This window comes from Cervus elaphus, chromosome 9 (genome assembly GCF_910594005.1).
Source record: "Cervus elaphus chromosome 9, mCerEla1.1, whole genome shotgun sequence".
Taxonomy (NCBI): Eukaryota; Metazoa; Chordata; class Mammalia; order Artiodactyla; family Cervidae; genus Cervus; species Cervus elaphus.
In genome coordinates this window covers 47,454,166-47,525,984 of record NC_057823.1, presented here as the reverse complement: position 1 = coordinate 47,525,984, position 71,819 = coordinate 47,454,166, and the positions used below count along the sequence as shown (strand labels likewise).

Below are 71,819 nucleotides of genomic sequence, written 5' to 3'. Positions count from 1 at the left end.
ACTGAAACCTCATCAGAGACCCTGAGCCAGAACCATCCAGTTAAACTATGCCGAAATTCCTAATTCACAGAAACTGTGAGACAATAGACAGTTATTGTTTAAAGTCACTAGGTTTGGGGGTAATTTATATTCAGCCAAACAATGAACATAGAAGGAAAATAAAAATTTTAAATTTGACAAAAAGTGAGCTGCCACTAACAGACTAAAGGAAATGTTAACAAATTTTTCAGGTAAAAGGAAAGTGAAACAAATGGAAAGTAAGAAGTAGAGAATGAATGAAGAATAACAAGTAAAGTGGCAAATAAGTGTTTAAATCTAATGTTTCAACAGATTTTAAAACATACCATAACAATAAGACCTAAATAAATGGAGATATACCATGTTTATGAATTGGAAGACCCGATATTGCTAAGATGTTAATTCTCCCCCATTGATCCATAGATTCAATGCAATCCCAATTAAAATCCTAGCAGCTTTGTTTTTCTAAACATTGAGAAACTGATGCTAAATTTTTTTTTTTTTTTAGTTCTACTACCAACCCATCTCCCTCCACCCTCTTGCACACATGCTCAGTCATGTAACCCCATGGACTGCAGCCCGCCAGGCTCCTCTGTCCATGGACTTTTCCAGGCAAGGATACTGGAGTGGGTTGCCATTTCCTTCTCCATGATGCTAAAATTTGTATTGAAAAGCAATAGACTAAAATAGCCAAAACAATTTTGTGAAAGAACACAGCTGAATAATTCAAATGACATGATCTAAAGACTTACTATAAAGCTACAGCGGGAGTTGCCGAAAAATGATTTTCATGTTTTTAAACAATTGAAAAAAGAAACAAAGGAAAGTATCTAACAGGAATTCTATAATAGCCCACCCTTTACAAAAAAAGCTTGCTCTTTGAGCTACAGTAATCAAGACACTATTGTATTGGTAAAAAGATATACACATAGATCAATGGAGCAGAAGAGACTCCAGAAATAGATTCACACATAGATGGTCAATTAATTCTTGACAAAGATATTAAAGTACAATAATTGAATGGAAAAAAGATAGTCTTTTTCAACAAATTGAACTGGACCAATTAGACGACCACATGCAAAGAAAGAAAAAGAAAAAACAACCTATGCTGGGAAACAATTTTCCATGGGTGTCTTATATATCTGCACATCTTAAGAGTTAAGACACTCAGTTCAGTTCAGTCGCTCAGTCATGTCCGACTCTTTGCGACCCCATGAATTGCAGCATGCCAGGCCTCCCTGTCCATCACCAACTCCCGGAGTCTGCTCAAACTCATGCCCATCGAGTCGGTGATGCCATCTAGTCATCTCATCCTCTGTTGCCCCCTTCTCCTCCTGCCCCCAATCCCTCCCAGCATCAGGGTCTTTTCCAATGAGTCAACTCTTCGCATGAGCTGGCCAAATTATTGGAGTTTCAGCTTCAGCATCAGTCCTTCCAATGAACACCCAGGACTGATCTCCTTTAGGATGGACTAGCTGGATCTCCTTGCAGTCCAAGGTACTCTCAAAGAGTCTTCTCCAACACCATAGTTCAAAAGCATCAATTTTTCAGCGCTCAGCTTTCTTCATAGTCCAACTCTCACATCCATACATGACCACTGGAAAAACCATAGCCTTGACTAGACGGACCTTGGTTGGCAAAGTAATGTCCCTGCTTTTTAATATGCTATCTAGGTTGGTCATAACTTTCCTTCCAAGGAGTAAGCGTCTTTTAATTTCATGGTTGCAATTACCATCTGCAGTGATTTTGGAGCCCAAAAAAATAAAGTCAGCCACTGTTTCCACTGTCTCCCCATCTATTTTCCATGAAATGATGGGATCAGATGCCATGAGCTTAGTTTTCTGAATGTTAAGCTTTAAGTCAACTTTTTCACTCTCCTCTTTCACTTTCATCAAGAGGCTTTTTAGTTCCTCTTCACTTTCTGCCATAAGGGTGGTGTCATCGGCATATCTGAGGTTATTGATATTTCTCCTGGCAATCTTGATTCCAGCTTGTGCTTCATCCAGCCCAGCGTTTCTCATGATGTACTCTGCATATAAGTTAAATAAGCAGGGTGACAATATACAGCCTTGATGTACTCCTTTTCCTATTTGGAACCAGTCTGTTGTTCCATGTCCAGTTCTAACTGTTGCTTCTTGACCTGCATACAGGTTTCTCAAGAGGCAGGTCAGGTGGTCTGGTATGCCCATCTCTTTCAGAATTTTCCACAGTTTATTGTGATCCACACAGTCGAAGGCTTTGGCGTAGTCAATAAAGCAGAAATAGATGTTTTTCTGGAACTCTCTTGCTTTTTCGATGATCCAGCGGATATTGGCAATTTGATCTCTGGTTCCTCTGCCTTTTCTAAAACCAGCTTGAACATCTGGAAGTTCACGGTTCACGTATTGCTGATGCCTGGCTTGGAGAATTTTGAGCATTACTTTACTAGCGTGTGAGATGAGTGCAATTGTGCGGTAGTTTGAGCATTCTTTGGGATTGCCTTTCTTAGGGATTGGAGTGAAAACGGACCTTTTCAAATCCTGTGGCCACTGCTGAGTTTTCCACATTTGTTGACAGATTGAGTGCAGCACTTTCACAGCATCATCTTTCAGGATGTGAAATAGCTCAACTGAAATTCCATCAACTCCACTAGCTTTGTTCATAGTGATGCTTTCTAAGGCCCACCTGACTTCACATTCCAGGATGTGTGGCTCTAGGTGAGCGATCACACCATTGTGATTATCTGGGTCGTGAAGATCTTTTTTGTACAGTTCTTCTGTGTATTCTTGCCACCTCTTCTTAATATCTTCTGCTTCTGTTAGGTCCATACCATTTCTGTCCTTTATTGAACCCATCTTTGCATGAAATGTTTCCTTGGTATCTCTAATTTTCTTGAAGAGATCTCTAGTCTTTCCCATTCTAGTCATTCCCATTAGAGTTAGACACTAATTGCTCTTTAGCTCCAGATTGTCTTTTCAAGGATATTTGTCCATGAAGCAGTCTAGGGATAGTGTCTATCTTCAAAATAAAGGGTCAGTTTGTTTACTGTCCAGATAAAAAAGATAATGTACTTCTCTAGGGCAAATGTTGAGCAGGTTTGCTTGCAGCCTTTTATGAAAGATTGTGTGTGTGCATTCAGTCATGTCTGACTCTTTGCAACCCCACGGACTGTAGCCCACCAGGCTCCTCTATCCATGGGATTCTCCAGGCAAGAATACTCAACAGGTTGCCACGTCTTCCTCCAAGGGATCTTCCCAACCCAGGGATAGAACCTTGGTCTCTTTTATCTCCTGCATGGCTGGCAGATTATTTACCGCTAGCGCCACCTGGGAAGCCCTTACAAAAGATTGATGTTCCCTAAACTTGGGGTTCCTCAGCAGTCATACAAAGTCATTGCCTGTACCTCTTTGTACCTTATCCACTGCTGACCTTTTGTCATAACCCCCGTGGGACTTAAGGGACAAGAGGAGCCAATGCAAACATGAAGCTTATGCTGTTTGCTGTACTGTGATTCACAGAATTCTTTGTCTCTGTCTTAGGGGTCTTAAATATTTTGCCAGCATCCACTGAAACTACGACAAGGGAAACTTTTAGCTTGTAAGTGCGGTACATGAATGTTCACAGTAGCACTATTTATACTAGTCAAGGTGTAGAAACAATCCAAATGTCTAGCAACTGATGAAAGGGTAAACAAAATGAAGTGTATCCATATGATGGAAAGCTACTCAGCCATAAAAATGGAATGAAATACTAACACATGCTACAACATGGATGAATCTTGAAAACATTACATAAGTGAAGAGCTAGTCACAAGAGACCACACATTGTATGATTCCACTAATGTTAAATGCCCAGAATAGGAAACCTATAGAGGTAAAAAGTAGATTAGTTGTTGCCAGGGGCTTGAGGGAGTGCACAGCAATTGCTAATGTGTATGGAGTCTCTTTTAGGGGTGATGAAAATGTTTTATATTTAATTTGTGTTGATGGTTGCACAAATCTGTGAATATATTGAAACCACTAAATTCATCCATTTAAAATACTCAATTGTACCCACTCCAGTATTCTTGCCTGGAGAATTCCATGAACAGAGGAGACTGGCAGGCTATCGTCCATGGAGTCGCAAAGAGTTGGACACAACTGAACAACTTTCACACACACACAATGATGTTTTAAAAAGAAGATAAGGTTGGAAAACTGTACTTGTCTATATAAGTACTTCACTTTAAGAAAATCTGAATCACAGAAATGAGTTAGAAACAATAACCTGGGCAGGGACTGGACTTGCCACAGGGCCCTGAAAATGTTAATATTAACTAACATTTTTAGGCTACTTTACATTTTGAAAGTATAATGTTAACAAGATCATAGTATAAAAAAGAATACCTATTTCTGTACATTTGAGTTCTTACAACCTGCATGCATGTATGAACATGTCTATATGTAGGTACACATATGCATATGTCTCATCATTATTAAAGATGATTCTAAATGAGCTAGTTGCCAGATGACCTCTTAGCCTGTACACGAGTTAGCTATGTAGCTGCAGTTGTTGGTCACAAAGTCCAGGTTCCTATTTCTGGGTCAACCTCTCCATCATACAATCAGGTGACCAAGAATTTGGCCCCAAGAACCCTCATCAATGTTTTTCAAAGTTTGGTCAGCTGCAGATGGAATCAATTTCCTGGAGCCATGACGCAAAATCCAGTTATGGGCCTGGGACTCTGCTATTTTTGGCTACGTCTCACAGCTTTCATAATTTCAGTTTCTTGACCAGGGACTGAACCTGGGCCATGGCAGTGAAAGCACCAAATCCTAACCACTGGACCACCAGGCAACTCTTAAGGAATCTGTTATTTTAACAAGCTCCTCAGCGATGTAATGTACACTTAATTTCGGGAACCCCAGCTCTGGGCACCTATTGCTGACTGATGTGAAGAAGCTGAGTCTGTCTGATTTCACGGGTCTGTTCACATTCTTCCCAATAACCAGGGTAAGAGTAGCATGCCTCCCTACTGTTAACCACAGTGGACATCACTGAGCCTGGTGCTGGTTTTTGCAGGCACAGTCTACTTGTGAGACTGCCTGATATTTCCATTCTATACCTGTTTTCTGCCTGCTAGAGGCCCTGAAGTCTCATCACAAGCTGCAGAAGCAGGAGACAACTCATTGGTTGCTCTGCTCCTAAGCCTCACAATACTGGACCCACACTGAAGCCTTGGATCCTGGATTCTAGTCTCAGTTCTGTACTCTAACCCACATTTGATAGGGGAAGATGGGGAAGCCTATTAGCTCAATAACTTCCCCAGGTTGATGGAAGTGCAAATGGCTTCCCAGTTCCTATACCTGAATGAGATGTGAAATTCAGCATTTATGAGCTCGTTTGTCAGTGGGTCTACCTGACCCTAGAACTGACAGCAGAGTCAGGCTAACTCACCTGCTCATTTCCTCCAGACACATCCATTATGGCTCCTGCCAACATCTTTTGGAGATACCTGGTTAAAATCCTTCAGTGGCTCCCCATTCCTTTTAGGGCCTAGACCACAACTCCTTCCACGATCTACTGTCCTTGGTGATCTTTGTATCCTTATCTCCTCCACTGTTCCCCTACTCTAGGATTTGTCATACAGATCTAGCAGCTCTCTCACCAGTTGAGGGTCTCCTGCGGTGCCCTACTTCTTTGCCGTGTAGTTAACTCCTGTAAATTCCTCAGCTCTCCAGTATCATTTCCCTGACCCCCAAGTCTGCATCAGGTCTCTTGCTTATTCATGCTCCTGGCACTGAGTCTCTCTTTTATTAAACTTTGTCAACGCTGAAAACTTTCCCTTAAGCAATTATTAAGTATTCACTAATAATGTCTATCTCGCCCAGCAGACTAAAGTTCACTAGAGGAGTGCATTCAGTTTGCCCTCATACCATCCCAGCAGCTAGCAAAGGGTCTGGCAAGCACTCAGCTGGATCGCTGGCTGGTTCCAGGAAAGCAGGCCACAAGGTGGGTGGAGTGTCAAGGCCTCTGGGAATGGATAAAAGTAGACCCTGAGCAGCTACACCTGTAAGTCCTCGGAACTGTGGGCAACGGTCCCGCGGGCCAGATGCTCGGGGAATTCCCAGGTCAAGGACGCAGTAAAAGCCCTGACTGACATCCAGCTGCTGAATGGGAGAGGGCCGTCCTTGCTCTGTGTTTGGGAAGGCCTCCGTTTCCCTACTGGTTTCCCACCAGGTCCATTGAGAACTGCCCCTGAGGCCCTGAGGTAGAGCCACTCCAGAGGCGCCGGCTGCAGGTCTGAGGAGCCGGTTCGGGCTGGGTGAGGCCGCCACGCCCGCCGAGGGCGCTCCAGACCAATCCTCCTGCGCAGTCGCGCGCCGCCCGTGCTCCTCTAGCCGCAGAGAGGTGGCGCAGTGCACGTCGGGAAGGCGGTGGGCGGGTCCAGCCCTTAGCGGTGGAGGGCGCCATGGTGGGTGGCGAGGCGGCCGCTGCCGTGGAAGAGCTGATCTCGGGTGTGCGGCGAGCGACTGACTTCGCTGAGCAGTTCCGCTCCTACTCGGAGAGCGAGAAGCAATGGAAGGCCCGCATGGAATTCATCCTGCGCCACCTGCCCGACTATCGCGATCCACCCGACGGCGGCGGCCGCCTGGACCAGCTGCTGTCCCTCTCCATGGTCTGGGCCAACCACCTCTTCCTGGGTTGCAGGTGCGGACCCCTGCCGGCTAACTGACCCTGTCCCAACCCGCAGCCCTAACCCCAGGGCTAACCCCTGCCCAAGGCTGACCCCGTCCCCAGTCTCCAACCGTACTAGCCAGGCCTAAGGCAGAGTCCCACTTTAGCCAGTTCTTGAAAAGATACTTAACCTCTCAGAGCTTCGACTTTCTCATCTGGAAAATGAATTGTGATGACCACAGTATTAAAGGATGAAAAGCACTTAGCACAGGCTGTCATCTAGCAAGAAGAGCCCTATACATGCTAGGCGATCGAGTTTGTATTATTTTGTATTTTGTATTATTACTGTAATTACTTTAAACCATCCTCTTTCTGAGTGCATAATTTTAAGTTCATTAGCTCCTTTCTTCCACGTGGCAAACGTGCAGGGACAGAAACTGAGATCCCCAGTTTACATAAGCAGCTGAAGAGAGGGAAAGAGACTTACCTAGGACCATGCAGCTTCTGGCAAGATTGGTGGATTTTACCATATATGGCAGGATGTAGTTTGTGGCCCTTGGCTTTTTCTCTCACATCCTAGTCTGCTGGACCCAGTAGCAAGGAGCAGTCTTTCCCTCTCTGCCTTTCCTTTTATGAAAATAATAAATGCCTTCAAGGAACTGTGTTTGAAATGCTTGATATGGCACTCTACCACTCCATGAAGCGGGTGGCAAATCTTTAGGCTCCATCCTTTTATTTAGCATTTCCTGAAATTCTGTTAGGATAATGAAATGACTTAGTTGACTTAGTTCTGGTCTCTGTGCTTCTTATGGCTGTTGGTCACATGGCCCTCCAGTCCTAAGCCACTTGGTTTTGCTTTCAGATTTGGGGAGTTACTGGAACAGGATTTGGGGAAGCAGTGCGTGCTGCATCCCTCCCATTTCTCTGACTTCCAGGTGCCCCTAGTACATTTTAGTTAACAAGATGCAAGATCAGGCAAAAGTAAGAATATTGGACAAATGAACAAGTAATGTTATTTTCATTAGATCAGTATTCCACATGTTCCAAAAAAAAAAAATTGGCCCTCATACCACATCCATGAATACGTACTGCCAGATGTACAGTGCCTCTATTTTTGTAAGTCTTGTTTTGTAAATCTTACAGCACCTGCTCTGTTGGCATTCCTAGTGCTGCTTCTGTAGCCATGTGCGGAAGAACTATTTTCTAACTTGATGTTGAACATCTATCAGTTTCCCCAGTGGCATCAAATTGTTCCTCTGAGAGTTGAGTTTATAGTCCAGCTACCTGCAATTTCTTTTTAGCCCACAGTAACAATAATTCTTCCAGGGTTTTTATCTTACTACTTTTTATTGTGCAGTTACAACAAAGACCTTTTAGACAAGGTGATGGAAATGGCTGATGGGATTGAAGTGGAAGACCTGCCGCAGTTTACTACCAGAAGTGAATTAATGAAAAAGGTAAACAGGAGTTCCAAGTGCATTTGAAATGGTATAGAGCTAATGGCCCCTGCCTTTATGGTGATGTATTAGAGTGTATTGTTTTCTGAATGTTCTTGTTTACTACCCCAATCTAAGCCCTTTGATTTTATTCCTCTGTAACTGGTATAAACCTTTTCATAACCAGATAACAACTCAGTAGGTAAATTACACACTGTGGGTGGAGTAACATATAAATTCAACCTCTTTAGTTCCTTTAGGAACATTCTCTTTTGAGCTTTTTGCTTGAATTTTAAGAAAATGTTGGTTAGAGTGTTATAGTTTCCCACTTATTAAAAAATCTTATTGATAACATTACCTTATCCTTACCCCAGTGGTTGAGGACACCACCAGACTTGTTTGGCCTCTGACTTGTTGATGGAAAGTGGATGGTGTGATATCCACACATCGTAACTGTTTCCTATTCTGCCAGGCTTGGTCTGATCTGAGGCTGTGAATTTTTTCCATAGTGAGCTGTTGCCTAACAAGCCTTCTATTTGCCTGTGGGGGCAGGGGCCATAGAGTGTGGCAGAAGAAAGCTCAGAGGATACCAACTGCTTTCTACTGTCTCCCAAGATAGGCTTTTTCTTATTTGCCCTGGTCTCCTTAGGAATTAATTGTTTCCTCATCCCCCATAGCACTTCACCCGGACCTTTTTAAGGGCACCTGGTAAGCTTCTTGAGAGATGAGATGGTGCTTAAGATATTAATCCTTTTAACTCTGAAACCTGATATAGGCATACACTAGAGAGGGTGCTCAGAAAATACTTACAAAGTTGACCAAAAGAGCGAAGACTGCTAGCCTCTTTTAGTTCTCATCTCAGAAACATAGGCAAACGCTTGCTTCACCCCACTTGGGTCTTGTTTTGGGAAGCAGGGCATAGAAAAAGGTTCCCTTCAGTGTGGGTCTCGGGAACTAATCAAATCTTCATCTGCCCCGAAAGTACTTCAGCCCCAAACAGCAAACCCCACTTGATTTCAGATAGTTTCCCTATAAAAGTATTGTTTTTTAACTGAATCTGGAATCAAAAGTTTCAGGTTGAGTTCAAGGGGCTATTTTGTTTTTCATATCAGCTGTTAACAGGGCCACTGTTTGTAGCCAGGGAGCCATTGTGAATTGGGAATTTGTGACTTTTGGAATTCTATAAAATATTAAAAACAAAACAACAAAACCTGGGGTAAGTCCCTTAGTATCCAGGTCGTGAGGTTCCTGGGGCCCAGGCATGGGACAGTTAGATAATTTCTGGCCACCTGATTGCACCCCATGGGTTAGGGCAGGCAGGGAATAGGGTGAGCTTTCATTTCCTGACTGCTCATGGCAATTCTTTCCTTGACTTTTTACTCCTAAGAGGTGGTCTGCCCTCTCCAAGATCTTTTTTTCTCATAAATATTATATTTCTCTCTTTACAGTCATGATGGGATACTGGAGGTCATAACACTTCATGATTTTTGGGTTTCAGACTCCAGATGAGACTAAGGAGTTTTTGTAATTAACAAGCATGTCCCTAACATCCATAGACCAGAGTGAAGAAGTATGTGTGTGTGGTGAAGGGAAGAATTTCTAAACTGTTAAAACATTTTGTAAAGGGGTCTGGAACCTCAAAAATGTAGGGAACCCCTGTCCTGGGTTCATTTTTGACACTTAATGCACAGTATCAACCTCCAGAGTAGAGTCCTCAGAGATGAACTTTGGCATCCCTGAAGCCAGCTCTGCCATCAGACTAATCACTGGCACCTAGTTACCTGGAAGAAGCCTTCAGGGTAGCTGCATTTCTATAGCACTTTTGGATTATGTATGTTTGAACTTCCTTCAAATAAAACCTAGGCTTTTTTAGTAACCGAGTTTAATTTTAGACTGTCGTGTCACTGAAAATGAAGCTAAGTAGATTCTGAAAAGTGAGATACTTGGAGCATGTGTAGTGTTTTGCCAGTTGGTAAAGAGTCTTTTAGATAAGCCTGTCCTGCAAATGAGTCATCTCACCTGTTCCATGACAGAATTGTGGTGTCTTGAAGGCTGTCCCATCTCTTCTGAAAGCCACCCTGCGTGCCCACTGGAAAGAGAGGCCTGGGGGCTTTGCAGCAGTTTGTGTGTCTTGCCTGAGGTTTTTGCATGTAATAGAGGTTGGCAAACATTAAGCACCATTGCCAGCCCAGAGACAAACAAAACGAAGAACCTTGATGTTGAGCCATGCACTTGAAAAGGTCAGTTATGGTTCTGCCCAGACTTGATTCTTAGCTCTAAGAGTTTTAGTTGGGTTTTGAAGCTAGCTACCAAGTGGAAATGAATCGCCTGGCATCATTGGTATCCAGAGACTGGATAGTGAAGATTACTTAGAGATGTTAAGTTCTGTAAAGATTAAAAAAAATACTTTATGGCTATTTGGCACTTTTAAGGCCAGTAAAACTGAGGTCTGTCCAGCTTTTTTTTTTAAGGAGGGGGCAGTGTGGGCAAATCTGATAAAAGAAATGAGCATGGGACTCTGACAGGTGGTATTTGTCAAGACAGTTGCAGTGTATGATTTTTCTTTGGAAAAAAGGGGATTCAAACACAAATATATTGAACAATCTGAATTATCTAATGGCCCTCCCAAGGTACCTACCAGCAGAACTTTGTGATCGACCACTTCACCCATTAATGAGCAATAATTTATCAAGTGCAGCAGCTCACTCAGGAATGGTGTTGTTACTGAGGCTGTTTATATTATTTCCAAGGCATTGTCTTAAGGAGAAAAAGCAGTGATTGACTAGGAAGTTATCCTTATTGGCCAAAGAAGGAATCTGTTCATATAATAACTTCATTTTTCCTGAGAACACTTTTATCCAAGAGGGAAAATAGTGGTATGGAAAGTGACTAAATATGAAATGTGTAAGAGAAGTTAGAAAAGTGTGCTTGCCTTTCTAAGAATTTCTCTTGTACATTATATCCAGTCTTGGCAAGCTCTAAAGTAATGAAGCAGCCACTCCACTGATGGAAGATGTGATTCTAGTAAGATGGGAAGTATTTGTGAGTATTAAAAAAATTTTTTTTCAGCCTGCCAGAGTAGTTAAATCAGGTTTTGTCTTGGATCCTAAGATAAATGCTCTGTGGAGCTACCTTTCTTTTTCCCTTTATCCACAGAAATAGAACCAGCCAGAAGAGCTGTGTCTGACCCTACGGGCCAATCTGTTGCCTGGTGCCCAGCATGAGTGAATCACCTACCAACACTCGTGTCAAAGACCAGATTTGAAACAGCCAAAGCCAGGGCTGCTGCTGCTGTAGTCTTGGTCTGTCCCATTGGAAATTGGAGAGAGGGCTTACGGGATTCTCTTTCCCTTTGGAATAAACATGGTTTCTTTAGGTGATAACTGCATTCTCCTCAAAGGAGAAAGACCTCTTATATTTTGCTCTTGCTGAGGAATTTTGCTTCTTCACTTCTCAAAGACTGATATGACAGGCTTATGCCAGGAAATAGGTCATAACTTGAAAACTGATTGCTAAAAAGACTCTGATTGACTCACTTGCACTGCTAAATGTTAAGGAAATCCATTCAGATAGGTGACAGCCAAAATGATTTCTTTACACCCTACTTAAAAGTTGTCTAAAGCCAAGTTTAAATTTACCAAAGGTGCTAGAAAGTACCCAGAAAGAATGTATCTGCTTCAGTTCACCACTATTTGAAGACATGCATTTACAGTTTCTAATAGTGTGAAATTCAGAAACACATAACCTTTACATCTTCTAAATATCCTGAGTCAATGTGAAATGTTGTGAATTACTACCTGGATTCAACTGATTTTAATTTAGAACAATAAAGGGTTTGTGTGATTCTGTTTTTAAGCCTTCATTGCGGAGCATGCCATGGAAAAAGTTATTTTTTAAGTATTTCTGTTATCACTGTAAATTGTGAACATTAACAGATCACAGGTGACAAAACAAAAAATCTGGCTTCCAAATGGATGGTATGGTCAGTTTTTTGCTCTATCTTCTGTATATAGTAAAATCTTAATAATTTCTGAGTCTACCTACATACCATCTGGGTAGAACATAAAATTTGTATCACTGCTGTATTTTTACTTATGAATTTGATTCATTAGACTACGTGGCTACTAACTTTTTCTTTTTTTCCCTAGCATCAAAGCTAAGGCAGAAGATTCATCACACTTTCATCATTAGTTACAGGCTTGGAAAGGAGGCTGGCATGAATGCAACATTGACCTCAGCGGCCTCTTAAGACTCTTGGTATTAACAACATGTAGGAAAGAGGCAATTGGAATGAAAGGGAATCTTGTCTGGATTGGCATTTTTAAAGTTCTCATTTTTCTAGTAGCTATCATTGTAAAAGTATGCATGGGTATTTATGTATTTATAAATCATGCCCTCTTATTTTTGTTGGTCAAAATGTTTAAAATGCCTATTTTTTTTTATCTTGATGTAATAATGGCAGGTAATGAATTATACACTTTGGATTTTTCAACAATGTACCTTTAAGTGTGATTTTGCTTATAGTCTTTTTTCTCTGCTGACTGAGGCAAATCATATCCCTTATTTCTAGCTGAAGTTTATACCATCCATATACCGTTTCCACACACATTTCACCTTTTTTAGAGATGAGTGAAAATCAAAATCATAGGGCTTCAGGTTATCTACCAGCTCATAGAGGCAGCCTTATTTAAAAAAAAAAAAAAAACCCCTCATTGAAACAAGATTCCACAGCTTGGTCTCTGTAAGGCCTTCCAGGCTGCTGAGTAATAAGCCCATATTCTTTCTTCCTGGAGGGAGCCTGAGGTTCGGTTTTCTAGACTTGAGGAATTGCCTTGTACAGTCCCTCAAGAAATACTTATTTAGTGCAGTGCTGCTTTGCTCTGAAGTTCTCATTAATTTTCCTCTTTCAGTTGATGTATGTTTCTTACCCCCCTCCACCCCCCCCACCCCGTTCCTCTTTCTTATTTAGTACCCACTCTTACATGCTTATCTCTAGGCATAAATACCGAGACTTGACGTAGGGACAGCAGTGTAACAGTCAGTCACGGCAGGATTCCCTTATCACTGTGCTTGGTACTGGGGATAGTGGCAAGATATTATAGGGGCCTGCCCAAGCGTAATCTGCTGGTGAACTCAGGACACTGAAGTGTTAAAGAGGAGAGTGACTGGGAGCCTGGTGCTTGGAAGCAGAGAAGGGGGATGACTCTCACCCATGATTCGAGGCTGAGGCCAAATAGCACACCACATCTCTGTGCAGCTTCCAGCTCTGATCTGTAGTGACCACTAGGGTGGGCCAAGTGAAGACCCTGGGACCTCTGACAAGCCACTTTTCTCCTGTGGCCTTTCCTGGAAAATAATCATCATAGAAATAGCTACCACAAAGAACTGTGACAAGGATTAAGATTAAGAGCCAGTCAGCCCCGGCCTCTACAAGATATAATTCCCCAATAAAATAGTCAATAATAGTATCCTATCAGGAGCACATCCATTGCAAATTCAGCTTATTTTTGGAGACTTTGCCAGTTAATCAAATTTTCTGATGTCATTTTCTAGTGGATTTTCTCTCATTATTTCCTCAGCTTAAACTGCCTTTTAAAAAAAAACTTTATTTTAGAACAATTTACAGGAAGTCTTGTAAAAATAGTTTATAGAGTTCCTGTATGCTCTGCAGTTTCTCCTATTATTAGCATCTTACATTTGTATGGTACATTTGTTATCATTAACAAGCCAATATTGATACACGCTTAACTAATGTCCATGCTTCACTGAGACTTCTTTTTTACTTGATATCCTTTTTCTGTTTCAAGATCCCATTACTCTCCCCAGGATAAGCTGCCTGTTTTTCATCTTACCTTTACCTCTGGCTATATCCCCTATAAAATTAATCAATATTTTAGACTTTTATCCTTTGTTTTACTTGGAATAGAAAGTGGCATAGAAATCTAAAATTCTGCATTGCAGCACTCCTTGTAGCATAAGTAAAATGGCCCACTTTTAGATTTGAAACAGGTGCTCACAGGTAAGATACAAGCTGCAAGCTACTGGTCTCCTCATATAGTCTTGCCCACAAAATGGAGAGAGGATCAAGAGAGATTATACAAAGGGACATGATAAAGTATGCAAGTAATGACTAGGAGAGGTTCTCATCTGTTAAAGACCTAAGTTTCAAGACCTTTTGAGAAGCAACTACAATTGATAGAGGAACAACCCATGGATTCAGTCAGCTGCAGATCATGTAGTACTGCAGGTCCTTGTTTACTGGTAGCAATTTATGTATAAGTGGACCTGTGCAATTCAGACCTGTGTTTGGGTCATCTATACTAACAGTACAGTTTAGGGTGCTCAGTTAATACTGATGCCCTTTCGCGTTATCCAGAAAATTGCTTTTTGAAACATTCCTTGGAGTCTGGCCCACCTGATCAATCCCCTTCTACCTGTGCACAGGCAAGGATTCCCTCTAAGCTTTTCCAGGATCCACTTGGATCTGTGGCTTACCTATTCTATGGGCACTGGGTGGAATCACATTAACTGTCACTGCCCATCCTCTGTTGCTCTGCTATCTGTAGTAAATGAGTGTGAAAATACACATTGTGGTATCTGACATGAGATATATTACCGCGCTTCCCAACTGTCCAGCTCTTAAGTCTCTGCCTGGGTACCCGTATGTCTGGAAGGAGACTGAAGGTCATCTTGTCATATAGCCCTGTCTCATTCTTGACTAGGTTAGGGACACCCTTCAGTTCTGTAGTAATAAGAATAAACACAATCCTTAAGAGGCAAGAATTTTAGTACTTAAAAGGTTTGTGATCATATGGAAATAGCTTCCTTCAATGAACAAATACATGCTGAAAAAAACAAAAGAAAAACCTGCCCTCATGGATAGTATACACACACATTCCCTAAGAAACAGAACCTTACCTGGCTTGTTTTTCATTAAAATCAATAAATAGCCAGAGAACCTATTTATTTAAATGAAAAGCAAGCCAAGCAAGTTCTGTTTCTTTCCCAAAGTTTACTCTGTCTCTTCAAAGTTAAGACTCCTGGGGCAAGGCACAGCAATATTTCACTGCCTTTTTCATTTTGGTTTGGAAGGCTTTTTCACACTGCCAGCAGTAGAGGCAGAGCTTTTCGCATGTGCTCCTACCTGAGATGGAGGTGGGCCTGAAGCCTTGCTCATAGATAAGAGTTCCCGCTGAGGAGATGGAGTAACAAGACTACATCATGTATGCAGATTCCCTTGGAAATCAGAGACTAAACTTGAGACTATTAAGAGCGCCCATTAGGTGGAGCAAATTCTTACCTGTTCTAGACCTTGGCATGTGAACCAGTTTTTTCCCCTTGACATGCTGTCAGACAAGGATGCCTCTTTAGAACATAATCCAGGCAGTCATAGCCCAAGTCCTATCCTTTCCCAACCAAGTAAAAGTAGGTTAGCAAACCAAAAATATCCTTGAGTAAGGCCCTTCAACCTATTTCCCTGGGAGAAAGATGCTGTTGAGCCCGAGACAGGTCTTGGTCCACCTGTGCTTTAGTGAAGGGCGATTAACAGGAGAGTCATCCGTGGGCGGCATGGGCGCAGTCACTAAAGCCCCTGCTCTGCTGTCAGTGCTAGCGCCAAAATCGCATGCTGCTAGGGCTGCGGTTTTCTTTCCCTTTGACATTAAGAATGTTTCATTATCCTTAGTAGTTGTGGACTGGTAGTAATTCCTTCCTCTTGAGTTCCTCGGTGTTAGGATGATTGCTACTTTCATTGGAGGATTCCATAGAAAACCTGTATTAGTACCTGGCCCTTAGTGAGCTCCCACTGTTTCATTTCTGCCCTGCTTTTCCTTTGAGGCCCTGGTGGGAAGATATGAAATGTTTCAACTAAAATTTACATAAGATAAAAATAAACACCCATAATCACCCCTCCATGCCAGGCTTCATCCCCAAAGTTGCAAAAGGGTGGACCTAACATGCGACCTAGCACTCATTAGGTGCCAGCATTATCAGCAGCCATGTTGACATAACAAATAGCAGCAGCACAAATACCGTGCTGCTCTGGACAGTGGGCAGAAGCAGGATGGGAGGAAAGGGGTCAGCACATGGCCAGCCTTGGAATCCCTACATCTAGGGGTCTGGGGCTTTTAAAGGCTGTGAACATGCTCCTTTCTCCATTAATGTGGACTTTGCCCTAGTAGTGGCTGAATGGCAGACGTCTTGCCCTAGAGTATCACACGGTAAATTGCCTAGATTCCTTATCACTCTTGGGTGTGAATTCTGGGCCTCAGACAACTGGAAAAATTTCGTCTTAGACCAACACCTCCAGTCCTCACTCCCCTTAAGCCAGCTGTTTTCAGCTTCTCAGGTGGCGAGAATGACTCATGCTTCCCTCTACCTCTGTGCTTACTATTTTTTATGACAGTGTTCTACTTTTGTAACAAGAAACAGAAAGCCACTAATTAAAAAGTGTTCCCAGAGGATTCACAGCATGGACCCTGGAGGTTCACTGCTGTCCTGTTGGCCTGCCCAGGCCTGTGCATGTACTGTCAGAGTTATCTGGAAAGCAGTTCCGAGTGTTTAGCTCCACTCTATGGTACTTATATTATGGCTCAGCCTGATACCTCAGTCTTCAGAGGGTGCCATGGTGATTGTGGTCTGTCCTCAAGCTCCCTTGTGCACAATGCCCAGCCCCTGTCAAAGAACCAATCTGTAAGGGCTAAAAGCTAGAAAGGAAACTTTCTTCCTAACAGATGGTATCATCCACTCACCACCAGGCCCCAGGACTGCCCTCACCCATATTTCTGACTTGCAAAAAATTTCCTGTACCCAACCCCTGGGATTGTCTTCTAAAGGCAGTTTTCCAGCTGATATTCCAGAGTCTCCACCTGAAACAGCCTTATGTGCTCATGCAGGTGCAGTCACTACCATACAGCAAGGTCACTAATCTAGTTTTCTTTGGAGGCCATATTCTAAGCCTTTAGGCAAAGCTTAAGATACGAGCTGAAGTCTCTGGATTCTTTCCTCTTTTCTGCCCAGGATGGTTATCCGAACAAGAAGCTTCCTGTTGTCTTTGTATTACCAACACAAAAACAGAAAATCTCCCAACTCACGTTTTGTAGGATGACTTTACACAGAGGCTAGCCAAAGAGCTGCACTCTCTGCATCTGCATTCTTCTGTTCTAGAGTGCCACTAGTCCAATTCAGCTGGTGGGCTGCAGAATTCTTGGCATAAGGCCTTCTTTGTAAAGGGGAAAGCGCAAGGGGGGCTTCAGATAGGAAGCAGCATTAAGAAGTCTACCTTAAGTGCGCTGCGTTTGCACTTTGGCAGCATTCAGCACACCACAGATGCTCTCCTGCATTCTAGGAAGAATGACAACTAAAGTAGATCAGGCTGATGAGTGGATCCTTTCAGAGAGAGGCTCTGGTCTCCTCTAGACAAAATTCCTAACCCAGTGGTACATTAAAGATCCCAGTCTTCCAGGTAAGACTTTAGATCAGTTATAACATCCTCCCAAAAGACTACAGAAGCATCACACTTGTAACCAAACCAAGACCATCACCATATTAAAGACCTCTCTAGCTAAAAGGTTATTTCCTTTTACCCAGCAGAGGACACACTATTTAGTCTTCCCAAACACATGATTCCAGAAGTCACTGGTAAACAAAAGCATCTTGTGGCCAAGCTTTAGCCCTACGTCAATGGCAGAGTTCCTGACAGTCTATGCAGGCTTCTAACCCAAGTCTGAGTCCCCCATGTGCCAGAGAGGAAGCTTGGAGCCTTTCCTTCCAGGGCTCTTGATTTCAACCAGCTAATGTTTCTGAGCTAAGAAAGATTTGCAAAGGGTGCATCTTACTCAGCTTTTGGGCCCAACCAAAAGCAAGCCCAGTCCAGGCTATGAACAGGAAACTCAGAACAGCACACACATCTGTGTATTTTTTCAAAGGATAAACTCAATTCTTTCAAACAAAATTTTGTTTCTAATATATCTTTGTGCTCTATATCATATACTAGAGTAACAAGATAACTAAAATTTCCCCTTATCAGACAATAGCTTAGTTTTTCCCTAACTAGACGGTAAATGGAGTGACAGGGCTACCATCTTTGCACAAGGCCCCTGCCCTATGGACAGTTTCTTTAACAGCTTTCCACCTATTGACTTTTCTATTTACATACATAATCCCCACATACCAGGTTCCTTTGGGACTCAGCAATGCTGAATGCAGCAGAAAGGAATTGTAATAAACACTGCCGAAATCTAAAAATTTTCTCTCTCTTAAAACCTGGAAGAATTGAGAGATCAAAATACCTCATAACATAACTGTGCTTTGAACACCAGGCTTCTCTTTTTAAAAGAGTACTAAATAAATTAAGACAGGTACCTTGTTTACTGGGCATACAACAGATTATTAACTAAATAAGCCATCTTCAGTAACTTTCTTCACTACCTTCCACCAACATGAAAAAGAATTTTTAGATCAGTTCCAAAAGTTATTCATACTCCTGGAATTTTTAAATTTTGGGGGGGGGGTGTGACTATGTCTGCACAGACTAGATATTTCTACAAAGGGGAAAAAAATTGGGTCTGTAAGTCAAGTGCTTTCTATCAGAGACTAGATAGTGTTCCTATATTCAGACTTTTTTTACATTTTAAAAAAAGGTGGAAAATGCTGAAAACCTCTTCACTGGACAGATACAAGTCTATACAAAACTCTAACTTATGAATTTTCACAAGCTGGGATGACTATTTAAATTCAGTACAATTTTTAAAACTAAACTCAATCCCTTAATATTTCTTAAGGAATACTGTTACTGGCTATTAGCCAGTACAGTTACTGGCTAAAAGACCAGACTCTGCCTGGGTTCAGATCCCAGCTCTATCACATACTGGTTGGCTGGCCTTGAGAAAGTCACTTGATCTGTATCTAGTTTTCTTTTTTTTTTTTTAGATGCCACGAAGTAGGTGGCAATGCCTTAACCGTATGCGTGTTGTCAGGCCCGAGAGCCTCTTCCATCCTTGTCAAGGGGAGTGCTAACCTTCTCTCCTTTCATACAACACTGTATCTAGTTTTCTTATCTGTAATACAATAATACACACCTCATAAGATTACTTGAGTTTGAAATGTGATCATATTAAAGTGCTTAGAATGGTGCCTTGCACAGTTATGTGTTAGAAGTACTGTTACAGAGGAATTACCCATCACAAATGTACTTAAACATTAATATGAAATCCAACTTTGTACTAAAATGAATAAATTAGTTCTAGCCTCTTGCCATACATTTATAAACTTTATGTAGTAAATGTTAAAAGTAAACATTCTTTGTATAACATGACTTTGTAAACTGAAATACATCTGGTATTCAACCAAATGAGGAATCTGTTCCAAGGCTGAAGAAAAAACCTGAGTAACTGAAAGGTGGAACGTTTCTAAGAATTTTCTCCAATAGGAATGGGGACTAGGTATGAGGTTTATGCACATGTGTTGAATTTAGGAATTAGAGCTTATTAACTCTTTGTAAAGTACGATGTAATTTCCTTATAACTATCTAGCAGTACTTGAAATTTCTTATTTTTACTTTTTGGCTGTGCTTCATGGCATGTGAGACTTCAGTGACCTAGCCAGAAATTGAACCTGCACCCCCTGTACTGGAAGCACAGAATGAAACAGGGGAAAGAAAACAGGTTAAGGATGAAAATAAATTTTGAAGTATTATCCAAATAGCATTTAATATATTAAGAGGGGAGACTATCAAAGCTACTGCACATTTAATCTAAGAGTCAGTCACTGGATTAAATGTCTAAAGAAACTGATTTGTTTTAGAGCTGAATATAAAAGTATCACACATTTGATATGACGAAAAACTACCTTTAAACAGAATGTCTTTTTTTGGGGGGGGGGGGGGCAATAATTCCAGTGAGTTAACTCTCAATTGTATCAAAAGTTCCCTGAGATCATACACTTATCCCCAAATTTCCCAAGTATTAACTTTTAAAGGGAAACATCAGCACTTCTCCTTCCTAAGCTCTGCTTAATAGAAGCTACAGAAATTGCCCTTCTAAGTCTTCCAGTAGAAAAGAAAATCCATCTTCCAATAGAAAAGATGCTGTTAGCTAATTAAGCTAGTATGAATGTGCAAGAAACTTTTGGGGTTAATGAAATAAGCTGTTTTAACTACTATAAAGACTACACAGGTGGTTCAACAGAATTTACTTGTATATTTTCCATTTTCTATACTATTTGAAGGCATAGGATAGCTTGGAATAAGCTTTCTACAAATACTGTGTTTTAAGTTTATCCAGTAAACTAAGATGCAGTACAGCTTTTATACAACTTAGGAGATTTAAAAAAAAAATCTCCACAAGAGAAAGCAACTCAACAGGCCCTGGTATTAAAACATTTTTCCAGAATAAACAGATAGGCAATTGCATTAAAAGGCAGTTTTCAAATATTTAAATTACACTAAGATTCCTTCCAAATATCTGCCTTGTTCAAACCAATGCAACAAATTCTTATATTGTTAATTGTAGGGCATGGATTTTTGTTAAATGTTGATCATTTTACTTTCTTCATTATCAAAAATCTTTTACAGTGTTATCAAGCAGCAAAGTAAGTTTCATAAGCTCTCTGCTCAAGGTAGAGGTGCCAATACCCCATGGTGGAGGTGCGAATTGTGAAATCAAAGGGTACACTTTAGCAGTAAGTAGTGCATGAAGAAACAGTAATAAGTGGCCTAAATACAGAGTTGGACAGAATCAAACCAGTTATAATTGTTCAACTAAAACTAATACAGGTACATTCAAAATAAAGTTTGAGATTATAATTGGTATTTAGAATCAAATCTGAATTTCTTGATAAAATATAAATCTGTTCTTTTGAAATTGGAAATGAAACAATCAATTGATAGAGAGCTAGAGACTTATTAACCCCTCCTACTTAGATAAGGAAATAAGTGACAAAGTCTCTTGCACTGAAGTATGTATTTTAACAGCTTTACATGTAATATTCATATATAAAAAACTTTAAGTGCTTTTCTCCAATTTAAAAATCTAAAGAATTCAAAAATAAGGCATTCAATATTTGAAAAAAGTACAGATTTACAAAATGTGTATATTCTGTCATGAAAACTCCACACCAACATTATACACTTGGAAAAAAATACAAACAGGATATATTACAAATTTATGTAAGCAATAACTTAGTTCACACCATGCAATAAAAAGTACATTAATCAAGATACACAAGCTTTTGTAGGTTCTAAACTGAAGGACTTTTTTTCTGCAGAATCCTTAAAACCTGTGGCACTTAAAATTTGTTAGCCTTTCTACTGAGAGGTAAATTATACACAACAATGATGAAAAAGATTAACAGACCAGTTGTCTATTATGAATCATTCCAGCTTTGTTCAACAATGGCCGAAACTCTTTTCTCATATTCTCGTTTGTTTTCCTGATAAAGCTGTGCTGCCTGACTATTGGCTGGACTATTTGGATTCGGTTCATCCAGCAGAGACTAGAAGGAAACAGAGAAGAAAAAACACATATGTAGAGTTATTTTTTTATATTAACATGGGTCAGATATGGAGCACAAAAGTTATAGAAAACAGAAATTACTTAATGAAAGCAATTAGTATGTCTCATGTATTTTCAGATCTAAACACTTTCAGAAATAGTTTGATAAATACAGGAAGAAGTTTCCTATTGCTACAAAACTTAAGTTTTCAAAACAAGTAGCTCTCAATTGCCTTAAGACCTCTAATTTCAAAGAAACTGGAAAAGAACAAATATTCTTAAGCATACTGCGCTATTAAACGGGAACTAAACAATTTGACTTGGTTAATATACAATGTCTATAAAATAGCTCAGCAACTAACATTTTCCAAAGTTAAACTCTATTATTGTGATAGGTTTGCAAATTCCTGACAGTAAGTTGGGTAGTATACCTTATCTCTTTTAATACACACCTAGGAGCAAGGGAATATATTAATAACAGGAAGGCTGAAAATACTGTTTATGACTCAAATTAAAACAAAAGTGTGACAGAAAAACTTGAAGGCCACAAACCAAAATATCACATCTGCTCCTCTCAAATGCATGTAACTAAAACTTGACTCCACCCCAAACCTTCCCCCTAAACTGTCATTCAAGGTCAACTCTGAAATATTCTGCCAGAGTGCTTTGGTGGATAGTTACAGCACTTTCCTTTGAAACAGCATTTCTTGGATGGGGCAAAATGATGCCTTTCTGCACTGCAGCTTCTTGATGTCTCTATGTTTTTACTAAACAATTGTCTTTCTCTCTCCCCAAGATTTTTTCATCTTTTTCCATAACCTCTGGCTATGCTTTCTAGGCATGAATATTTGACCTGTGAGGGAATTTCCTGGTGGTCCAGTGGTTATGATTCTGCACTTGCATCACAGGGGGCATGAGTTCTATCTTTGGTTGGGGAACTAAGACCCCAAGGCTTCAAGATGCAGCAGAAACAAACAAACAAACAAAAAAAACCCTCGAAGAAACAAAACAAAATCACTTGATCTGTGAGAACAATTTATACTTTAATTTTATCAGGAAAATTATCATGGATTTGATCCAACATGGTCACTAATCAAAACGCAGATCAGTTGTATGAAAATCCTGAGGATTTTGTATGAGGTCTGCCACTGGTAACCTTAGTGTTGGGAAGGTTAGTTTGTTCACTTGGCCTTTAAATTGATCCTAAAAGAATCAATTATATTCCATAGAATCTTGAAAAATTAAGATGCATTCTAACACATGCTTACCTGAATTGATGTTAAGATAGAAGATACATCGTATGTTGGACTCCATCTATTCTGAAGGATATCTAAACATATGCTACCATCAGCATACACTGCAAAGACAACACTACAATTGGTTACATGTTAACTTGATTATATCTAATAATTAAACAGTAATTTTTTTTTTAACCACAAACAAAATGCTTGGCTCAGTCAGAAGCCTTAAACATTGGTTTATAACTAAAACTTTCTGTCTCACAGGAAAATCAGTCTCAAACTAAGGACTCTTTACAACATACCTTCTGATGAGGAGGCTGAGTGAGAGTTAAATTTTTTCAACACATAACATAGTTGCTGCTGCTAAGTCGCTTCAGTCGAGTCCGACCCTGTGCGACCCCATACACGGCAGCCCACCAGGCTCCGCCGTCCCTGGGATTCTCCAGGCAAGAACACTGGAGTGGGTTGCCATTTCCTTCTCCAATAACATATAGCAAATCTGTTTAAATTCCACACTTCTAAATATTCCTAAATAAAGCTCTTGGGGGGGAGCTAATTTTTTGAAATAGCAATTCTACTTTAAAAGTAATAATGATGCACATGCAAAGTTTTATTTACAGCATGTTCTCTATAATACTCTTTACAGAAGTGAAAAAACTGCAAACAATTTGTGGTCCACAATGAGGGAACTGGCTAAGTAACAGTATATTATTAATGGCACATACCAATACTGCTGCCAGAAATGATACACATCTACCATATGTTAATTAATGTAGAACGACATCCCTAATATATTAATAAGTTTCCAATTACTTATATAATTCCATTTCTTGTAAAGAATCATTTACAAATACTTTAATTTGAAGTACAGGCAGTCACAAAAACATTTGTAAGACTCAATGCCAAAATGCAGATATCTGTAAATAGCAGGATTATGAAGGATCTTATTTACCTTCCCTTGTACTTTGTTTTTCCAATAAGTATGCATTCTTCTCATAATAAAAATAAGAATCAAGTGATTACTGTTTTAAAAGTCTAACATTTAAAAAAATAAATAAATAAATAAAGTCTAACATTTGAGAGTGGATTTTTTCCCCCTCTTGAACTGACTATGTGATAATACAAACAATGAACATAAATGTTTATCCACTTGCTAGATTATGTATATGTACAATAAATTTACAAAAATAGAATCACTGTGTTGACAAAGAATAAGTGCATTTAAATATTATCGACACTATCAAATTGTGGAAGGCTTCACAGAACAAGTCTGATCACTCTACATTGAAACAGGAGTAAGTGAGGCCTTTTTGGGGAGAGGAGGTAAATTACACTTGATACTGTCATTCTTCAGGACTCTATCCTTGGTCTTCTTCCATCTATACCCTTTACACAACCTCTGGGGGCAACTTTATTCATAGCCTCAATTACTATCTATGTGCTAGGTATTTCCAATTGTTAGCGTTAGACCAGATTTAACTCTCAGCTTTAAAGCAGCATAGTCAATTGCTTACTGTGTACCCCAGAGGAACATCAAACTTAGCAAGTTCAGAGCAAAAATCATCACCTCTGTAAAACCCATAAAAATGCAAAATCATTTTAAAGTTTTGAACTAGTAACTATTTTTGAGAAGTAATCCAAAAGTAAATTAGAAACCGAACATTCCATCAACTGATAAATAAACAAAATGTAGTCTATTCATACAATGGATTATAATTCAGCAATAAAATGAAGTACAGTTATGTGTTACAAGAGATGAACCTGAAAACTATGCCAGCTGAAAGAAATCAATTACCAAGGGCCACATATATTATATGACTCCATTTATATGCAATGTCCAAAATAAGCAAACCTACATAGAGAAAATAAACCAGTGATTGCCTATGGCTGGGAAGCAGGGAGGCAGGGGGATAGGAATGGGGAGTGACTGCTAACAGGAATGGGATTTTTTTGGGAGTGATAAAAATGTTCTAAAATTGATTATGGTGATGACTGTACAACTCAGTCGAGATACTAAAAACCATTGAATTATACAACTTAAATGGGTGAATAGCACAGTATGTGAATCTTTTAATAATAGAGATTTAAAAAAAAAAGTAAACTAGGAAGTTAATGAAGTTTTCCACTCATAGTGGGAAAAAAAGGGAAACCATGCTATTAATATGGAGGTATAACAAAAATAACCAAAGGACCTCCCCGGTGATCCAGTGGTTAAGACTCCACCCTCCCTATGCAGGGGGCGCAGGTTCCTTCCCTGGTTAGGGAACTAAGATCCGACATGCCACACAGCTCAGCCCCCCCCCCAAAAAAGAAAAAGAATATTTACTTAATTTTACATATAACATGATCTCAATTTTGAAAATTTGTGTGTAGTTTTACAGCTCAACTTTAAGCTACAAATTCTTTTTAGTATCTTTCACATGCTGACAAATAAATAGATATTACTTTTAAAAATCAGAAATTATTAAAACAAAACTTTCCTCAAATCAGGAACCTTGGTAAGATTCCAAACTAAAAAAGTATGGTTAATACTGACATGGAAGCAACATAGAGAGGTGGGCCCTAATAATGAAAAGCATGGGCAATACCTAAAAGGATGAAACAATGCTTTCTTCCTCCTATCATTTGCAAAAGTTAATAAAATGCTACTTACCATTTGGATGAAACATTTTGGATAAAAACCTAACAGTTGGCGGTTTATTTGGATATTCTTCAGAAAATTCTATCACTAGTTTAAAAGTACCTAGATAGAAAACAAACCAAAATAATTACAGTAATGACAAGTATAACTTTTCTATCTTGTCACCAATGAATTCCCAACCCCACGCTGGCTTTTGCACAACCACACAAAAATTAATGTCAATTTTGGTTTAGTATATAAAACACACTAAATATACTTCTATTTATGTATTGATAATATACAAAATTGGCAAGCATTTGGGGGTACAAGCACTTAATATATACTACTGGTGAGAACATTGTCATATTTTTGGCAGGCAATTTTGCCCTAGCTACCAAACTTTTAAATGCACATTTGAGTAACTACAGATAATTTACTATAACTTAGAAGGAGGTGCCAAATGATTTTGAGAGGGGCTAACCATCATATGACAAAGGACTCAGACTGGAGGTATGGCCACTAATGTGAAAAAGTCTTTTCTGTTCCCATCATTCAAGTACGTCAAGAATCAGTAAGCATTAGTGTAACTGTCTACTGTTGGTTATAAACCAATATGGTACATTTTTGGTCAGCCTAAATCATTATTTGCTGGTCAAGAGACAGGCATTAAAAAAAAAAATTATGCATTTGTAACAAAGTCAATCCGTTCAGTGTACAAAGAGCTCTCAACTCAAATTACAAATCTATTTAGCAGACACAACCACCATTAAAATATAGTTTTATGTGTTTATTCACTATCCAGAGATGTTTTACTTTGAGGAAATACACCTGAAGGCTGGATAGGTGCTCCAATAGTAAGCCCACCGTGGGCTTACTCAGTAAGTTGAAGCCTATTCCTCATGAAGTCAATAAAAGTTTAAACCATTCAAGATGTCTCCATAAGCTTCTCATTTTATCAGTTAAAAAAAAAAATTCTCAACCTAAATTCTAAACTCATGACTTCAGTCTACCAAGATCAGAGGCATGTATTTAGTAAAATATTTAACATTCTATTTTCACTGTTCATATAGTCAATATATAACCTCTACCTCTTTAAATTTTTTGTTGTTTGGAAATTTGGGATTAGGGAGGCCAAAGATACAAGCAAAATCAAAGGTGCTATTTAATTCACATTCTGATATATTAAGAAGTTCTATGAAATGTATAGTTCATTAGCAAAGAGCCTTATAACCTAATATATTTTTAATACCTAATGTTATATATTTTTATATTTACTTTTAATTTTCCTTCATTACAAAATGTACAATGTAAACATTTCAGGTAAACACAAATATGAAACAGCTTTAAGCTTGCTTTCTTCATATTTATGGGGTCTCTGGACCTCTTTATACTCTTACTCCCAATCATACCAAGCTTCAAATGTGAGGTCACTGAACGTGAAGATGGGAAGAGATGCATGCAACAGCACACCATTTTATGGCACTTCCATATATGGCATTTAAAAATATTTCAACTTTTTGGTTGGTAAAAATCCCCCTAATTAAAAAAAAAATTCCCCTAATTTTTAAACAATCCATTCTCACAACTGGTATAAACTGTCTCCAGCACACCATGAGCTACAACTGTTGATACTTGTTGTGTTAGAAGTGATTACTCAGGGAAATCTTCAAATACTTAACTGTAAACTCATTACACATTAACCTAAGTAACATTTAATGAAAATAACTATATTTCCCCCACCAAGTTAGTGAGAAGTGTAGCACTATTTATCTGCAAATCTCTTAAATGATTAGCTTAATAGAAAACAGCTGCATTCTCTCAGGTGCCTCTGCATTCAATCTGTTGCAACATGCTATTCTGGTTGAGATACATGAAGAAAATCAGGCCTCTTCCAAATATGTAAAGGAAAAAGGAAGGAGTATTTTCACAGCCTTTTCAGATAAAGGTAGATATTCTTTTTTGATATTACATAAAAGAAATGGTAAAGTTTTTAAAGGTTAGCTGCAACATAAAATTTGAAGCCATATAAACTTTTTACATCATTTATATTAATGACTATTGCACACTGCATGTATCTTTTATCCATCCATAATTTTCTAACGCACTGGCCATTTGGAAAATACCAATTCACTGAGTTATCCAAATCATCTAAATGTTGTCATATTTTATTTTGTATATATCTGTATACACCAGGGCTTCCCTCATAGCTCAGTCAGTCAAGAATCTGCCTGCAATGCAGGAGACCTGGGTTCAATTCCCAGGTCGGGAAGATGACCTGGAGAAGGAAATGGCAACCCACTCCAGTATTCTTGCCTGGAGAATACCAAGGACAGAGGAGCATAGCAGGCTACAGTACGTGGGGTCACAAGAGTCAGACATGACTTAGCGACTAAAGAGAGAGAGAAACACCATCAAAAACAAAGTCACAACCGGTGATACCATCTACTAATCTCATCAGAGAAAAAAGAATTGGGAAACCATAATTTATCAGCAGCAACAAATCCTGTCACTTTCCTCAACTTAATTTAAAATCTTCCCTGGTGGCTCAGATGGTAAAGAATCTGTCTGCAATGTGGGATACACAGGTTTGATCCCTGGGTCGGGAAGATCCCCTGGAAAAGGGAATGGCTATCCACTCCAGTATTCTTGCCTAGAGAATTCCATGGACAAAGGAGCCTGGCGAGCCACAGTCCATGGAGTCACCAAGAGTCAGACACGACTGAGCAACTGACACTTTCACTAAGAATATGGCAACCAAATACATACTCAAATCTAAATAACCAGAGTTTGTCAGTCATTCTTTCAAGTAAAAATGTTCCATGAAAAAAGCAGTAATTCAAGTTGCAACTCAAACAACTTCAGAATCTGCTTTCCCTCCAACCACCAAACTGGTATGCAAGAGAGGTGCCGTATGCATACTTCCAACTTCATCAAGCAGAATATCAGAAAGCAGCATACTCAATGGTCAGAATTTAGCAATATTAGTAATTCCCACTTTTTCATCAAAACATTTTAAAGTGAAACTGACATCTTTTATCAAAAAAAAAAAAAAAAATGCAAAAAATACGACTCCCAGCACAGTTTGGTGCCACTGTCTTGGTATGTGCCAAGGCACTAAATTGCTTAGGGCCAGTTTTAGTCACTAATGCTTTTGTACCATCAGTGCTGTTAATACAATAAAAAAGGTTAAAAAAAGCCTTACTATTGCCATGAAGACAGTTTTGATCACAGGGAACCCCTGAAAAGGTCTCAGGAAACTTTTTTCCTGAGTTTGTGGACCACCCTTGAGAATCCTTGGTATAGAGTAAAAAGCTGAACCCCTTGAGTACCTCTCTTCAACTCCTTACCCACCCCCCACCCCCATCTAGAGGTAACCCCTGATAGCAGTATGGTATACGAGCCTTTAAACACATGCACACATTTGCATGTATGCTAGTCAGTAAAACTGTGGTATTATAACATATATTCTGCAACTTTTGTCTCCTCAGACATACAACCAGATCTACCTTATTCTTTAATAGGTACATAATATTCTACAGTCTAGATATTTAATACTTTGCTTAACCATTTCTTCTGCTGAACGCTCAGGTTTTCTCCTTCAAAATACTTCTGCAATCATTATTTGTATAAATAACCTTGATAGGTTAATTCTGGAGCCACTGTGCTAAGACAAATCTATTTAACACATTTTAAAAATTCATGCTATATTAGGGAAACTTTATCTGGTTAAAATCAATTTAATAAGTTCAACTATAAATACACACTAGAACAAGTTTTCCCTTTTTCTGGCTCTTGGTCAAATACTGAATTTAAGATGCAAAAGATTCTGTAGAATGCTAACTATTTACAGGTGTCAAAAGCTAGCTGTTAAGTGAAACTACTGGCAGTTACACACAATTAAGAGCACTGATCAACACACACAAAGTGAAAAATGCATGATTATTACTCTTCTGATGTCTACCTCAGGGACACCTTTAGCACGCTATGAGGTCATTTAAACTTAAAACTATTCTCAACACAGACCCCACCAGGTAGGCCAGAGTTCAAGAGCCAATATAAAAGTAACAGAATGAACTAGCAATGAAGGTGATCAAGCTGACATGGGAAGAAAGTTCTTTGTAAACTATAAATTCTCAGTAGCATTATTTAGTTTTAATCTGATCTATTATTAATAGAAAACAGCCTTAACTAGACAGATTGGTGTTATAATTTCCTACTTAAAAGAAGCCTCTTAATACTATGGAAAACATTGAGAATGACTTACCATCTTCAAAGGGTGTCCCTTCTGGTCTGAAAACAAGAAGATTTCTGATTAAAAAAAGTTTTTATTTCTGCTTTTTCCTGATTTTCAAAGAGTGGAAAGGATAAACTCAAACAAGAGAAAGAGGAGCTCATTCTGATAATTTGTGGAGTATTTGTTAATTTAATATCACCTTAGTCCTGGTGATATTTTTATTTATATACGCATAAAAGGGGCTTCCTTAGTGGCTCAGACATTAAAGAATATGCCTGCAATGTGGGAGACCCAGATTGGATCCCTGGGTTGGGAAGAGTCCCTGGAAAAGGGAATGGCTAACCACTCCAGCATTCTTGCCTGGAGAATTCCACGGATAGTGGAGCCTGGCGGGCTATAGACCATGGGGTCACAGAGTCAGGCACAAGTGAGCAACTAACAACAAACGCAAGACATAAATAGTAACTTCATTTACCAAGTTTTCCTTTTAGAATGGTTTTACAAAAAACAAAAGAAACTTGCCATAATTTTTGCACAAAAAGAATTCAGTTTATAAATATCAATCCTTTTGGAAATATATGTATTCTTAACAGAAAAATTCCTATTTTCAATATATATCAGTAAGATGGAAGTCAATACCCTTTAGTTTAAGACAATTATGATACCAAAGTGTCCTGCTTTTCAAAAGAGAAATAGCTCTCCTTCAACTAGACTAAATTTATCTGATGTCACCAAGAATGCCAGTTTCTTTTGCCCACAACTTTTCATTGTACCATATCCCTACCTCATCTTTCCCGAGCAGCAACATGAAGGTTACTTTTTTTGTTGTTGGCTCTTTTTTTTTTAATTGCTTTACAAAGCTGGATTAGTATGGTTTAATTATTATTTGCAAGGTACATTCAAGATCTCAAAGCAGCATGCTAACAGCCTAAATTTAATATCACTTTACTTTAGAAGGGTGAAGCATGCTCATTTTCCCCACTAATTTTTAATGTAGACTCTTAAAATGGAGTCAATGGCAATTCAGAATTCTGTTTACAGAAGTGTTCAAGTTTTAGTGCAAAACGCTGGTATAAAAAGAGCAACAAAAGGGACTTCCCTGGAGGTCCAGAGGTCAAGAATCCACCTGCCAACGCAGGAGACACAGGTTCGATCCCTGGTCTGGGAAGACCCCACAAGCAGAGGAGCAACTAAGCCCACGGACCACAGCTACTGAACCCGTGCCCTCTAGGGCCCTCATGTCACAACTACTGAGCCCGTGTGCTCCGACTACTGAAGCTCGAAGGCCTCACTCTGCAACAAGAGAAGCCACTGTAATGAGAAGTCAGGGCACTGTAACTAGAGATAATCCACACACAGCAAAAAATAATAAAGAAAAAAATTTTTTTTAAAGAGTGAAAGAAAATAAAATCCAGTTCAGGAAAACCAAAGAAACAGCATTAAGAAATAATGCTTTTATACAAATAAGCCTATGTGCAATATATACTATATGTAAAATATAAGACTGCACTTTAAAAGGTTCCATTCAGCTATTTCTCATTAAGCTGTGAAACATTTTTTATTTAAATTCTTACTATGGCGGAAGTTATCAATATTTTTGGTTCCTACTCTTTTTACAGTTCTAGTAGAATGCATACTAAACATTTGCTTGGCACATTTTGTACAAACTAACTTATCATTCTCCTGTAGTCTCAAATGATATTTTTATCAAATAAAACCCAGTGATTATAAAATCAAATTTTACGTGACTGCCAAAACTCTTTATCAGAATTTTTTTTACCTTACAGTTTCTGTAAGATCCCTCATCCCTCAGTTCCCTTTCCTAGCTGTTACACATTCAATTTCTTAAAAGAATCACCATACCTACCATTTGTTATTTCTTTCAACTCACCCAAATATAACTGCATTCCACTGCATGATGTTGTTTTCAGATGGTGCGCCACTGACACCCACAGGTGGGTCCTCTTGCAATCTACAAACCCAGAATACAAATTTTAAAAGTTGAACATTATGGCCACTAAGAAGGCCCATCAAACATCTTTGAACCATCTACTTTGAGAAACAAACTAAATCCATTTTCTTGTTCTTGTGCTGTGCTGGAATAAACCATACCACTTTAAATGGCTTGGGAGTCATCCCTCTTCAAATATCACCAAGGTTAAGATATCTGTTCAAGAACTACTTTTATCAATAACAACAAAGGAAAAACCTCAAGTGCAAAAAAACACTATCAACCATCAATTTTGCTGTTGTAAACACGCAAAGGCTGTGTGTGTCCTAACCAAAGCTACTTGGGCAACATGGCCACCAAAAAAACTCTCCCCCAAACAAAATATAAAGACCCCACCTCAGTGTAAACATTAAATGACTGAAAAACACTTGCATCCAGTTTAATCAGCAAACTAGTTTTGCACAGTAGAGCTACTTTATTCCATTCGCTTTAGTTAGTAGCTTTTAGAGTGGGCAGAGCTCTGGCTAGGTTTTCCCTCAGTCCCTATTTTAAAAGCTCTGCACCAATACTGCATTTTACCTCTCAGATCATGCGTCCATATACAAAGCTACCTTCCAACACCTGTCACAAATTCTTGCAAACCAAGACCCTTGGAAAACTACCGAAGATGCCAAGCACACAACTCAGAATCAAGCAAAGAGCTGCAACGAGAAATCAGGGTACCAAAGGCCAGGAACCTCATGGAATTTCACTCATGGGAGCTAATCTGAAATCTATGGTTTCAAGCTGTAGAAACCGAGCTTTGCACCAAAAGGAGTATCTCCTTTTAAAACTGTCATCTCAGGGGGGGGTAAAAAAAAAGTAAACGGGACACTAAATATAAATATACATATACACACACAAACCCACCGTCATGTGGTATATGATTTTTGGAATTAGTCCCCCCAAAATGGCTTTAAGTCAACCTCAAGCAGTACAAGTCAGGGCGAAAAGAACCCTTGGAAGATACGCTGCGTGATATCGCCCACCAAAGATAAAGGCTGAGTTACCAATACACTCAAGGCCAAACTGGGCAAAGCCCCCAACAATGGCTTCCAAGTGCCTCATTTAAAGGTTTACAATGAAGCTGAGAGGTTACTTCCTGATAAGCCAATCCAAGTTTTTACACTGGATTTTTTCTCTCAAGCAGGGCAGGTCTCCCTAGAAAAACACTTAAAAATGCGCACGGGAGCGTAACGCTAAGTTTTCTTGGATATTTTCTTCTCCGTACCTGTAAGCATTCAAAGGAAAACAACTGGGGGGGGGGGGGTAGTCACTTCCTCGTCAACTCTAACACCTCCTAACAAAACCCTATTTCACAAAGGAGGCTCAGGGAGTATCAGGTTAGCGCCAGCCTCCAGGAAGGCATTTTTCCAGACTTTGGAGGCTATAGATAGGTCTTTATACACCAGGCCACAGAGCTGAGTTCCAGAAAGCACTGGCAGCCGGGTTTGCCAGCCCGACTCCCAGCCCTCTAAGCCAGTTCTCAAGGTCCTTTCAGGCGGGCGGGGGGGAAAAGAGTCGGGTTTCGGAGGATGGGTTAACAACCTCCGGCCCTCGCGCATCAGACCCCACCCTCGCTGCAGAAAGAATGGGGAGGGAGGCGGGGGTTGGCCCCAACCCTGGCAGTCGGAAAGACGGCAAGGCCATCGAACAAAGCTGACTGGTGTAGCTGGCGGTGGAAAGGCTTCTGCAAGGGCTCGCTCTTAGGGCAGAGAGGAGAGGCACCGCAGGGTGCAGAGGCGAAGGATGAGGTTTGAAAGCTAGGGCGAGGTATCAGGCAACTGGCCGCAATGGGCAGCAGGGAATCGTAGGACAGACCATAGCCATCTTTTTACTTTTTTGTGGGGGTAGGGTGGCGGTGAGGAAGTATCAACATTTCTTACGTAGGACAAGTGAACAATCAAGGAAAAGAGAGTGCTAAAACGGAGCTAGAACTGGGCTTCCGTCTGTCCCCCTGGGCCCACAGCGGCCCTCTTAGGGTCAAGAGGGGAAGGTGTCCCGGATCCCCACCCTAGCCCCGTAGCTTTGGGGAGGAGTCGTCATTGAGGCGAAAATGAAGGCCCTTACCGCTTGAAATCCCGCATAAGCCTCCTCCGGGCCGGGGTCGACATGCTCCCCAGCAGCCCCGCGGTCAGTCTGAAAGAAAAGAGTCCCGCGCAGCCCCCCCACCCCCCGGCGCGGCGGCCGAATCACTGTGGGTCACCGCCGCCGCCGAGGTTGCACAAACAACCCTGCAATGACGTCTCCCTCCGCCGCCTCCAGATCCCTCCGCCCTCCGCCGGTACCATGCAGTGAGGGGTGGGGGAGAAGGGAACGGGACGTAGGAGAGGTAGTTATGGGAGCCCCTCAGCAGGGACCTTATTCCTTTTGTCTCCTTGAACGAATCGACCAATTACTGTTCTCTATGCTCAGACTGGAGGGTGTGATTAGTAAGTACCGAAACTGAAACACCAACCCGTCTCCCCCTCTTTCAGTAGTTTAGGCTCAGCCGGGTGGGGAGAGAGGGACGCATCCGGGGCCAGAGATTTCAGGGAAAGGAGGTGGGATGACGTAAGGTCACGTGACTGCCGGCGGCGTTGTCAACAATCCACCTCCGGGGGGAGGGGACGAAGTATCTAGAACCACGTGTCCCTATGACGCCATTAGGACAGATCACGTGAGAACGTCGCCTGGATCTAACTTTCAGCCAAGTCTTTCGGCCCGGTAGTTAAATTTACGGGCTGAGGGCTGGTATGCACTTTTATTAGTTTTTTTCTCCAGTTTGTCCTGTGAACAGCTATTGATGAGATTGTGTCGGAAGCAGTAGTTTGTCTTGCTTCTTAAATCTTTAAAATAGAGCCCCCCCCCAAAAAAAATAAAAAAAATAAAAGAGCCCCAAATAATTTGGATTTAAAACTCCCCTCTGGTTGGCTCAATGGCTTATCAAATCTGGCATCTGAGGAAAAGTGAAGGGACCTCCGTTTTCCTCAGCTGAATGCTGAGGCCCATACAAAGCGAAATCCCCTGAAATGCTTCCTGAGGGCCACCAAATATTACTGTACGAGCATTGCAGTGTGTTTCCAGGGTTGACAATACTGGGCAGAGATGAAAGAACGGTGTGCAGATTGTTTAATGTTTGTTTACAATCCCCACAGGATTACGGAATTTTGTTTTTCCTTTATGAGTCTGCTCGCTCTTGAGGCTTTGTGTCAGAGTCCTTGGATTTGTCTACAGTTGGAGTACCGTTGTATTTGTCAAGAAATGCGCGGGTTTGATCATAGAGAGTGTGTATAAAGGGAGTGTAGGTGACTGGTTGTCAAACCTAAAAATTTGACTCATATGTGGGGGAGAGATCATGCAGTCGTGGATAGGGGTTGTATATCTAACCTGAGTAACTTATTTCAGATTTGCAACACTAGTAAGTTAATGGCCTGAAATGTCCCCCACCAGGGCTCAGAGATATTGGCCGTTGGAATTCTGACATTATTTCTAGTCACTGAGTTCCCTTCCTCTATCACCTCCAATTCTGTTCTTAAGACTTTCTCAGGCTGAACCCTGAGCTCTTTAAGTCCATTTGGGTGATTCCTCAACCTAAGGTGTTACAGGAAGAGAGAATGAGGAATATGGCGTTTGGCATACTTTCATTGAACTAGAAAAGATTAATTTCCCCTACTTTTCTGGTACCTCTCTTTCTTCAACCCCTGAATTCTTTCTCTTGCTTTTATTAACTGCCTTGGTGATCAAGTTAGCCAGATCTAATACTTGATAGATACCCCTTGACAAATGTAATTCTCTAAATCAAAAAGTTATTTTCTTATTTTCATTTTTTTCCCTTCCTGCCATAGCAGTTCTTTCGGAGAAGGCAATGGCACCACACTCCAGTACTCTTGCCTGGAGAATCCCATGGACGGAGGAGCCTGGTAGACTACAGTCCATGGGGTCGCTAAGAGTCAGACATGACTGAGCGACTTCACTTTCACTTTTCACTTTCATGCATTGGAGAAGGAAATGGCAACCCACTCCAGTATTCTTCCCTGGAGAATCCCAGGGACAGGGGAGCCTGGTGGGCTGCCGTCTATGGGGTCGTACAGAGTTGGACACGACTGACGTGACTTAGCAGCAGCAGCATAGCAATTCTTAGCTTCCCTATAGCTGAGGATGGAGAGATACTAACTGTTACCCTACAGTGAAATGCTAAAGAGAATTTTTTAAAAAAACAATGTCATGTCATTTGTTTAGCAATTATAATTGTTTTGGAAATCTACAGTTCATGGTTTCCCAGAATGAAGTAATGCTTTTGATCAAATCAAGTAAGTTTCATTGAAGTCCGAGAGCTTTATTGTATAAGCAAGAATCATACGTTGTCCTGGTTACCAACCCTGTCATAACCTAGTTGTAGAAAGGATAGATTTAAGGCTATAATTTTACAGGGTAGACTCAGTTGCTCTAGATTGTGAGCTCACTGAGAGCAGGGACTCTGATTCATGCTTTGATCCTTGGCAACATTATAAGTCAACAACAAATATTTAATAAATGTGCTTTACAAGTCTGGGTCCAGTATAAGATTTACTATGATACTCATAGAAAATATAGTTGAAAAACTTTTTAAAAGGAAAGACAATTTTGAATATTTTTATGGTGATAAGCAAAAACCATAACTACCTTTCTTTCCCCTCCGTCTCTCAATAAAAGCTGTCGCAGCATAGAAACACTTAGGAATGTTTTAAAATACCAATTTCTTTACCCTAACTCATTTAAATCAGGATCTCTGGGGTTGGGGCCTTTTAACAAGCTCTCTAGGTGTGATTTTATTTTTTATTTTTTTCTAGGTGTGATTTTAATGTGCATGTTGGGGTAAGACCAGTTGGACTAGAATTTATTGGATAATAATAACGCTTTCTCTTATTCAGAAGCAAAGTGAGATTTGGCCTCTTATGCTTAACTTTTTTTTTTTTTAGCAGGAAAATGAAAGCCGTAAGGAAAACAGCACTGCCTGGGCATTTCCAGTGATATTCTTTTTATTCATTGGAGGCTGTCACTCAATCCGAACCCCATGTCTAGTTCTTAGACAATTAAGATTCCGGGAGGTGGGGTGCCTTGTATGTCACTCTATTTTGTGGTGGAGCCCTTTGAATTATTTGCTTTTCCAAAGAGGGCCTTTTACGAGTTTTGACGTGTAGAAAGGGAATTTTTTTAAAAGAGAATTACTATGACTTCAGGGAAAAAAATTTTAAGCATGTAAGAGGTGTTCAAGAAATGTTCTTATGAATCGTCTTATCCCTGTTTTAAGGATGAATGTCGACAGCTGAGGTTAAACACAGATTATGTAACATTAAGATAACTAGGTAACTTAGAAAACTATAATTTTACAAGACTTCCTTGGAAGTCTCGTTTTACAAGAAGTCTCTACCTGTGACACCAAGCATCCTTTTAGCATCCAGCACAAGAAGCAAGTGTTCTTGGGCCTGCGGGCGTCTAAGATGCAGGTCGGATAAACTTCCACCCCGGTTCCCCTTCCCTAGAGGATTTGCAGTTTCTCGAGCTTTTGCCAAAGTATAATCCTCCCCTGTCGCGGCTCAGAACCAACCTTATGTAGTGGCCCCAGTTTGACCGACAGCTGCTCGTATTACCGACCTCCACCCGCAGGGAAGCTTCCAGTTAACCCCCACAGGAACTCTTGTCCGCGCGTTCCCATTTTCCCTTCCGGGTCGGGCCTGGCCGGCTTTCCGGTCTTGCGCAGTAGACCCCAAGCCAGTGACCTGCTGCCCGGTTGCTATGGTAGTAGGCAGCCGGGAGCTAGCAGGCTAGGTAGGGTGGGAGTCGCTGTGACTGCACTGAGCGAGGCGGCAGGATCACAGAATGGGCTGAAGCAGCGGCGGCTGCCCGGACGGGGTCGACGGTGGGGAAAGAGGCGCGGCACTGGTCTGGGACTCTAAGACTCTTGGTTTGAGGAGCGGGCGGGACCGAGGTTTTCTTGGGTCCCGGGGCCTGATCTGTTGGTGACTGCAGCTTTGCGGAAAACTTATATTTGATGGGGCTTGACGAGACGTGTGGGAACCCTACCCATGATGAATAGTGACATGTAGTGAGAGCATCTTAAAGCTTGGTGGGAATGATGGAGACAGTAGCAAGTTCCCCCAAGTTCTGGTGGTGGCCGAAGCCACATAAAGACACCCTGCTGCCGAACTGGCAGAGTTCCCAGAGACAAACGCGACTCGTGGAAAAGAATCCTAGTTTTCCTTTTCCCGTAATTTAAAGTATTAGTTTATTGTGATATTGCATTATCCATGTTGAATAAATAAAGGTATGAATGTTTAATCTTCTCCCCCCCACCCACCCTTTCTTTCCATAAAGAAAAAACCGGGCTTCAAAATGGAGATGTATGAAACCCTTGGAAAAGTGGGAGAGGGAAGTTATGGAACAGTCATGAAGTGTAAACATAAGGATACTGGGCAGATAGTGGCCATTAAGATATTTTATGAGAAACCAGAAAAGTCTGTCAACAAAATTGCAATGAGGGAAATAAAGTTTCTAAAGGTTTGCTTCTTTTACCGTAATTGCTCTCTGTAAGTCAAAAAAGAGATTGTTATGAAATAAAAACATATATAACGAATATTTCAGTTAACATAGGTATTTGGAATAGAAAAACAAGTGTGATAGCTTACCTTATTGTGTACATTTTGTAATTTTACAGTGATACTAGATAAATGTGCTTGTGTATAATGTAACAAAAACTGCCAAATGTGAAATAATTATTCGATTATTTAGTTTTATAACACTTAATAAAAATGTCTGTCTTTGTGCCAGATGTTGTGACTATAATGAGGTGAGAGACAGTACCTGCTCTTCAGAACTTTTATTATTTAATCAGAAAGACAAGAGGACATATTAAAATAACAGTGAATTTTAAGTGACTCACAGTAAAAGCCAGTGATTATCACAAAGTCCTACTGGATAGGGAAGATTTCTTGGAGGAGGTGGAACTTGAATTGGGCTTTAAAGGGTATGTAGGATTTAGGAAACATAAACAGCATAAGCTCGAGAGCCTAAAGCAAGACAAAGGACCAAGAGCAGAGCAGAGTGGACAAAGAGCATTTGCCTGTAGAGTTTCTTATACAGAAGTGGAAAGAAGTGAGATGAGAGAAGTAAATTGGAGATAGGTTTTAAAGTCTTCTAGACTAAGAAATCAAAACTTGATTTTTCCGAGAGATTTTGAATTCAGAGTAAAGAAATGGTTAATATTAATCTAGCATTATTTTTTTAGAATAGAGGACTATAGATTGGAGGACTGAGAAAGTAAAAATAAAGAAATGTGTTCTGACCTTAATTCAAGAATCCTTAAATGTGAGGGACCTTGCTAGAATGCAGCACTTTGAATTGAAAGTAGTAATATATTACTAAAGAAGACATGAAAGTGTAGAAGGCAGCAAAGAGGAGGAATCAAAGGTATCTTTGAGGTTCAGTGATTGCTACCATTGATCAGAGACTCAGAAGAGACCTGGTTTGGGAACTAGTTCAGTTTTAGAAATGTTGAATTCGAGGTGACAGGAAGTCAGTAAAGATGACCGGTAGGCTTTTAGACATGGGGAACAATATGAGGAGTGATCAGGGGACAAGGTAGAATTTCATGTAGGTATGATAGATCCACCCAAGGAAAGACTTAAGAAGTGTAGAGAAAAGAGCATTAACATTCCTAGAGGATTGGGTACAAAACTAGTGATTTAAAAAATATCTATATATACATATGTATTTTGTTTATTGGAATTTAGATGCTTTAAGGTTCATAGTCTAGATGTTTATATGATGAAAAAAACAGCTTTTTTTCTTGTTCATTTTTATCTGATACAAAAGTAATATTCTTTTCTTGCTTTGTAAGTCTGTATTAGATATGATGGATCAATTTGCTTTCTAAATAGAAATATGTTAGGCATCTGTGGATCTCTGGAACTGCTCCATTTCTAGACAATGAAAAGGGAAGTTAAAGTCAGTAGAGATGTTATGATTTTGTGAGATACCTGTCCTTATCCTGATGACCTAAAACATAATACTAGAAGGCAACTTTGTGCACCATAAGTGAAATCTGATTAGGAGACCTTTTCCCAGGCAATATCTTTTGCTCTTTTTTTTCACCTTTGTTGCATTTAAGCAGATTTTTTTTCCCCTTCTTGATTGTTTTGTAAAAATAACTGATATGTGGCAAGAACACAGAGATGAATTTGACAATTTACTATTGTAATTATTTAGGCTATTTTGAGATACCCTAACTTTTCTTCCCATTGGTTTATTTCTTGTAGAATTTTTAGTTTAATCAAATCTAATTCCACAAGAGACATTTCTTGGATTAGTTAACATTCTTAGTCTAAAAACAACAGCCATAATGACTTAATTAGAACTAAATTTTTATCTGCTAGAATTTCATTAAATAAGTTAGAGTAACTAGTGGGAATATCTGTAGAAAAGTTTTCTGTTTATAAAAGAAAACAAAAATAAACAACCTGAAAAAGGACAGTGGAGTATTTCTGGGGGTTTCACGGTTTATCTGAGGAAGTCACTGATCCCTTATCCCTAGATGCTGCTGCTGCTGCTACTGCTAAGTCGCTTCAGTCATGTTTGGCTCTGTGCGACCCCATAGAAGGCAGCCAACCAGGCTCCTCTGTCCATGGGATTCTCTAGGCAGGAACACTGGAGTGGGTTGCCATTTCCTTCTCCAGTACCCCTGGATGGATGTTCCTTAATGCTTATTAACTTGCACTCACCCTTCTCTGCTTTTGCCTTTAAAATTACAACTGGACAAGAAAACAGTAATTTTCCATAGTTGAAGGATTATATTGTAGTATCCAAAGGCAGTCTTTTTTTTTTTGCTACTGCCAGCTTGTTGCTATAGCACTCTGGCACCCCACCAACCAGGGAAATTGGAGCAAAAATAGGAAAGGAATCTGGCATTATATTTTGGCATGTTTTTCTGTTAGTCATGTTTTGAGGACTTTAGTTTATATATTAGTACAGATAACTAGAAAAATTGATATTGTGCCATTGGAATAAAGGCAAATTTTTTTTCATCCAAGTTGACTTTTTGATGAATTCAACATAGAAAATATACCCCTTAATTTTTAACCAAAGGAATAAATATTTTTGGTAATTTGAAAAAGTTAAATATTTGAGAATTGATTGTAATTAAGTCAGTGTATTAAAAAATAGAGTAAGCAGCATAAAATGTTAAACCTCTTTTAGTTTTCTAAGATGATATATTCCATTATGGACATTTTGAAATTACCTGTAGTGAGTGCTTACCAATGTAAAAATGTGTTTCATTGCTTGATAGAATCTTACAATGAGCAAAAATGTACCCACAGATAATTGTATATTTATATAAATTTCCTATGGATGTAAGTTGGTATTTCACATATATGAAAAGTTTCTAGATATCTTTATATCTTTTTGTTACAGTGTGATGAATTTATAACCTCCACCTGGAACTTAACATTTTACTCTTGAGACTTCAGGACCAAACTCAGTAATTAATTTCTATAAATTCTGATGACATGCTCAGTGGCACTGGAATTCATGCTCATTTGAAACCATAAGGACCTTTTAATCACAACCAATTTAAAGGATAGGGCAATATCTCTTAGCAGAATACAAAGTTACATTTCAGCATGTTAACTCTGAATTATTTTAGAAAGCAACCAAATGTAAACTTGAAGTAAAGCAATATATCTCCCTTTGTTCTATAAATATTAACTATGAAATAGATAAACATTTAAAAAAATAGGAATGTAAGCAAATCAACAAATTTTTATTGAAATGCATGGAGGAAAAGAAACTGAGAATATTCCTCTTTTTAAAATTATATGAGTCTTATATGTGCAAATTATGGTGCATGAGATACTTATTAAAAATCCATTTCTTTTGTTGATAGCAATTTCGTCATGAAAACCTGGTCAATCTGATTGAAGTTTTTAGACAGAAAAAGAAAATTCATTTGGTGTTTGAATTTATTGACCACACAGTTTTAGATGAGTTACAACATTATTGTCACGGATTAGAGAGTAAACGACTTAGAAAATACCTCTTCCAGATTCTTCGAGCAATTGAATATCTTCACAATAATAATGTAAGTGCTTAAAAATAACCCAAACTATAGGAAAACCATGAATTGTAAGTGCCTTTTAAACATTGTTCTGTTTTTATGAAAGTTGTTAAAATTATTTTTCTGTACAATATTGACATTATGAAAATGGAAAGAAGGTTGGGGGAATTACTACCTTATAATTCAGTCACAAAACCAAAAACCATATTGAACACACAATAATTGTAACCATAAAGCAGACCAACTCTGAGATGCTAAGGAGGTGTAGAAAAGTCAGCAGTCAACTCTGGCGTCTTTTATTAGTGAAAATATATCAAGACATCGAAAGTCAAGCCAGCCCAGATGATGGGAGGTCTGGAAGTAGGAACTGGAAACTAAGCCAGGGGAATGGCAAGAGAATGTGGATGCCTTTAGGGAAAGAAAGGAGAGAAAGTGGCTGAGGAGTGTAGAGCCTTGTGTTTTAAATCAAGAAAGAAAAAAAGATCAACTGTTTTGATTTTGTGTTGCCTTTTAACATTGTTTAGTTACTGTTTATTTCAGCAGGTTTTTATGGACATACTTTGTTCCCAACATGAACTCTACTTTCTGTAAAGTTAGGCATAGTAAGTGATATTAGGCATAACATCTATATAGCCTAAGCTTTTTCAGATACCTTAATTTCTAATAGTCTGTCTCAGTAATAGTGCATCTCCTGTTGCAGCTTTGTTGTAATGGCATCTAGGACTCAGATTGTAGTTTCCTTGCCCAAATGGATCCAAGGGGAGGCAGTATAATGTAATAGTTAACAGCACACAGTCTTTGGAATCAGACTATGCTAGATTTTTACCTAGTGGCTTATCTATAGATAACCACACAACTTGTGTAGCTCACAGTTACATAATGAAAGGTAGGCCCATCACTCTGTGGCCCCAGGAAAATTATCTAACCTTTTGGAGCCTCAGTTTCCTCATCTGTAAAATAATGCTATATTACCTCACAGATTTTTTTGTAAAGATCAAATTAGGTAATAGCTACATAGTGTTTAGCACTGTGTCAGGTGTATTTTAAATGCTCAATAAACAGTGCTGATAGGGAGTCAGATATACTTATCTCTATCCCTATAGTGTCTTGCCTGTAGTAGACTAAAAACATTTCTTGAATAATGGGAGACACCAGTCTGAGAGCAGAAAACTTCAAAGAGGAGGTAAAATTAAAGTAAGAATTTTGAACTTAGGTGTTTAAATTCAGGCACATAGGGAAACAACCCAAGGGCTTAACAGACAATTGAGATGTCATTGATACACATACGAATATTACTAAGCCATGAAAAAGGGTGAAACATCACCATTTGCAGCAGCATGGATGGACCTAGTGAGTATCATACTAAGTTAAATCAGACAGAGAAAGATAAATATATCATTTAAATGTGGAATCTAAAAAATAATAGTAATGAATCTATATACAAAACAGAAGCAGATTCACAGACATAGGAAACAGCCTTACAGTTACCAAAGGGGAAGTGGGAGGGCTAAACTGGGAGTAGGATTAACAGATGCAAACTACTATATGTTAAATAGATAAACAGCAAGGATTTACTTTATAGCATAGGGAACTATAGTTAATATCTTGTAATACCTATAATGGAAAATAATCTGCAAAATAATATGTATATAACTGAATCAGTTTGCTGTACATCTGAAATTGACACAGTATTTTGATTCAACTATAGTTCACTAAAACAAACAAAAATGGCTTAATAGAATCAAAATGGAGTAAAAATGTAAATGACCTTGAAACTAATGAATCAAAAAAGTACAAGCACATAGAGCTAATAGAGCAGAATTATTATCATTGTAATATGGAGTTCTATGTATTTTGGGAGAATTTCACTACAAAATAAACGAGAATCAAACTCACTGTTTGAATCCAAAATTTGATAATTCATATCATATACAAAAATTAACTCTAAATGGGTTAATGACCTAAATGTAAGCGCCAGAACTATAAAACTCAGAAGAAAACATAGGTGGTAATCTGTGCGGCCATGTATTATGCAATCATTCTTTTTTTTTTTTTTTAGGCAATCATTCTTTAGATATGACATCAAAAGCAAAAGTAATCAGAATAGACAAATTGGACTCCATCAAAATTAAAAACTTTTGTGCATTGAAGGACACAATCAAGAAAGTAGAAAGACAGTTCACAGATGGGAGAAAATATTTGAAAATCATATATGATAAGCAACTAGTTTCTAGATTATATAAAATACAATTCAACATAGAAAGACAACCCAATTTAAAAATGGGCAAAGAATAATAGCAAGTATATTTATTTAAAATCTTAGTAGACATTTCTCCAAAGAAGATATACAAATGGCTAATAGCACATGAAATGATGCTCAATATCTTGAGTCATTGTGGTAATGCATATCAAAAATCACGGTGAGATACCATTTCACACTCACTAGGCTGGCTGTAATTTAAAAAATAGACAAGAAGGAATGTTGGCAAGGAAGCTGAGAAACTGGAACCTTTATACACTGCTGGTGGTAATGTAAAATGGTGCAGCTGCTATGGAAAACAGCTTGGCAGTTTCTCAAAAAGTTAAACATAGAATTAGCATATGACCCAGCAATTTTACTCCTAGGTATCTATCCAAGAGAATTGATAGCATATGTTCACATAAAAACCTGCCCAGGAATGTCATATAAGCATTATTCAAAATAGCTGAAAAGTAGAAACAAATGTATATTAGCTGATGAATGGATAAACAAAATGAAGTATACCCATATAATGGGATTTATTCAGCCTCAAAAAGGAATGGATTGCTGATGCATCCTATAGAATGAGTGAAACTTGAAAACATGTTGAAAAAAATCAAATGCAAAAAACACATAAGTATAAATTCCACTTAAATGAAAAATTCAGAAGAGGCATTTTTGTTTCCAGATACTTTGGAGTCCAATTTGTCTGGGCTTCCCAAATGGCACTTGTGGTAAAGAATTTGCCTGCCAATGCAGGAGACGCAAGAGACCTGGGCTTAGTCCCAGGGTTGTCGGAAAGGTCTCCTGGAGAAGGAAATGGCAACCCACTCCAGTATGCTTGCCTGGGAAATCCCATGGACAGAGGAGCCCGGTGGGCTACAGTCCATGGGGTCCCAGAGTTGCACACGACTGAGCATACTTCTTTGATTGCTTTTGCTTTTGATGTCATATCTAAAACAAGTGTATATTTGTTTTTTTTTAAGAAATGTCTATTCAAGTTCTCTGCCCATTTTTAAATTGGATTATTTGTCTTCCTATTGTCAAGCTGTATTTTCTATATTTTGGATAGAAGATCCTAGTCAGATACATGATTTGCTATTATTTTCTCTTTTGGGTTGCCTTTTTGCTTTCTTAATACTGTTTTTTTCCCCCCTTCGCTTAGTTTTTTAATCATTTCTTTCTCTTTATTGATATCATTTATTTGGTGAGACATTCTGTTGATACTTTTCTTTAGGTCTTTAGATATGGTTTCCTTTTACCTTGAACATATTTAAACAACCAAGAGAGGACTCTACACATGGACATCACCAGATGGCCAATACCAAAATCAGATTGATTATATTCTTTGCAGCCAAAGATGGAGAAGTCCTATACAGTCAGCAAAAACAAGACTGGTAGTGGACTGTGGCTCAGATCATGAACTCCTTATTGCCAGATTCAGACTTAAATTGAAGAAAGTGGGGAAAACCACTAAGCCATTCAGGTATGACCTAAATCAAAACCCTTATGATTATACAATGGAAGTGAGAAATAGATTTAAGGGACTAGATATGATAGAGTGTCTGATGAACTATGGACATGAATTGAGGTTTGTGACATTGTATAGGAGACATGATCAAGACCATCTCCAAGAAAAAGAAATGCAAAAAAAGCAAAATGGCTGTCTGAGGAGGCCTTACAAATAGCTGTGAAAAGAAGAGAAGCGAAAAGGAAAGGAGAAAAGGAAAGATATACCCATTTGAATGCAGAGTTCCAAAGAATAGCAAGGAGAGATAAGAAAGCCTTCCCCTGCGATCAGTGCAAAGAAATAGAGGAAAACAATAGAATGGGAAAGACTAGAGATCTCTTCAAGAAATTTAGAGATACCAAGGGAAAATTTCATGCAAAGATGGGCTCAGTAAAGGACAGAAATGGTATGGACCTGACAGAAGCAGCAGATATTAAGAAGGGGTGGCAAGAATACACAGAAAAACTGTACAAAAAAGATCTTCACGACCCAGATAATCACAATGGTTTGATCACTCACCTAGAGCCACACATCCTGGAATGTGAAGTCAAGTGGGCCTTAGGAAGCATCACTATGAACAAAACTAGTGGACGTGATGGAATTCCAGCTTAGCTATTTCAAATCCTAAAAGATGATGCTGTGAAAGCACTGTACTCAATATGTCAGCAAATTTGGAAAACTCAGCAGTGGCCACAGGGCTGGAAAAGGTCAGTTTTCATTCCAATTCCAAAGAAAGGCAATGCCAAAGAATGCTCAAGCTACTGCACAGTTGTACTCATCTCACACGCTAGTAAAGTAATGCTCAAAATTCTCCAAGCCAGGCTTCAACAGTACGTGAACCGTGAACTTCCAGATGTTCAAGCTGCTTTTAGAAAAGGCAGAGGAACCAAAGATCAAATTGCCAACACCCACTAGATCATTGAAAAAGCAAGAGAGTTCCAGAAAAACATCTATTTCTGCCTCTTTATTGACTATGCCAAAGCCTTTGACTGTGTGGATCACAATAAACAGTGGAATATTCTGAAAGAGATGGGCATACCAGACCACCTGACCTGCCTCTTGAGAAACCTGTATGCAGGTCAAGAAGCAACAGTTTGAACTAGACATGGAACAACACACTGATTCCAAATAGGGAAAGGAGTACATCAAGGCTGTATATTGTCACCCTGCTTATTTATCTTATATGCAGAGTACATCCTGAGAAACGCTGGGCTGGATGAAGCATAAGCTGGAATCAAGATTGCCAGGAGAAATATCAATAACCTCAGATATGCAGATGACACCACCCTTACTTCTTGAAAGTAAAAGAGGAGAGTGAAAAAGTTGACTTAAAGCTCAACATTCAGAAAACTGAGATCATGGCATCTGGTCCCATCACTTCATGGCAAGTAGATGGGGAGACAGTGGAAACAGTGGCTGACTTTATTTTTTTGGGCTCCAAAATCACTGCAAATGGTGATTGCAGCCATGAAATTAAAAGACGCTTACTCCTTGGAAGGAAAGTTATGACCAACCTAGATAGCATATTAAAAAGCAGAGACATTATTTTGCCAACAAAGGTTCATCTAGTCATGGCTATGGTTTTTCCAGTGGTCATGTATGGATGTGAGAGTTGGACTATAAAGAAAGCTGAGCGCAGAAGAATTGATGCTTTTGAACTGTGGTGTTAGAGAAGACTCTTGAGAGTCCCTTGGACTGCAAGGAGATCCAACCAGTCCATCCTAAAGGAGATCAGTCCTGGGTGTTCGTTGGAAGGACAGATGTTGAAGCTGAAACTCCAATACTTTGGCCACCTGATGCGATGAGCTGACTCATTCGAAAAGACCGTGGTGCTGGGAAAGATTGAGGGCAGGAGGAGAAGGGGACGACAGAGGATGAAATGCTTGGATGGCATCACTGACTCAATGGACATGAGTTTGGGTAGCCTCTGGGAGTTGGTGATAGACAGGGAGGCCTGGCGTGCTGCAGTTCATGGGGTCTCAAAGAGTCGGATGTGACTGAGCAACTGAACTGAAATGAACGGAATAGTCTTTTTCTCGCAGGTTATGTATGGGCTTCTTCAGGCAGAGCTTCTTATTGACTGCTTTTTCCCCTCATGCATGGCCATATATCTTTCTTTGCACACCTTTTTGGGGGGATTTTCTTGGAAATTTTGTAATTTTTTGTTGAGAACTGGACATGTAAAATAATACATTGTGGCAATCTGGAGATCAGAATTTCCTATGTCTCAAGGTTTGCAGTTGTAACTGTTTGTTAGTTATTTTCCTGAACTAATTTGTGAAGTCTGTATTCTTTGTCATGTGTGACCACTGAAATCTCTGCTCAGTTAGTTTAAAGGTCAGCTAATGTTTGAACAGAGATTTTCTTAAACTCTTGAAACTAATAAATCTCTCAGCCATATTTACTGGGTATTTACTGAGGGCTCCTTCTCTCTCTGTGTTGGGGCATATCTTCAGTGTTTAGGCAGAGAGTTTACAACTTAGCCCTTCTTGCTTGTGTAGAACCTAAATTCCACCAGACTTGAGAGCTTAGGGACAATCTCAGATCTTTCCCAGTGTGTGCACAGCTGGGCATGTACCCTTCATGTTGGAACTTTCCAAATCCTTTATGGGCATCTCACTCCCAGCCTCTCTTTTTAATTATTTTGGTCAGCTTGTTGTTTGTCCTGTTATAGCTCCCTCAGGTGGCTATAATGTTATTTAGTAGCTCCTAATTGTTTCTGACAAAGGCCATTTGCCCCCAGCAAGCTCTGAGTTAGGTCAGTGAAGACAAGACTTCTAGTGGAATTTTCCAGTAGTCTGACAGACGTGTTAGATAATGACTGTTACCTGGGAATGGGGCTTTGGAGGAGGTCCAACCCTATAGCTAGGAGATACAGCTTCCTCTGGTGGCCACTAGGCTGCTAGTTTTCACCATGATTTGGGAGCTGTTGGTCTACAAAGCTACCAGGAACTGGGGAGTGGGGAATAGAAATAGGATAACTTAAGAATACCAGTGGATCATATGGTGAGGTTATGTTTTAACTTTTGGAAGAAACTGCCAAACTGTTTTTTTCCAAAGGGGCTATACCATTTTATATCCCCACCAACACTGTATCAGTTTTTCTGTGTCCTCCCAATATTGTTATTATCTTTTGATTATCACTATTCCAGTGGATGTGAAGTGGTATCTTCTTTTTTCTTTTGAGCATTTATTCACAAATGACATGACCATTTCTGTAGAAAATTTTATGGAATCTACAGTAAAGTTAAAAGAACTAAGCTGTAAGTTTCTTAAGATTGTAGGATAGAAGATCAATATACCAAAATTATTTGTATTTCTGTGTATTAGCAACAATGAGAAACTGAATTAAAAATACCATTGTAATAGCATCAAAAATATAAAATACTTAGAGAAAATAAGACCTATACACTGAAAACTATTAAACATTGATGAGAAAAATTAAAGAAAATCTAAACACATAGAAATACTATGTTTATAGAGGTCTCAGTGTGATTGTGGAAGACCAAAGAGGATGTTGTTAAAACACAATTTTAAAACTGGAATTCAGAGAGTGCTTGATTCTCAAAGATAACAAAATTCTGCATGTAGTCAGGGTGTTAACTGTTAAAAAGAGGGAACATATTAGGGTGTCAACTGAGTGCATCTTTATGCATGTTTAAAGCACTAAGGCAGAGGGTCATGGCTGTGTAGTAGGCAGAATATGTAAAGTGATATTTTAAAGTGCTTTTCCATGTCTATTTTTGCTCATGTTATATTCTCAGATCTTGGTATAGTACCCGGCATGTAGTAGTCACTCAGTAAAAGTTGTGAAAGTAAAAAGGGACTAACAAAGTTTTACAGATGGTGCCTTTAAGGTGATTCATTACTCTAAGATAATTATTTGGCCAATTAGGAGGAAGACTTGAGGCAGAACAAAAGCTAATCCCAAAAGCTTATAGCAATAAGTTATATAAAAAAGGAAAGATCCCAGAATTCTGTCACCAAGATGTTTTCACTTGTGCTGTGATACTTTGCTGGTGATGAGAATATGCTTAATACATTTGATAAAGTTTTTAAATGCCTTCTTTGTTTCAGGCACTGTACTGGGCACGGGGGATATAGCCTGAACAAAACAGATACACATCTTGCCCTCATGGAACTTACCATCTAATGGGAATGACAAGTAAATAGGCAAATAATAAAGCATGACAAATAACTATGAAGGAGGAAGTATAGAATAATATATAAAAGGTACCTCTATTGCAGACATCTCAGCTGAGACATGAGGAAATAGTTGGTGAGGCAGTGTTCTAGGCAGTTGGAACAGCATTAGCAAATGTGAACAATGATGACACAAACCTGGCAAATTTGGAAACTAATATTCTATAGGCTAGGGAAGAGTGGCTGAGAATGTGAGCAGAGGCCAAGTCCTGTAAGTCCTTACCAGCCATTTTATGTAGCTTCAAATTTGTCCTATGGCATGGGGAATCCTTGAAGGAGTGACACAATCATACACATGATTTTAAAATAATACTCAGATTTCATTGTGGGCAATGAATGGGAGGGGATCAGAGGGAATTCAGGAAACCATTTAGTAAGGTAATAATTTTGATGAGAGAGCTTAGGGAACTTGAACTAGGGAGAGACGTGGATGGAGAGAATATGGGACCTGAGGCAGAAATGTGCCTTGATTTCTGGCTTGAGCCATGAGGTCAATGTTGGTTCCATTCACTGAGCTGAAGGACTCTTAAGAACAAATGGATTTGGGGGAGAAGATAATCCATTTAGTTTTTAATTATCTGAGTTTGTGGGAGTGTGTAGGTCAGCCTTCTTGCAGGCTTCCACTTCTTGTGGAAACCAAGAGAAATATCTTGGTTAGAGATAGAAATATGGAAATCACTAGTAAATAGATAGTTACTAAGGCCTGTAAGAGTAGGTGAGATTGAGATAAAACAGCCAATAGGTGGGAAGAAGCCCAAAAGAATATGGTATTCCCATAACGAAGTAAAGAAAGTACTAAAAAAAAAAAGTAGATGAGAGTGTGCAAGAAACAAGATGCATGAGAAGAGAAGCCTAAGACCAGAAGCCTACATTTACAGACAGAGAAAAAGAAACTGCCATAGGAGGAAACTGGTCCCAGGAGTCAGGAATGAAGGAGTGGTTGCCTGTATTTTTATACTAAGATATCTAGTGAGGGCTTCCCTGGTGGCTCAGCTGGTAAAGAATCCACCTGCAATGCAGGAAACCTGGGTTCGATCCCTTGGTTGTGAAGATCCCCTGGAGAAGGGAACAGTGGCTACCGACTCCAGTATTCTGGCCTAGAGAATTCCGTGGACTATATATACTCCATGAGGGTCACAAAGAGTAGGACACGACGGAGCAAATTTCACTTCACATCTGGCAAGATATGTATTGAGGGGTGTCTGTTGGATGTAGCAACAATGAAGTTGTTAATGACTTTGGCCCGGACACTTTTTAAAATTAATTTTTATTGGAATATAGTTGTTTTGCGAGCTTCCCAGGTGGCAGAGTTGGTAAAGAATCCGCCTGCCAGTACAGGAGATGTACGAGACGCAGGTTTGATCCCTGGGTCAGAAAGATTCCCCTGGAGTAAAAAATGGCAACCCACTCCAGTATTCTTGCCTGGAAAGTACTGTGCATAGAGGAGCTTAGTGGACGACAGTCAGTCAGGTGCAAAGAGTCAGACACAACTGAGTACACGCACACAACTATTTATACTTACATCTTTTTGCACTGTGTAGTTAATTCTTTGCATGTGGTAAGAACATAACTTTACTGTCTTAATTAGCTAGATTTTCTCTTAATTGTTGAAAAATTTTCTAGATAATGAAAACTCATTTTAATGTATTACATCTTCTGTTTGTTTTTTAGATCATTCATCGAGATATAAAACCTGAGAATATTTTAGTATCCCAATCAGGAATTACTAAACTCTGTGATTTTGGTTTTGCACGAACACTAGCAGCTCCTGGAGATGTTTATACGGACTACGTGGCCACACGCTGGTATAGAGCTCCAGAATTAGTATTAAAAGACACCTCTTATGGAAAGTATGTATAGTTGGGGATCCTGCCTGGCCTTTCCTAGCCATCTCTTTTTTCCCTTGGTGTATCTGTCACCAGAACTACTGACAAACTCTGCCTTCTGCATCTGGGCTTGGGATAGAAAAGGGACACACCAAAATAGAGCAGAGAGACCCTAGACATCTACCCTGCTGCTATTGATGTTACCACACTTGCCCCCTGGAGCTGAGTGGCCCCAGCCCCAGGAAACTTATGCAGAAGCCTCTCAGGCTGCCATCCTTGCTTGCCTTAAGCTGTGCCCCACCCTTTACAGAGTGGCCTCCTTGCGTCTCTGTAGACTCTAGATTCTGCAGCGATTTAAAAATCTACTCTGCCACTGTTAACACAAGTTTCCTAGTTCCTGAGTATGGCACAGTCTTTGCAAAGACTGACAAATAATAATCTTTAAATTGTACTAGATATTTCAAAAAGTAAAAATGCCTCAGTCTATTGTGAATCAGTAAAAATAGTATAGGATACAACAATCTAACAAACAAATAATGAAGCTTGAAGAACGTAAAGACACCATGAAGAGTGTGAGGGTTACAAATTCCTCCGTATCCTCACCAGCACTTGTTATTATCTGACTTTTGGATTCTAGTTGTCCTTATGGGTGTGAAGTGATATCTCCTTATGGGTTTGATTTCCATTTCCTTGATAACTAATGATTTTTTGACTTCATTGTTGATCTTTTTATGTGCTTATTGATCATTTATATATCTTCCTTGGAGAAATTTCTGTTCAGATCCTTAGCCCTTTTTTAAATTGGACTGGCTTTTTATTATTAAATTGTAAGAATTCTTTGTATATCTGGATATAAATTCCTTATCAGATACTTATTTGCAGATATTTTCTCTTATTTAGTTGTCTCTTGATTTTCTTGATGGTGTGTGTCATTTGAGAAACAATTTTTAATTTTGATGAAGTTCACTCTGTTTTTATTATTTGTTGCTTATGCTTTTGGTGTCATACCTAAGAATCTTTTGCCAAATCCAAGACTGTGAAACTCCTCTGTTTTAAGAGGTTTCTAGTTCTAGTCTTCCATCCATTTTGAGTTAATTTTTATAAGTGGTGTAAGATAAGGACATGGACATAGGTTCAATCACTGGTTGGGTAACTAAGATCCTGCAAGTTGCACAGCATGGCCAAAAAAAAAGTGTTTTTAGAAAAGATGTTTTATATATTTCTCCATGAAAGAGTGATTTATTCTTATTTGTTTCAGACCTGTGGATATCTGGGCTTTGGGCTGTATGATCATTGAGATGGCCACTGGAAATCCCTATCTTCCTAGCAGCTCTGATTTGGATTTACTTCATAAAATTGTTTTAAAAGTAGGTAGGTATTACTGAAATGTACTGTCAAATGCCTAAATAAGTGTTTTCAGATAAATTCTGCTTGATTTTCAAGTTTAGTATATCTTTATAAGAATAAGGAAGCATATTGTTTTAGTAGATGAAAGTAGATGGATGCTTTGGGCTGATTAAAAAAAAAGGTAGAAAAATTCTCTCTGTTTTTAAAAATAACATTTTTTTTCTGCCTGGATGCAAATAGCTGTACCATGTTGATGGTTGATACTAAGAAAAATAGTAAAATAGGAACCTACTTCAGTTTGTCTGAAAGTTGTTATAAAATTTTGGCTTCTACAAATATTTGCTTCTTTGAAAGAGGACTTTTAAGCAATAGAATTAATTTTTATTTTGATGCCCTTTTATTTTATTTTTCTTGATGATCTTTTAAAGTGCTTGGAAATAGAAAACCAATTGTTTACTAAGAAAACTTTTATTAACCACAGTAGATAAGCAGATAGCTAAATATCTTATTCAAAAATATTTTTGATGATAGCTGAATTATTTGATTATCTGCTTTGACTACCCGAACATTTTCATGGTTAGTGTTGCTCATGGAGTTTCAAAGACTTATATTTTTGATTGAGGAGCTTGAACAACCTATTTTGTGATGAGAAAGCTATACATAAACATATAAGTACAGGATCATGAGGAAAGTACTTTGAACAACTCTAAAAACTGTGAATCTGGATACATATTGGTTAAAGGTACAGTTCAGAGCCTTAAAACATCATACTTTTTTCTGTCATATTTAAAATTCTGGTTATGAGATTGATGGTGAGAGTAGAGATGATGGGATCAGTTTTGTCATTTTACAAATGAGGAAACCAAGATACAGAAAAGGAAGATTTGCCCAAGGTCACAGACCTAGTTAAGAGCAAAACTAGTGGTAGAACTTAGCTCTTTCCACTCCTATATATAGTTCTCTACATTCTGCTACTAATCTATAGCCTTGTTTTTTCTTTGCAATATTTCTATTTCTATATAATTTTAGTATTTTAACTGTTTTGAATAAGACTTTGCTGATGAACACTTGCTAGATAAACCATTTTGATACCCTTATGGAAATACATAAAAGTTTGAATGTGCCTTTTCTAATAGCATTATATATTATGTCTTGTATTTTGAAAAAAGAAAATGCACCTGTGGTTTTTTAGTCTCTGCTGCCTATGTGCTATCAACAGATTACTGGGGAACTCACTTTTTTATGCTATATTCAGAAGATAGTTCCTTATGCTATATTCAGAAGATAGTTTCTTGTTCATTTTTTAAAAATTAAGAGAACTTAATTGTTATTCTTTCTTTTAGTAATTTGATGCAGACCACATAACAATTTGATTATTTTGATTATAGAATAATATCCCTGTTTCCTTATGTATATATTTTTTTCTCTTTTCAGGCAATTTGACACCTCACTTGCAGCATATCTTTTCTAAGAGTCCCATTTTTGCTGGGGTGGTCCTTCCTCAAGTTCAACACCCCAAAAGTGCAAGAAAAAAATACCCAAAGCTAAATGGATTGTTGGCTGACATAGTTCATGTATGTTAAGAGATTAAGGGCTTATTTCTTGGAAATTTGCATAAATTATAATACAGTTTTAAGATATGACTTTAATGAAATTACAAAAGGATTCATGGAGTAATGTTAACTGTTCAAAGTTACTATATTCTTCTGTGTTTATGTCTTTAGTTCAGAGAAGTTAAAAGTCACAGACTGTTAGAGTTGAAAGGCCCCTGGGATAATCTGGTCTATTCTTTTTTGTTAATTCCAATTTTATTGATAAACTGAAAAATTTTAAGGATAAACTGGAAAATGTTAAGGACTTACCATGTTGATCAACACCTCTTAACAGCCAGTCTTCCCAGCAGTCTACCCAAGAGATTTCTTCCTTGTACAGTGATATTCTAAGGTATGTCAAGACATTGGCAGCTATAGTTGTAATGTTGTTTGAGGATACACCAGTGCCAAAATTCAGGTTGATCTGGAGAAAACAAAAACATTATGTAGCACTTTTAAATTAGTTTAAAATTTAAGTTTTATTTTGAACTGGATAATAAATGTACTGGCATACTTAGAATAGAATTCAAGAAGTGAGAGAGCTACTTACTTCTGTTTATTTTCTCTTCCCAGCCAATTTTCTTCCCCAGGGTCAATTAACGTGTCTTATTTCTAATGTACAGCCCTTAAAAAAAGTGGTAATCTAATTTCAAAGCCAGTATAGCATGGTGTTTATGAGAGGGGGCTCTGAATTCACATGAACTTTCTTTAAAACTCAGTTCTGTTACTAATTAGCTCTGTAAACTTGAGCAAGTCAATCTCCATGCCTCAGTTTACTGAGTTATAAAACAACATTAACAATATTTATTTTCTGGAGCTGGAGGATAAAATGAGTTAATGGTAGAAATGTTCTTAGCACAGAGCCTTGAATAAGCTGTCAACAAATGTTGTTAATGTTAACTGTTGTTGCTGTTTTTTAGATAAAACTAAACATGACATGTAACATCTAAAGACTTATCAAAGGAAGAAAGTTATTTGGTAACTGTAAAGAACTAGAGTTTATTAAAGGATCAGTTTTTTTGCTACATTTTCCACTTTCTTTTTTTTTTCAATGTCATAGTTTTGATTTTACAAAGAATACATAATGATCATAAAAAAATAGAATACTTGATAGAGAAGTTAACATTTTCCCAACCTCCACAATCCAGGAAAAATTACTATTGATGTTTTGGTTTATATACTTTCCCCAACCAAATACATGCATAACAGTTTATGCTTTTTAAAAGGTATCATACTTTATTGTTGTTTAGTCACTAAGTCATGTTTGACTCTTTTGTGACCCCATGAACTGTAGCCCTCCAGGCTCCTCTGTCCATGGGAATTCCCAGGCAAGAATACAGGCATGAATTGCCATTTCCTTCTTGAGGGGATCTTCCCCACTCGGGGATGGAACCTGCATCTTCTGCATTGGCAGGTGGTTTCTTTACCACTGAGACACCTGGGAAGCTCTGTCTTACTTTACACACTGCTATGTAACCTGTTGATTTTCACTTAGCATTATAGTTTAAGCACACTGCCATGTCAGTAAATATGGAGCTGTGTCATAATTTTAGTGCTTGCATAGTGTTTCATTGTATGACTATACTATAGTTTATCTTGCAATTTTGGACATTAGGTTTCAGGTTTTTTCCTTATTGGTAAAGATGCTACAGTAAACATCTTTTATATGTCTGCATGAACTTGTGGTATTATTTGCTTAGGATAAATTCCTAGAAGTGTGACTGGTAGACCAAAGAGTTTATACTTGTTAGGACTTTTGGTATATCTTGCTATTTTTTTCCTCCAGAAAGATTTCATAGATATATACTCAAGTAGCATTGGGTATAAATCTCTATTCTCAATCTAACATTGAATATTACAATATTAAAAATATTTGCAACTTAATAAACTAGAAATAAAGTATATTTTTTAAAATTGTGCTTCCTTCATTACAGGGAAGTTGGACATGTTACCAATTGGTCATTTGTAGTTATTATTTTAAGAATCCTTAAACTATTTGTGATTTAAAGTATACTTTTACATTGATTTGCCAAATAATCAAATTAGTGTCCTGTTGTATGTGTTCTAAATACTTTTTTCAAGTTGAATAATCCAGTGATTTGGAATGCCACATTTATCATAGATAGATTGCTTGTACATGCTGAGGTATATTTGTATTTCATTGATTTCTCTCCTTATTCTATTACAAGTACAATTTTGATTATTATAACTTTCAAATACATTTTTCTTTTGGTCACACCATGCAGCTTGTGGGATCTTCATTCCCCAACCAGTGATTGAACCTGGGCCCTGGCAGTGAAAGTGCTGAATCCTAACCACTGGACCACCAAAGAATTTTCTAAAATACATCTTAATACCTGGTGTAGAGCATGTATTTTTTTCCCCTAGATTTAAAATTTTTAAACAACGTTATGATGGTATAATTTCTACACAGTAAACTACGTGATTTCAGATGTACAATTTGATGAGTTTGGGTAGATGTATACATACCTGTGAAATCACCACTACAATCAACATACCTAAGATTTCCATCACTTCCCATAATGTCCTTGCATCCTTTTGTAATCCATCTTTCCCTTCATTCCTGTCCCTAATCACTGATTTATTTTCCACTATAGTTTATATTTTCTAGAATAGTCTGTAAATGGAATCAAACAGTGTATATTCTCTTTTATGTCAGTCTTCTTTAACTAAGAATTATAGTCTAGAGATTCAATTCATGTTTTTGTGTGTATCGGTAGTTTATTCCTTTTTATTGCTGAGTAATATTCCAGGTATGACTATATCACAATTTTTAAAAAAATCTATTTCCCTCTTTTGGGTTGTTTCCTCTTTTTGGCTACTACAAGTAAATTGCTGTTAACATTCACTTAGAAGTCTTTGTGCAGATGTGCATTTTTATTTTGGGAGGGAGAACTGCCAGTCTGTTTCTCAAAGTGTAATATTTTACATTTTCCAAACTAGGGCAGACATTTAAATTCTGTAAATTATACTATTTACAGAAGGAATATTTATCTGCTTCCAATTGGCTGTGACCTTTTAGCATTTTTGTTCCTAAGTTTTATTGATGGATAACTATTAACGTTCTAAAATAAGCACATACTTTTAGCTAGTTCCAGTCTTAAGGATATGACTATTCTCACATAATAAAGATGATAATAGACTTTATGAGTCAATTTTTAAAAATTGTGGTTAAAAAAAAAAACCCACATAACATAAAATCTATCCTCTTAACCAAATTTTAAAATGTACAGTATGATATTGTTAACTATATGCAAATTGTTGTATAGCAGGTCTCTATAACTTTTTCTGTGAATCAATTTAAACATAGACTTTGTGAAATAATCAGAAGTGTAATATTATATGCAATTACTTTGTACATTCTGGATTTTAACTATTGTTTCCATTTATGAGGTCTTAGACCAATTACTTGTCTTCTTTGGGCCTTAGTCTACTCATCTGTACAATGAGGATAGTAGTACTACCTACCTTGTACGGTTGTTGTTGGGATCAGGTGATAGGAAAAGACTAGATAGAGTGTTGTATGACAAACACATAATAAGCATAAATAAAAGTTACCTATTATTAGTATGTTTTGCCTTCTTTTGGAGGAAGAATGAAAATTATCAGGCAAATGGGTTTTATTCAAATTATGTCTTTAATATTTGCATTAATGTATTCTAATTATGATTATTTAATTATATGTAGAGTCATTATGTACAACTTCTTTTCTGATACTCTTACTTCACTGTCTCTTTGTTTTGTGGGGTTTTTTTTGGTTTTCAGTTGAAGTAATCCCAAGTGAAGGGAAGCAGAAAATAGCTGTTCTGATAATGGGTTATTGATGGATTTGGGGGCTTGGATATTTGTGAAATTGTTTTATGCCACATAAAAAGCATTGAATTAGGAATCAGATAATATGAGCTAAAATTCTAGTTTGGCAAATTACTAAACATGCTTCTAGCTCTATAAAATGGAAATGATAATTCATGAACTTTCTTCCTTACAGGGCTGGATAAGAGGACCAAAATGAGCTAATTAACTCCTACTAATTCCAGCAGAAATAGACTGACTTCTGTTTTGTCTAGAAATAGGACATTTAATCTGTAGTATTGTTTTACAAGTACAAATTTCTTAGGGAAACAAGTGGTCAGATCTCACTGTCAGAAACTCCTGAGGTCTAATTCTATCTTTTCAAGAACTCTTTTAGCTCTGGGTAATTAATTATACCTGCATTTGTGAAGTTTAACATTTACCTTAAGGAGACATGTTAAGAGCTTGTTTAACATGCAATCTTTTTTCATTTTCTAGGCTTGTTTACAAATTGATCCTGCTGAGAGGATGTCATCTACGGATCTTTTGCATCATGAGTATTTTACTAGAGATGGATTTATTGAAAAGTAAGCATTTTGAGTGAGTGTGGACTTTTTTGTTTTTTGTATTAGGAAATTTTACTAGCATGAAAATTGCTACATAGGTTAATGTTACACAAAAGAATTCAGTTTATCAAAAACTCACTGAGTTTTTGTATTGATATGTGGTAGACTTACAGGTGTCATGGTGAAAATTCTAATAATAAAAATAGTGCAGTTAACATTTATGACACAGTTACTATGTCCTAGACAGTGAGCTAAGCTCTTCACATGCATTTTTCAATTCTTACTATAGGGCAGAGATAACATTAAATAAACCATCAATACTTTTTAACCTTGTTTCCACTTAGACCCCCAACTCAGTCCAGTTTTTCCTCTTGATAGCATCTCTGACCTATATGTTATAATTAGCATTCATTTCCCAGATGATTTTTTTCCTCTGCTTTATTTATTATCTGTTGCAGTTCCTGTTGTTTTATTCTGCCCACCAAACTGGAAGTTCCCTGAAGACAGGGACCATTGCTCTTAAAGCCTTTCTCTGTCCCACATTGTATCTAAAATAAATATGTTAACAATGTGGATTCATAAATCAGCCATGCTTCTTTTAAAAAAAACACCATTTTCTATTTGGGCTTTGAAAGAAACAGGAAAAGTTTATTAATTGCAAAATTATTCAGTTTGCCTTGGAGTATGAAGCAGAAACATAAATATCAATTTTAAATGTGTTGGAGTTAAGATCAGGCATAGGAAAGTTCAGGACCTCCATCGAAAATAGACTGAAGTAGAAAAAGCCAAAGAAAAGGTAATTGTTGAGAATAAGTAGAACTTGAAGCATTCCAAGAATTTTATTCTAAAACAGAAAATGAGAAGATATATTAAAAGTGCCAAAAATAAAAAATAAAAAAAAATAAAAGTGCCATTGATGAGAAGCATCAGTTATTGAATAAAAGAGTTGCTTCCTGTCAATTCTATATAGACTCATTTGATTTCTCTTGGGTATTTAGCTATTAGGATTTTACTATTACAGGGTGAAAGTTCTTGAATTCCACAAGGCAAGGAAATTTTAACAGAAATGTGCCATTTTCTCATTCAGCCAAACTAATCACACTGTTTCTTTTCCCTTTATCTCACACTTACCCTTTTACTATAATTCTAGGGAAGAATTCATTCATGGTAGAACTTATTCAGTCTCAAACTGGTAGCAGTAGCTGCTTCAAGAAGGGAAACTGTGTAGCCTGGGGAGAAGGGTGGAAAGGAGACTTTTCAGTATGACCTTTTGAGTTCTGAGCCATACAAATTGGACTGTCTATTAAAATGACTTTTAAAAAGCCAAACTAGGACTTCCCTAGTGATCCAGTGGTTAAGAATCTGCCTGCTAGTGCAGGGGACATGGGTCTGACCCCTGGTCCAGGAAGATTCCACATGCCGCAGGGCAACTGAGCCCATGTTCCATGCCACAACAGCTGAAGCCTGTGTGCCCAAGAGGCCATGCTCCACAAGAGAAGCAAGTACAATGAGAGAAGCCCATACACCACAACTAGAGAGTAGCCCCTCTCTACTAGAAGGGCAACTAGAGAAAGCCGATGTGCAGCAGTGAAGACCCAGCACAGCCAAAAATAAATATATATATATATATATATTTAAGCCAACCTAAAGCCAAAACAATCTTGCTTCAATATTGATGTATTCTATTATACTTCAAAAATATTTCTCTAGAGTAAGATTTTAGAAACTAGTTCATCTTTTAAGTCCTGTTAAAAGAACAGGACTTAAAAGGGACAAAGTGGCCTGAGTCTTCTTTGAAGTGAATAGTACATTTGTCAGAATTGAAAGCAATGCTTTTATTAAGTAAGCTTTACATCACAAAAGAAATCTAATTCATATGTCTATCTTGTGAAAGTTTTATTAATAGTAAATTACCATGGAGAAATTGTTGAAAGATGTATCTTTACCAGGAAACAACCTGTATTAGGTAAATATTATGCCATCTCTTGGCATGCATTACTGATAACTTATTTATGCTGTAGCTCAAATGTAAATTAATTGATTAAAAGGTCTTTTAAAGATAAAATGCTATCTACATAAATAAAATTATTTGATATTGCTTGTTTTATCAGATTCATACCAGAACTGAAAGCTAAATTGCTACAAGAAGCAAAAGTCAATTCATTCATAAAACCAAAAGAGAATTCTAAAGAAAATGACTTTAAGAAAGATGAAAGAAAAACAATTTATACCAATACACTGCAAAGTACTTCAGTTTGGGGAAAGGTAAAAACTGGTCTTATTTTTAGCCAATATAACTGTATTATAGTTAGTACTCTAGTGATAAAAATAACTGTTCTCCTGACTCAGATTTTGGATGTATCTGTTCTAGGAATTGGTAAAAGAGAAAAAGCCCAAGGAGATCAAAGTCAGAGTTACTAAAGTTAAAGGAGGGAAAGGAGATATCTTAGAACCAAAAAAGATAGTGTGTGAAGGTGGACGTTGTCAACAGGTTGCAGCTGAAGTTGTTTATACTATGTCTCAAGATACAAAACCTGTAATCAGTGAGCCACCAAACCCTGTCAATCCCAGCACTAACTCTATAGGCATGAAAGATGATCCATGTGCTGGAGGCAGTATGGTGATGCCACCCATCAATCTAACTAGCAGTAACTTGATGGCTTCAAATCCCAATTCAGATCTCTCCCACTCCAATTCAAGGTGAGTTTTAACAGAAAATAAACAGAAGGAAATGGACCTAAGTTTTATAATGTTTTTATATAATGATATTTCAAAGAAGCAAGTTTGTAATGTCTGTATATAAACTGAATTGGAAGATGTACTGAAATTATAATCACATAATGGGCCATTACTAAATTCTTCTTATAAATGCAATAGAAGAAATTAACTTTTCTTGGCTATGCTCTAGGTGTGTGGTTTTTCACTAATGCAGTTTGCAAAAACCTCATTTTGAAAAAAAGGCCCTCAGAAAAATTACTTCCCATTTGAAGAGAAAAATGTAATGTGACCTCACTTTTGGTATTGATGTGCCTTCATATAGCAAAGTAAGCTTTATTTTCCTATTGTAACAAATTATCTAAGTGGAAAAAAGATAGTTGAAAATAATCTTATGTAGTCAGATAGCTTTTCAAGGTTAAATATTTTGGGAGAAAAACAATACACTGGATCAATTTTAGATTCAACTACTATTACAGAGTTGAGACACTGGTACCATGAACCTGATTAATCAAGGGCAGTGTGATGGATGGATGGCAAGAGTCTGTCTAGCAAGGCATCAGGGCCAGTTCTAAATTTAGGGAACTGCTATGGCTCTAGATGGAGAAGGAGGCTTGGTTCAGTGTCCTAAAAGACTAGTTCAATCCTAGCAGGCTGGTTTGGGCTGTAGGTTGTGAAGCTTAGTGGTCTGCAGAGGTGGCAAGTGAACATGTCTATACAGCAGACTACAGACAGCAAGTGTCAGTCGTTATTGAGGTAACTCCCAAACCATGGTTGTAATAACCATAATTATAAACTAGCCTTGTTCAAAAGCTCAGAAATTCATGAACCCAGTAGTTAAGAGATCCAGGTTCAGAACAGATAGAAAGGACCAAGTAGGCCAGCTCTAGTAACCCCACCCACAACATGGTGCCCCCACTGATGTTAGCCATGAGTGAGTTGTTCTCTGCCCTGTTTTTACCTCTTAGAGCAGTTGGTACTTCAGTCACTTCAGTTCCGTTCAGTTCAGTCACTCAGTTGTGTCCAATTCTTTGCGACCCCATGAATTGCAGCATGCCAGGCCTCCCTGTCCATCACCAACTCCCGGAGTTTACTCAAACTCATGCCCATCGAGTTGGTGATGCCATCCAGCCATCTCATCCTCTGCCGTCCCCTTCTCCTCCTGCCCCCAATCCCTCCCAGCATCAGGGTCTTTTCCAATGAGTCAACTCTTCGCATGAGGTGGCCAAAGTATTTAAGGACTAACAATTGAATTTTGACACATGTTCAAGCAGTAGACTACCATGGTATAACTTATCATTATTGAAGCTAAAACAAGTATTTCTGAGGAGTTCGAATAACTTCTCATTTGTTTTTAAATAATAGGTTAACTGAAAGAGCCAAAAAGAGACGTACGTCTTCACAATCTATTGGACAAGTTCTATCTAACAGGCATGAGGATACAGGTTCCACTCAAGTAAGGCAAGAACCTCATCATTAAATTACGTCCTCTTTGAGCATTAGCCTCTCACCCTGTGTGCTTTTCTTTGCTTTAGGGCTCTAACATTTTTTTTTAATGTGCTTTTATTTTTCCCTTTTACCCTGGAGTGAAAATAGGTCATCATTTCCTTAATGCTTTCACAGTTTTAGTTAATTTCTTATAACATGATTTGTGTATTTAATGAGTGACTTGGGGGAAAAAAGGTAAGATTTTCCTTTAAAAATCACAAGACTTTTTGGTTTTTTACTTCTAAAAAATGATTTTAATATCTTACTTTATAGAATAAGAGCAACTGCAAAATAAATACATCTTACTTTTCCCAAGAAAACATAATTGGTGTCATTCATTTCCCCATTTTTCACATAGGAAAATAGTTTACTTTATAATTGAAACAGTGTTATTTGTAATAATAAGTCATTGAAAACAACACCTCCATCCAAGAACACGTGACTGGTTAAATATGTTAGAGTATATCCACATAATGGGATACTGAGCATTACATTGTGGAAGTATTCATTAACCTAAGAAAGTTTCTATCATCTGTTGTAAAATAAGCAAAAACAGGTAGCACAAAAGTTTTTCCAGAATGCTCAGTTCACAAGTGATTTTTCTGTTGGGTTTTCCCAGTGTCCAGAGCACATCATTTTGTAAATTGAAAAATAAGTTATTAATAAAATGAACCAGAGCAGTTTGTTCAAAATCAGAGTGTAATGAGTAGGATAAAAAATTAAAAGTTGACGCTGTGGTTCTCATGATCAAGACTATTCTCAGAATATTGAATAAGCTAAAAAAAATTTATGAAATTTTTATTGGCGTTTGATCCATTTATATATTTGATGATACTCTCTTCTACTTCTTTTTGAAAAAAATGATTTATCTTTGGCTGTGCTGGGACTTCACTGTTGCACAGATTTTTCTCCAGTTGCAGCGAGCAGGGCCTACTGTCTCGTAGTGCTCGGGCTTCTCACTGCAGTGGCTTCTCTTGTTGTGGAGCGCGGGGTCTAGAGCATGCGGGCTCAGTCGTTGCGGCTCTCGGGCTCTAGAGCACAGGCTCAGTAGTTGTGGCGCACCAGCTCAGTTGCTCCGTGGCATGTAGGACTCTCCCGGACCAGGGGTTGAACCCTTGTCTTCTGCATTGGCAGGAGGATTCTTTACCACTGAGCCACCAGGGAAAGCCCTCTCTTCTACTTCTTAATTATTAAAATAACCTTTTCAAAGACTAATTTTTATGCCTATCTTACACCATCCAAAAGGCTGGAATTTGTTGGCTCCTCATCCAGTAAGTTGTTACACACCTTTCTTCAAATTAACTCTTGTTTATTTGGGGTTTTTTTTTAGAGCCAAATGGAGAAGTGTGTGTTTAATGAGCAAACCAGCCAAACTGACCAAATGGCAAATGGAAACAAAAGGAAGCTGAATTTTTCCAGATCTGACAGGAAAGAATTCCATTTCCCAGAATTGCCTTTCATAATACAATCAAAGGAGATGAAAGGAATCGAAGGTACACATTTGTTGCATAGTTTTACAAATCTCCAGATAGAATATTTTAAAAAACCTTTTTTGGTAATATAACTTACATTTATAATATGATTTAGGTAGAAAGAAGTGTGTGTGTATGTGTGTGTGTGTGTGTGTGTGTGCATGATCAGTCCCTTCAGTCGTGTCCGACTCCGTGTGACGCTATGGACTGTAGCCCTCCAGGCTCCATGGGGTTCTCCAGGCAAGAATACTGGAGTGAGTTTCCATGCCCTTCTCCAGGGGATCTTCCTGATCCAGGGATCAAACCAAAATCTCTTACATCTCCTGCACTGGCAGACAGGTTCTTTACCACTAGTGCCACCTGGGAAGCCCCAGAATGGAGTATATTGCTAGGCAAAATATTTTCAGCTGATGAAAACAATTTTTTTCCATAGTCAAATAAAGGGTAAGACTTAAAGGAGATAATTTTAAAGAAGGGTTAAGAAAATTTTAAAAAGTAAAAATTTTATTAGCTCAATTTTGTTGAAATGTTAGAATAGTCTTTGAGGAAGATGTTTTTGGTTTAGTATATGACCTAGGGTAATTGCAATTTCCTTTGTTTTTCTGTGATAACTTGCCCATATAATAGCAGGAATGATGTATGTGTGCTTCATGCATTCAAGGATTTAGTCGATTTAGATTTTATAACATGTATTGAGCTCATAAAATGAAACTCATTTTTTTGTAGTCATTTCTTTGAAGAACAGTGACACCTTGTGAAAAGACAATATAATAGCAAGAAAATAGTACTTGCATAGCTCAAGAGGAATTATCTGATCCACTTAACAGTAATACTCAGAATTTTAAAAGTAAATGTCTTCTTTATTTAGAAGACAGACTGGTAGGCTATTTGTAAAATTATATAACAAACCATCTGTGACTGATATTTTACACCATTACAGCTCATGATTTGTTTAGCTCCTTTATAATAAACTGAGAAACTGACTTTAGTGGATATCAGAATTTCCATTTGAAACTCTTGAAAAGGAAAGTAAAATTTCAAGGTAAGAGTAACAAGTTCTCATATATATTTTTGCTAAGTGAAACAGATTAAAGTGTTGAAGAGGGAATCAAAGAGAGCAGATTCATCTAAAATACCAACTTTACTTAATGCAGATCAATATCAAGAAAAACAAGAGGTAAAACTTTTTACTGATAGCTTTTACTAAGTAATGATGTTTAGAATACTTGACTTAGTATATAATTTTAGTTATTACTGTTGGAAAGTTAGATAAAATTTCAAAATTCTCTAATCTTTGACATCTAGAAACAGAACTATATTTTCCTAGAATAATCAATTATAAAGGTTTTTTAAAAGGTTTTATTTTTGAAGGTAGTAAATTTGAACCTTCATTTGAATGTTGAGTGATTGAATATAAGCTACCCAGAGAAAATAGTATGTGTGTTATGTATACTACTTGGTGGTAGGTAAACCACGCCAGAGGAAAGGAATAGTGGTATAAACATATGATTATCCTGGCCACAAGAACATGTATATTTTGTCTTTAGCCTTTTTCTTCCTATTTTTTCCTCCAATTTATTCCCCCATCTCTGCTTTCTAACTACTGTCCTATTTTCACAAAGATATGCTCTCAGCTAAGTATCAGATAATCTTGAATTTTATTTGGGGATCTTGAAGCCATCAATATCTATTATAAATTAATACTCTTTAAAGGTATTCTTTTAAGGGAAAGGGATTGTGCTGAGCATTCACTGAATTAAATTATGTTAACAGCCTTCTATCCTGTACACCTGTGAGGTCATCAACTTTGTTATCTAGGTTTCTTATTTTCTAAATAAAATTGACTACATTTTTATTTGTGATAAAATTAGCACATACTTATTAAGGAAATTTGAGGAACTTATAAAAATAGAAACCATCATCTGAAACTATGTAAGAAGGTATTTTTAACTAAGTCTATTAATTTCTAAAACATTCAGGTAAGAATTTATCAGACACTGTTAGATATATTTTCACAGTGACATTTATGCCTTATTCCTGGCCTTGAACTTGTTGACAACTCCACAATCAGTTTTGCAGAGAAGAAATATTTTCTAGATAGAACAAGGAAGGCATTAATGGTCATCTTTTAGTTTGTTATAAAAAAGAATAAGATAACTTCAAACTTTTAAATCTGGGTGATTTACTGATGTCACAGAATGTTGAACAGCACACCATTTGCACATTTTTTGAATAATTAGATGAGTTAAGGGTCTTGAGTTTGGGCAGACTAGTAATGTGCTACATGTGTTTTGTCCTACTGTACTGTGAAAGCCCTCAGAACTAAAATTACATTTTAATTCAGGAAGAAAGGAACTCTTAAGATAGTTTTGATGTTTTAAAAATACATAATAGGAAGGGAAAATCCCTTTTTGTGCATATGATGTAGAACTCCTGAAAAAGATGATCTTTTTAAGAGTAACAGTGAAACAGTTGTAGTTATTAGAAATATCCAGAAGTCATCAATGATAATTGTAGTTTATATGTATCGGAATGGCCAAAAAGTTTGGGGTTTTCCATAAGATGGTAAGGAAAAAACCAATCCAACACTAATCATTCAAATGCAGTTCTGAGAAGTGACAGAAATTACATATGAGGCTGAGGCTGGTTCAAATGCTTTTAGTAAATTAATGTTAGAATTAAGAAAATGTCCTAAATTTCAAGTTGATAGGTTGTTAATGTAGAGCATGAGAGAATATGATATATGTTTAAAAACTTAAGACAGGGAATGGCAGCTTATTTGTTCTATTCACAGATTTGTTTCTGGCTTACTAAATCACATCCAGGCACTTCCCAGTTAATAGTGTAGACATGTATTCAATAGATTCTATGACCTAGAGAGAAATTCCAATTACTGCTGAGTGAGTTAGGCAAGAAACAAGAGTCCACAGAAAAGCCTCCTTCAGTTTTGTCTTACGATGATAATAAGGACTCCTTTGCTAAATAGTCTCCTGTGCCTTATAAAATAGCCCCCAGGTGCAAAGTACAAGTACTTATCTGTGGCTGTATTTCCTTAGCCAAAGACTCACGGTTTCCTCAATTAAGGTCCTGTTTCTATTTACTTTTTAGAACACAGGAAATGCACAAACTGAAAGGAAGAAGAACCTGCCAGATGTAGAGTAGAAAATGCAGCAGCTGAAAATTCAGGGAACCCCAGAATCACACTGTATGGTTAAAAAAATCCTTTTTATTAATATTACATACACAAAAATGTTGACTAGAGAATTCTACAGATAGATCGTAAATCCTGTGTAGTTACATGTAAACTCATCTAAATTTGTTTTTATAAATCTATAAATTTTTCATGTTTTCTTAATTTGAACATTAATTTATAAAAACTGCCTGACTGGTACATCCTAATAAAACTACAGCTTATGTTTGGTCATATAATTTTATTTGATGACCTGTTATCTCAGTCATGTTTGATTATTGGTCATTCTTAGCTTTGGTTCAGAACTTTATAGATAGAAAGATTTCTAAATGTGTAGTAATGTGAGATTCCAATGTCTGGGAGCACCAGACATTCTGAACAAGCAAGCATACTTGATAAGCATGAAACATGGGTTTGGTTTTATACTGGACATTCTGGAGCAGTACTTAATTAAACATATCATGAAACATGTTTAAAACGATGGAAATTGAGCCAAGTATTGAAGGAAATCTTTTGGCTTGACCAGCATGTTTATCATTTAGTAGTTTATATAGAATATATTGTTCTGTATAATTTAACATTAATATAATCAAAGTTTTGGCAAAATGTATTTATATTCTTATCCCTGGTTGTTGGCTTGGTTTCTGATTTTAGAATGGAGATGGACATTGTAAGGGGAAGAATTTGAAGAGGAACAGACTTTTTTTCTGGTAGTGTCTTTTCTTTTAAATCTTAAAAAATACAAATTGGCAAGTCTTCTCTTTAATTTTATATACAACAGAAACGTAACATGAGCTGTTACAACAGCAGTTAATCCACAGTAGCATCATCCAACTTTGTTTTGTTAGCAAACCATTCATAGTTTTCTTCTTTCTTTCTTCTAAAAATTCTGTTGATGTGATGTTTTGATTTGGAGTTATAAAGTCATCTCCCCTCTATGTGCTTTTTTACTTGCCATGATTACTGAGTAGGTAACACATCCTGTCACATGACTCATACTGTGTTTCTACTGACCTCTGCCCTCTGCTAGTCATATAATCTAAGTGTCAGTTTTTTTCTAGAATGCTCTAGCTTCCTGAAGTGAGTTCTTAATGAAATGTCTGACATTTTAAAAAAAGTAGTCCATTACATGATTAAAAATATGTTCTGTTAGTTAGCTATAAAAGCATTTATAATATTTACAAAGTATCAAAATTATATGGTATTAAATGTTAATTTTTTTTATTCCTTTAAACAACTGCCAGCACTCTTTCAGTTTCCTAGTTCAATCTGATAGTGCCTTTTATGTAGTACAAACTTTTTCTATTTATGTATGACCCAGAAGAGAAACACTACCAAAATTCTTGGTTGTCATATTATTCAAAAAGCAAAATGAGATTGTTTGGTATTTTACCAAGACTCTGCCTGATTTGTATTTACCAAATAGACTAGAAAAACAAAGGAAAACATAATTTCTTTATTATGATATTGTGATCTCTTTTTGACTTATTAAATGGTTGATTAAAATTCGCAGTGAGTTCTCTGGTGGTCCAGTGGCTAAGACTCCATGCTCCCAATTCAGGGGGCCCAGGTTTGACCCCTGTTTGAGGAACTAGATCCCAGTTCAGTTCAGTTCAGTTCAGTCGCTCAGTCATGTCCGACTCTTTGTGTGACCCCTCGGACTGCAGCACGCCAGACCTCCTTGTCCATCACCAACTCCCAGAGTTTACTCAAACTCATGTCCACTGAGTCAGTGATGCCATCCAACCATCTCATCCTCTGTCATCCCCTTCTCCTCCCACCTTAAATCTTTCCCAGCATCAGGGTCTTTTCCAATGAGTCAGCCCTTTGCATCAGGAGGCCAAAAAGTATTGGAATTTCAGCTTCAGCATCAGTCCTTCCAATGAACACCCAGGACTGATCTCCTTTAGGATGGACTGGTTGGATCTCCTTGTAGTCCAAGGGACTCTCAAGAGTCTTCTCCAGCACCACAGTTCAAAAGCATCAATTCCTTGGTGTTCAACTTTCTTTATAGTCCACCTCTCACATCCATACATGACTACTGGAAAAACCATAGCTTTGACTAGATGGACCTTTGTTGGCAAAGCAATGTCTCTGCTTTTTAATATGCTGTCTAGGTTGGTCATAAGTTTTCTTCCAAGGAGCAAGCGTCTTTTAATTTCATGGCTGCAATCACCATTTGCAGTGATTTTGGAACCCCCAAAAATTAAGTCTGTCACTGTTTCCACTGTTTCCCTATCTATTTGCCGTGAAGTGATGGGACCAGATGCCATGATCTTAGTTTTCTGAATGTTGAGTTTCAAGCCAACTTTTCCACTCTCCTGTTTCACTTTCATCAAGAGATTCTTTAGTTCTTCGCTTTCTGCCATAAGTGTGGTGTCATCAACATATCTGATGTTATTGAAAATTCTCCTGGCAGTCTTGATTCCAGCTTATGCTTCATCCAGTCCAGCATTTCTCATGATGTACTCTGCATATAAGATAAATAAGCAGGGTGACAGTGTACAGCCTTGACGTACTCCTTACCCAATTTGGAACCATTCTGTTGTTCCATGTCCAGTTCTTTTTTTCTTTTTCCATGTCCAGTTCTAACTTGCTTCTTGACCTGAGTACAGATTTCTCAGGAGGCAGGTCAGGTGATCTGGTATTCCCATCTTTTTAAGAATTTTCCACAGTTTGTTGTGATTCACACAGTCAAATGCTTTGGCATAGTCAATAGAGCGGAAGTAGATGTTTTTCTGGAACTCTCTTGCTTTTTCAATGATCCAACGGATGTTGACAATTTGATCTCTGGTTCCTCTCCTTTTTCTAAATCCAGCTTGAACATCTGGAAGTTCTCTGTTCACAAACTGTTGAAGCCTCACTGGGAGAATTTTGAGCATCACTTTGCTAGCGTGTGAGATGAGAGCAATTGTTCGGTAGCATGAGCATTCTTTGGCATTGCCTTTCTTTGGGATTGGAATGAAAACTGACCTTTTCCAGTCCTATGGCCACAGCTGAGTTTTCCGAATTTGCTGGCATACTGAGTGCAACACTTTCACAGCATCATCTTCTGGATTTGAAATAGCTCAACTAGAATTCCATCACGTCCACTAGCTTTGTTCATAGTGATGCTTCCTAAGGCCCACTTGACTTCACATTCCAGGATGTCTGGCTCTAGATGAGTGATCACACCATCGTGGTTATCTGGGTCATGAAGATCTTTTTTGTATAGTTCTTCTGTGTATTCTTGCCACCTCTTCTTAATATCTTTTGCTTCTGTTAGGTCCATACCATTTCTGTCCTTTGTTGTGCCCATCTTTGCATGAAATGTTCCCTTGGTATCTCTAATTTTCTTGAAGAGATCTCTAGTCTTTCCCATTCTATTGTTTTCCTCTATTTCTTTGCATTGATCATGGAGGAAGACTTTCTTATCTCTCCTTGCTATTCTTCGGAACTCTGCATTCAAATGGGTATATCTTTCCTTTTCTCCTTTGCCTTTTGCAAAGGCATCAGCTATTCGTAAGGCCTCCTCTACAACCATTTTGCCTTTTTGCATTTCTTTTTCTTGGGGATGGTCTTGATCACTGCCTCCTGTACAATGTCACAAACCTCCATCCATAGTTCTTCAGGCACTCTATCAGATCTAATCCCTTGAATCTATTTGTCACTTCTACTATATAATCGTAAGGGATTTGACTTAGGTCATACCTGAATGGTCTAGTGGTTTTCCCTGCTTTCCTCAATTTAAGTCTGAATTTGGCAATAAGGAGTTCATGATCTGGCCACAGTCAGCTCCTGTTCTTGATTTTGCTGACTGTATAGAGCTTCTCTATCTTTGGCTGCAAAGAATATAATCAATCTGATTTCGGTATTGACTATCTGGTGATGTCCATGTGTAGGGTCTTCTCTTGTGTTGTTGGAGGAGGGTGTTTGCTATGACCAGTGTGTTTTCTTGGCAGAACTCTATTAGCCTTTGCCCTGCTTCATTCTGTACTCCAAAGCCAAATTTGCCTGTTACTCCAGGTATCTCTTGACTTCCTACTTTGCATTCCAGTCCCCTATAATGAAAAGGATATCTTTTTTGGGTGTTAGTTCTAGAAGGTCTTATAGGTCTTCATAAAACTGTTCAACTTCAACTT

At 38.1% G+C, this 71,819-nt stretch overlaps 3 protein-coding genes and 1 non-coding gene across 5 annotated transcripts; 2 read left to right on the top strand and 2 right to left on the bottom strand.

Annotated features, from left to right (window-relative positions):
• Window positions 1–6,400: 6,400 nt before the first annotated feature.
• CDKN2AIPNL (CDKN2A interacting protein N-terminal like) lies at window positions 6,401–12,602 on the top strand. The gene is made up of 3 exons (XM_043912789.1): window positions 6,401–6,687; window positions 8,012–8,111; window positions 12,239–12,602. Exons 1-3 carry the CDS (start codon window positions 6,449–6,451, stop codon window positions 12,248–12,250), a joined length of 351 nt encoding a protein of 116 aa, XP_043768724.1. The 5' UTR covers window positions 6,401–6,448; the 3' UTR covers window positions 12,251–12,602.
• Window positions 12,603–19,003: 6,401 nt separating this feature from the next.
• LOC122701184 lies at window positions 19,004–19,129 on the bottom strand. Its single transcript, XR_006343018.1, has one exon. It is a non-coding gene; the product is annotated as a U6atac minor spliceosomal RNA (small nuclear RNA).
• A 1,135-nt stretch (window positions 19,130–20,264) lies between these two features.
• UBE2B (ubiquitin conjugating enzyme E2 B) lies at window positions 20,265–34,172 on the bottom strand. The gene is made up of 6 exons (XM_043912788.1): window positions 33,736–34,172; window positions 31,567–31,647; window positions 29,706–29,731; window positions 25,475–25,564; window positions 22,849–22,937; window positions 20,265–21,581 (listed from the first exon to the last, which is right to left on the bottom strand). Exons 1-6 carry the CDS (start codon window positions 33,777–33,779, stop codon window positions 21,453–21,455), a joined length of 459 nt encoding a protein of 152 aa, XP_043768723.1. The 5' UTR covers window positions 33,780–34,172; the 3' UTR covers window positions 20,265–21,452.
• Window positions 34,173–37,422: 3,250 nt separating this feature from the next.
• On the top strand, window positions 37,423–68,635 carry CDKL3 (cyclin dependent kinase like 3). 2 transcript variants are annotated; one of them, XM_043912785.1, is made up of 12 exons: window positions 37,423–38,184; window positions 41,567–41,761; window positions 51,361–51,539; window positions 52,774–52,886; window positions 54,297–54,436; window positions 58,766–58,854; window positions 60,945–61,098; window positions 61,205–61,533; window positions 62,914–63,004; window positions 64,367–64,529; window positions 65,588–65,685; window positions 68,353–68,635. In XM_043912785.1, the coding sequence occupies exons 1-12, from the start codon at window positions 38,020–38,022 to the stop codon at window positions 68,410–68,412; spliced, it is 1,776 nt and encodes a 591-aa protein (XP_043768720.1). In that variant the 5' UTR covers window positions 37,423–38,019; the 3' UTR covers window positions 68,413–68,635. The 2 variants fall into 2 exon arrangements, with proteins under 2 accessions (XP_043768720.1, XP_043768721.1); XM_043912786.1 differs by lacking the exon at window positions 68,353–68,635 and adding an exon at window positions 67,617–67,713.
• The last annotated feature ends 3,184 nt before the right edge of the window (window positions 68,636–71,819 follow it).

Excerpts from the sequence above, each read along its gene's own strand:
- CDKN2AIPNL (XM_043912789.1), top strand. The coding sequence starts at position 6,449 with ATGGTGGGTGGCGAGGCGGCCGCTGCCGTGGAAGAGCTGATCTCGGGT. Across the intron at positions 6,688-8,011 it reads CACCTCTTCCTGGGTTGCAG|TTACAACAAAGACCTTTTAG; the intron begins GTGCGGACCCCT and ends TTTATTGTGCAG.
- UBE2B (XM_043912788.1), bottom strand. The coding sequence starts at position 33,779 with ATGTCGACCCCGGCCCGGAGGAGGCTTATGCGGGATTTCAAGCG. Across the intron at positions 31,648-33,735 it reads CTTATGCGGGATTTCAAGCG|ATTGCAAGAGGACCCACCTG; the intron begins GTAAGGGCCTTC and ends CTGGGTTTGTAG. Across the intron at positions 29,732-31,566 it reads TGGAATGCAGTTATATTTGG|ACCAGAAGGGACACCCTTTG; the intron begins GTGAGTTGAAAG and ends TCTTGTTTTCAG.
- CDKL3 (XM_043912785.1), top strand. The coding sequence starts at position 38,020 with ATGGAGATGTATGAAACCCTTGGAAAAGTGGGAGAGGGAAGTTATGGA. Across the intron at positions 38,185-41,566 it reads GGGAAATAAAGTTTCTAAAG|CAATTTCGTCATGAAAACCT; the intron begins GTTTGCTTCTTT and ends TTTTGTTGATAG. Across the intron at positions 61,534-62,913 it reads CTCTCCCACTCCAATTCAAG|GTTAACTGAAAGAGCCAAAA; the intron begins GTGAGTTTTAAC and ends TTTAAATAATAG.